The 72,089-nt window shown below is 39.4% G+C and overlaps 1 protein-coding gene across 1 annotated transcript; it reads right to left on the reverse strand.

Moving 5' to 3' along the window:
• Positions 1-2,251: 2,251 nt before the first annotated feature.
• Positions 2,252-59,830, reverse strand: LOC150089800 (uncharacterized). The gene is made up of 5 exons (XM_090390107.1): positions 59,722-59,830; positions 30,581-30,639; positions 25,624-25,752; positions 18,470-18,556; positions 2,252-2,317 (listed from the first exon to the last, which is right to left on the reverse strand). The coding sequence occupies exons 1-5, from the start codon at positions 59,825-59,827 to the stop codon at positions 2,252-2,254; spliced, it is 447 nt and encodes a 148-aa protein (XP_090246233.1). The 5' UTR covers positions 59,828-59,830.
• Between the last annotated feature and the right edge of the window lie 12,259 nt (positions 59,831-72,089).

Genomic DNA, 72,089 nt, shown 5'->3' on the forward strand with positions numbered 1-72,089 from the left:
CCTCATTTCTCACGACGACTAATTCTTTTAGTGTTACTGACCTAACAAATACGCCACACGTGGCCAAAATTTTTACCTTTCTCAAAGGGAAATATCTCTAGAACGCAGTGTCAACTTGAACAGCATTTATACAAATAAAACTACGCATTTAACATGACCATAGTTAAGCTCATTAAGGCCTTGTTGCCATTGCGCCTTAAAACCTAAAAATAACTCTTTGCAGACTACCCAGAAAGCTTCATAGGTTTTCTTTTTTAGTAAACGAACTACTCCCGAAATAAGTGGTTTTCATCCCAAGAAAGACCAAAATCCTTATGTGATCAAACCTTCTAATTTTTGCATTTATCAATGCAAAAATGTCATCTTTGATATGCATTTTTGTGATGGATATTTCAAATGGAACGCTTTTGCTTTATTTAGTAGTACCCCTAAATCTCTCAATAATTGAAAAATAGGTTGATTTATGATGTAGTACTTTCATTCATTTCTTCGTCGGTTTTGGGATTATTAGAGGTGACAAGCAACTTCCGAAAAAAAAAAAAAAAAAACGATTATGTTAGGTAACTCTAATATTTAAATTCATGTGCCGTGCTGTGTCTTATGTTAATTGCGTGTGTTCTACAGTCGACTTTTCTCGAAGGAAAAAAAACCCTGTTTCTTAGGGGGCAAAACCTACACCTGATACCGATTAACTCAGCCACGGAGTGAAAAAAGCCCATTAAAGTGCATTGCGTCATCGATGGGATTGGAACTCTGGCCTTTTCTACCCGGTGTTGGGAGGACGGTGACGTTCCACTGTGCTACCAGCGCAGATACAAAACTTCAATTTACGAGAAATAGTTCTAGGACGACTGCAAAGAGATGGTTGAAAACAGCCTGCCATATAGTACACAAAACTTGGTGTTTTCCCCTTTTATACTTCTTTATTCATCTTTTTATCATTTTATCCCTCCTTTTACAGTAGTTATAATCTGGTAGTTGCCATCCTGTATGATGATTATGATGGCTGACCGGACTAGCCAGGTGGGTAAAGTGCTTGCCTGACCACCCAAAGCGCGCGGGTTCGAATCTCGCTTAGGGCTTGGATCAGGGCAAAAATGAAAAACCTTTGGGAGGCACATTATGGCCACAGAACCTGATTCGCCAACAACTAAAAAAAAAAAAAAAAAACATCCGATATGGTGGGTATCCTTTCCTTAAGTTTAAGGAAATTCTGCAGAATAGAAATTAATGAGTCGATTGCCTTGAATTATATTTTTTTAAATATTTGAAGCAGTGCTTGAATTGATACATTATGTAAAGATTATTTTATGTCAATGAAGGTGATGTCTGTTTAAGAACTGCTGTGGGTGATAAGATGAAACGGAAATAATGTATCAAGGTTTATTATGGTAGATTTTTGTTCCAGTGATGTGTGGTAACGTGGCGGTCTATTGCTCAAGCAGTGGTCGAAAATTGTAGGGACAGATAACTTTCAAAGATTTTCAACAGAATGCAACCAATGGATACAGAAGAAAATCTGTGGGTAACTTTGGATTTTTTGGAACCGGTATAGTGAGTCTTCCAATTAGAAGACAAGGTTTATCATTGTTAATAAGTTATTTTGTAGTATACACTAGAAAATATGTAAAATTGGAATTAGGTAATGGGTTCTACAACTTCAGCTTTATCATTCTACTTCTGAATTCAAGAATTCATTAGTGGATATGTTAAAAAAAATTAAAGATTTTTTCCGTACACCAGAAAAATTAACAAAGAAAGCAACAGCAAGGTTAAATTTTGTTTATTTCATATATTGAACATTTTTCAGCCTCTTCCAAAAAAATCCTTGAAGTATCCCTTAGAGTGTAAAAGACTTCGTCCCATAAATGACTGAAAAATGAAAAAAACATGAATTAAAATTGCATGTCATGAACGGGAATATCCAGTTATGTGATACTTCGATTCCACATGTTGTTCTTACACAATGGAATTAAGTAAGATTTAAATTAAGCTAAGATGAGGAACCTCTCTTTCCTCAAAAAAAAAAAAAAATATATATATATATAATAATAAAAATAAAAAAATTATAATAATCTCACAGACTTTTATTGATTATAATCTTAGGGGTAACATCTTTTATTCAAAAAGCGCAAGGTGCCTTCGATTATTCACCGATGAACAGGAACTGAATTGAGAGTTAATGTGAAAATGGGTTTCAGTCAACCACTGCTACTTCAGATGTCTACTTACTTCAGTTAATTCCTGTAGCCTACGTCTTGTTCATGGACGGCTTTTCCAAGAAACACAATATGGGACTGAGGTCAAATCCACACTTCTGTGAATATATAGAAATAAATAGGAAATGTAAAATTTGAACAGATATTTAATATTGCAATTATTGAATTCATTGATTTGCACATTAGGATGCATGAAATGCGATAAAAATATATGGTGATTCGTTTTATTCATAACGCTGCTAATTTTTTTCCTTTTTTGGAAATTTCAATTTTTTTTTTTTACCACAAAAATCGCTGCTCTCTAGATAAAGATTTGGAGAGTTCCTGGGAAACAATGATTATTCTGCAGCTGACGTGAAGAAAATGGAGACTGTACTTAGCCATTTCTGTGAAACAGGAGCTCATCTCCTTCATTTCACCGAATGGTATCCTCTATCAGTAATACTTACCTCATTAATTATTGTTACCATATGAAAGACCTGGGTGCTTTTTTCTCCAGGAATGGCCTTTTCTCTTTATATGCAAAGGGCATTTGAAAAGTTCGTGCCTGAATATGAAATGTTTGTTTGTTTGAGGAGTGTTTTAACAAGTTACTTTTCAACAGAGTCACCTTCCAAGTCTACCTTTTGCCACCGATGCATACTTGCGTTGAGTCAGCTTGCGATGCGAAGAAGGTTTTCTTTTGAACTTACAGGAATGCATCCAATGCAGCAATAAAATTAATATCAGTGGGCAATGGATGCCAGCCAGGTACTTTTCCAAATTAAAAAATTGGTGAAAATCCGATGGTGCTGATTCGTAAATATAGAAATGGTCCAAGATTTCCAAGTCCTGGTGGAACACGGCTCGCTTTGTGGGCTTCCCTCGTCGTTTCTCTTTGATGTTTTCAGACAAATGTCTCACAAGAACTGCGTGATGTACCTCTGTAAGTGTATGCCTTTCTGAAGGTAACTAGCTAGCAACACTCCATCTGCATCTCATAAACCGATGCCGTCCCTAAGGGGCGTTTGTCCTGTCATGTCTCTTTCTGGTTGTCCGAGTCAGGTTGTCAGTTTAGGTTGGTCTAGTCACTCACAAGAACAAGGTAAAGTCCCGTTTTTGGAAGTGTGTTGTTACTCCTTCAGAATTCCAGGTACAGGCTCTTAAGGTCCTTGTCCTAGTTGCGGAAATCTATTTGTGGGTACTTCTATGGTGGTTGCGGGAATGGTCTTCAAGAGAGGAGGTCCTGGGTATATTCGTTCGGGGCTTTGTAGCTGGATGATGTTCTTGATTTTGTGCCATGAAGCGCAATCTGGTTATTAGGGGACATCAAAGATCCTCGAAAAGTTATCATTGGTGCATTAGGTGTTCCACGATTCTAGTTGTGTGTCACTCAGTTGGAGGGTGCACAGTTTTACTCTCATTGTTCCATGCCCCATTAGCAGGTATGAAGTTAGAATTCCCAGAGAGAACCAGTTTGGACTTTTGGGGAAAACCCTATGGATATCCGGGATGAACAGCCAAATGACCGCTCCTTGGGTCGATTTCGTCCAGCCCAACTGGCCGAAATGATGTTCTTGATTTTGTGGAATGAAGCTCAATCTGGTTATTAGGGAACATCGAAGATCTTCTAAATGAACCAGTTTGGACTTTTGGGGAAAAACCTTATGGATATCCAGGATGAACAGTCAACCGATCCTTGGATCGATTTCGGCCAGTTGGTCTGTCAGGTTCATTGAAGATAAGTGAGGAATTGTTTCTTCTCCAGGTTGTGGTTGTTGTTTACTGGATTAGTTGTGAAGTGTAGGCATGTGGAAGTCCTGCCCTTGGACAGTTCGTAAAGTAGCCGATAGCAGATAATTTCCAGATCCAGTGGCAGGGCTCTATTGAGCACCTGAAGCTCATGGGTACGAATATTATAGCATGATCTGGAGACCGTCAGGAGCATTGACCACTGAATCTTTTCCACCTTTCTTTTGTTGACAGCAGTCTCCACATTGTGGAACCAGGAACCTGATGTATATGTTATCACTGGTAGAAAGGCAACTTCATAAAATAGGGTAAGCTTTCTCTTCTTCAGTCCCCAATCCCAGCGGGTAATTCTCAGTATTAGGCATGAGTACTTCTTAATCTTGTTTTGGTGATGTCCGAGATGGGGAATGAATGATACGTTTTTTTTTTTTTCCAGTAGTATTCCAAGATACTTAATTTTGTTAACTAGCTTGATTGTTGTTCCTTGAAGTTTAATTTGTGGAGCCCTCTGACGTTCAAGGTGTCTCTGAGTAAAATTAAGCAATCCTTACAAGCAGATATCTTGTGTTTATTTTGTTTGGTCCATTTCTGCAGGGTGTTCATGTCTTGGTTTGCTGTTGTCGCTAGTTGGGCTTTGAATTTGCCTCCAGGATCAGGATCAGGTCGCCCGCAAAGGCTTGTATAGTGACATCTTCAAGATCCAGGCAGAGAAAGATGTAAAGGACCAGCTTCCCCAGAATGGGCCATGCACTGAGCCCTACGAGCAGCTTCTGAACACCGGCCTCATAAGGGAGCAGTAGGGGGCTTTGACAGTTATAAATCTATCAGAAGGTATGATTTGACTTCACTGTACACGTTTGATGAAATTGTGGCTTTACTCAGCCTGCCGAGGGCGCTTGGCCACCAAAGAGAATCAAACGCCACGGGAAATTTGACAGAGATCACAAGGGGGGATATTTTTATCTGTGGCGGAGAGTGCATTTATTATATTCCTTGGGCATCCACTGTGGAGAAGCCACTCTTGAAGCCAAGTTGGTTTTTGGAGGGAAGTCCAGCACCAACCACTACTATATATTTACATATACATATATATATTTTTTTCTTTTTCTTTTAGGTCCTAGCCACTGAAATCTCAGGAAATTAGGCGGCAGGACCTGCCAGAGTAACTATTTCAATACTAGTGTAACTGGTCTGCCTCCACGAGGCATAGTGTTGACAACGTTGGGCCCCAGCAGGGTTCTAGCGGCTAAATGACCAGAAGAACAACGATACACAACACTACACTCATAGAATATCCATACACTTTTAAATCTCTGGCCTTTACAGTGAACTGTTACACCCACAATGAAAGCAACGCGGAGATGGGGGAAACCCCTGGTGCCGTTAGACACGAACACACTAATATACTATACACTATACACGAACCACTACTGGACTCGACACAAAGAGCAATATTCTTACTGGATCTCGAAGTGGTCAGATTCCGACTGGCATACTACGTATCAAAAGGAATCTCTGTGACCTACTCGGGCTTTATGATTGAACTCACAAACAATATAAAAATGGAAAAGGCTCGGCTCTTGGCACACTTAAAACAGGAATGGCAAAACAGGTGGACAGACTCAACCAAAGGGGAGGTGACACGACGCTTCAAACCTGATGTAGACAGGTTTTTCCCGAAACTACCTGTATGGTTCCATCCAGGCCTATATGCCACATACTTATTGACTGGTCACGGCCCCTTCAACGAGAAACTAACATCACTGGGGCTCCTCCAAACCCCAACTGCTCATGTGGCGAACCGGAAAGCTGGACCCACCTCATGCACGAATGTACAAACTACGAGTACCTACGTGGAAATCTAATAACAAGATTGACCTACGTGAGGCGAAGCCAGGAGCATCATCTCTTGGACACAAGCGAAGAATATAAGAACCTCACCAGATTTGCACAGGAACTCTTTGCCAGAAGAAGAACGTGTTCTGCGATCAGGAACTCAGGGCACAGTAGGCCTTGTAGCAGATATTAAACGTCGACAACACCGGACTAAAAGCAGCACTAGACCTCCCTCCCTGATGATGGAAACAGGATCAACGGACCAGGCCCATCCGCGATGCAAAAGAGACACTCCACGAAACACTACCCTGGTTGGGTATATAACCTATAAATGTGACTGACCTTAACCTACCTGGATGGATACATAGCCAATGAATGACATCGGGGCACTGGTTCCGACTGCTTCGTTGGACCCATATCTTTTCCCCACCTTGAACAGCAGATTTGCTGCCAGTGCGCCAATTGGCGACCGAGCTGGGCACTCTTTCCTGGCTTTCTTTCCACTCCACTTCCCTGGCAGGGGGAAAGGTGCCTGTCCTCTTGCTTCTTCCCTTCCTCGCCACCCCCATTTTCAATAAAATGTATGTTTGGTTGTCACAATTGTCATTTGAATGATTTCTCATATTTCCATCAACTACGCATTTTACCCTTTGGGGAGATATTTATTGCAAATAGATATATCAGGTGGAGTCTTTTTATCGGATTTCATTCATATAGATATATATCCCATCTAACAAATGCACTTTAAAGATTTCTGCAACCCACAATGCAGCACAAAACATATTATTTGTAAAATTCACAAAAAAACTGATGCAGTTTTTTTGTCTGCCAGTGTACACCATTGAAATTATTAAAGAATATTTTCATTATTATTACTGAGGGAATGCTCACCCGAATGGCGAGCGTTTTCTTGAATCTTTGGCAGGTTGCCTTGTCGACCGTGCACCTATAGGTTGGTTGCCTATTAACAGGTGGCTTGCTTATGGTCCAGGTTCAATTGGAAGTAACGTTATTACCCGTGGTCCAACGTAGTTCAGCACTGTCTGTTATACAGTCCAGAATCGGATATGCTGTACTATGTCCGAAAAAGGTTGGTAGATTGCTGGGTTGTCTGAGTATTGTGTGCCTACTATTTGAGAGATATTACTCTAATCATTGTCCGTTGTGAATATTTCGTCTTTCTTGGATTTTGCTGAACTTCGCTGGTGACCTGCAATTTGCATCATCGGCGACTATGATTCTGGAATTTTAGAATTCTTGAGATATACTCTGGAGATATTTAGTGAGGATATTTTGTCCCGGCTGGCAGTAAGGGGAAACCATACTGAAGTCTCCATGGGCATGGTGATGTGTGAGTGCACGCTGCCCAGTAAAGGCAGAAGTGAGATAATTTAATCATTGCATACTCAAGGTCCTGACCAGGATTGCCACCCACGGGGTTTCCTCCTCCACCTGCACTATCTTGTATACTATAGAGTATTCCCTGACCTCTTTGCCGTGAGAGTAAGGTTCTTGGAGGAGTAAGATATCCAGGTTTTCCTCATCAGCCATTTGCATCATTTGCGCTGCAACTGCTTTTGCTCAGTGTGCGTTTATTTGAACAAACTTTACTCTGGTGAGGTTGTATGGCTTATGCATAATCCACGTACTTTATACTTTGTTGGAATTTACTATAAACCAAGAGCGACCAAGCCCAATATGCCCTATATTAAGATCATATTAATTAGTAATACGATCGAATGGCTTGACTGCATTACCAGATTCAAGCCCAAGTCTGCATCAGACTGCAAGAACCTTCACAGTAGTTGTCAGCGAGATACCCTCACATCTATCATCATTTCAATAGGAGAACTCATCCAGGCCAACAATAGTATCCCACCAACATCATGTGCTCGATTTGATGGGATCCTACAATTTATCCCTAAAAGCGTAAGCGTTTTCATCATAGATGCGCTTCTAGGAATCGTAAATGGAATTCTCACAACTCAAAGTTTACCAACAGCCTGGAACCAATATATAGTTCAGGCAATTCCAAACACACATGGAGCTACCTCATTATCACGGTTCAGGCCTATTATGAAAGCGTCATGCATCCTCAAAGTTATGGAGAAGTGCCTTCTTCCCATCTTAACCAACCAGGTTCTCCCATGCAATTCATGCACTGAAACCATAACCAATATTTCAGTGCATAATCCATTATGCACTGAAACGCAGGTCTACCATCACCAACCTGCTGGCAACCACTAACACCATTTTGGAGGACCTACAAGACAGGGAGGAGATGGCAGTTGTGTATCTAGATATCCAGTTTACCTTCGACTGCATTGACATCCAGCCCCTCCTTCAGCTTTGTGAGGAGGGATACCAGATTAAAGGAAATATCCTTCAATTCTTAAAGTCACTTCTTACAACCGGAGTTCTTCACCTGCCGGTGAATAAAAAATCCTTCACTAGGAAAGTCAGTGTAGTTGTTCCCCAGGGCGAAGTTCTATCTGCGCTCCTCTTGACTGCTGCCATCCACCGATTTCTATGCCAGGAAATGGATTTTCTCAGCTATGCAGATGATTTAAAACTCCTCTATAGGATACATGGGACCGACCAACCTGAGACTGCTTCCGACGATATCAACAACAGTCTAAAAGCTCTAGTTACGTACTTAGCACAGTTCCCTCTCCAGATTAACCCAAATAAATCGACAAAAATGGTGTTCTCACTCAAATCACACCCAACTCAACTAAACTTGAAAATCCATGGAACCTTCATCCCTACAGTAACCAAGCACAGAGATCTCGGAGTCATCTTTTACCCTAAGCTTAGCTTTAAACACCATGTGGAAGATATTCACAACAAGGTCTGCCGATCCAGATGGCTTGCCAAACAACACCTCCTTCATGTCACAGAATCTCAGTACACTATTCAATATATTTCCCGGTTTCTTAAGCGAGTCAGGCAAGAGTGCCCAGCTCGTGTCGCCGCAATGGTACAGTGGTAGCAAAACTGCTAACCTCAAGGTTGGGGGGAAACACAACTCCAAAGAGGAGATAAGATCCAGTGCCTGCAAGTCACGGGCTATATGCCCGTCCGGGTAAGTTCTTTCAATCCATTGTGTCTCATTCTTGGGGCGATTGTCCGACTAGAAGGAGGCATTATCACGGTTTATGTCTTTTGCATCCCGGAGAGATTTGGTCCGTCGTTTCTGTTCCCACCACTAAGGAGAATTTCAGTGCATTTTTCGTCCAGTGAGTAGATCATTTCTTTGGCATGAAGTCCCATTCGTGTAGGGTAGTTAGATCGATCGATGTAGGTTTCAGTGCTGGTGAATTTGGTCATGATCCAATGGGTGTCACTTTCTTGTCTGCTCACACTGTGGTCCTCTGTCTTCGATTCTTCTGGTAGGAACATACTCAGGTTCTTGAGATATATTTCTTCTTACAGTTCTCCGGGGTTATACTGTGGTCAACGCCAAACAGGACGGTCGATGGCCCTTTCCGGTTTGGGCCTTCCGCTTTTCACCTGTAGCTGGTGATATCTCGATTCTTAAAAATTGTTAGTGCATCCTCACTGTTAGCAGTTTCTATTATTATACCGGGCATCCTGGTCTGCTTTTTGTTTCTTATTCTAATTGACTTCATTTGCGCCTTCATGTTTTTGATCAGAGCTGCCTTCACACCTATACTCGTTTCGAGCAGTTCGCTTCACCAGTATTACAAGCGACTGGATTTTTCTTTTTTTTTCCATGTTTGTAGTAGGTTTACTTGGCTGGTCAGTGAAGGGCTGCCCCACGCCACTCCTTAGCGTCTCGGCAAAGGAAACGGGACGCTCTGGCATTTGATTTTCCGGTTCCTGAGAAAGAACGTCAAGATTTGTTTGTATTCTTTCATTCTCAATATGGAGATACAGCACTACTGACATCACTGATATATGGCAATGACATCAGGCCTTGTAGCTGCAGTGATTCGATTTGACTTGTCAGCCATAAACTTCTCAAGTGAATCTCGTATAGTTAGTATTTGCTCGATGGGCATCCCGACAAAGCTGGATTCTGACTTATGGTATCCTCGCATTCAGAATCACTAGAGGATTCATTGACTTCACTCAATAAATCCTCTTTGGGGAGAGTCAGTTTCCGACCAATATCTTCTCTTCTTCTCTCCTTACCTATCAAATTTTTGTCTTCAATTCTTCACCCACAGGGTCCTCATGTTTTAGGAATGGTTCCGGGAAATTGGCTTTGTCTACGCTGAATTCCTCAGGAGTCATTGTTAAATCTGTAGATGGTTCACTTCTGTTATTTTCATCTTCCGTCGTCCCTGCTCTGTGACAGGTCAGGTTGTTCCCTTGGACACGGAACGGCAGACTGTCCTGCTGTACAGGAGGGTTATTTATGTTCCTTGAAAGGACAATTTTTGTTTCAGTTCTTGGTCATGATGATGTCAGTTCACAATGTAAAGCACAATGCAATATATATTTATCAAAGCAGACAACAGCACCTCCACTGAGTTATAATTTGATAAGTTTTAACAAGTACAATAGCCGGATAAAAATACCTGAATGAAAACCGAGTTCCATGAAAGCTATGAAATGGTTAAACGTAGCTGTTTGGTATCTAGTGAAGTATCTACCATGGGACGTTCGAAAAATATCCTAAAATTAAGTAATTTCTTTGTGGTGATGGAGATACCTTTATTTCCTTCTGGATGTGTGCTATCAGCTTCTAATGTTCACTCGTATAGTAGAGGTCACTGTTGAAAAAAAGTAGTGGATTAGGGTTGAATTTGAAAGTGACTGCAATTCTGCCAAGACACGATAGGCGGGAGTATATGATGAGAGCCTTGTCGATCAATTCGGCCCTGGGAAGACTGTGTAAGGCTCTAGAGGTACAATTTTTTCAGTGTTGTTTGTACTTGTTAACAGGAGAGACTGCTTCTACAGGGATGGGATACACTTAAATATAAAGGGTGCAAGACTATTTGCTGATGCTATCCAGGCAGTGTTTGGTGGGTCGGAAAACTGCTAGCTTTGGGGTGGGTTACAAGGACTAACAGATTAACAGTAGCCACTGGCAGAGGTGAAAGTGATTCTTGCACTGCTTCTATTAGAATGAGCAGCAGCCTGGAAAACAAGATGCAGGGTATTTCAGAGACTGCTGGGAATCATTGGGGTACAAGTAAACACATGGGTTGTTTTTGGGTAGCTTAGAACAGGAACAGGTACATGTAAATTCTAGAAGGAAAGGAATGAATCAGATTGGTCCACTGGATATTGATGATTCAACTGTTGGTGATCCTGCTCAGGTGGCTAGCAAACTAAATGAGTATTTTGCCTCTACATTCACACATTAGGAGTTATTCAGGGCAGGGAATGCCAGAGGTGAATTAAACTCTGGCAGTGAGCTAGATGATTTTGTAATAACTGAGAGGAAAGTGGAGGAGAAATTGTTGAGGATAAAACTAAATGAGGCACCCGGGGTAGATGGGATCTATCCAGTGATATTAAAGGAGGCGTCCAAGGAAGTAAGTAAACCCTTAGCCATAATTATGAGAGCTTTCTTGGACTCAAGGAAGGTACCCAGCACTGGAGATGTGCAAATGTGACCCCAATTCACAAAGGAGGATCAAAGGCTGACACAAGTAATTATAGACCTGTTAGTTTAACTTCTGTTCCAGGAAAATTAATGGAGGCACTGGTTAAAAAAGTACTGCAGGATCATCTAGACAAGACTTCAGTTATAGCTCGGACACAGTATAGTTTTGTTAAGGGAAAGCCTTGCCTGATCAATTTGATTGGATACTATGATGTGGTCACAAAGGAACTGGATGCAGGGAATAACTTTGAAATAATATATTTTGATCTTAAAAAGGCTTTTGATACTGTTGCACATGGAAGACTACTGCACAAATTGGAGCAGTGTGGCATTGGAGGCAAATTGCTGCTATTAGTAACGGGATGGTTGAGGGGGAGAAGACAGAGGGTGGTAATCAATGGACACAGCTCATCGTGGACTAATGTTATTAGTGGAGTCCCTCAGGGTTCAGTGTTGGGTCCATTACTGTTTTTGTATTTATAAATTATATTGATGATGGTATATCAAGCTTAATGTCCAATTTTCAGACGATACAAAGGTTGGCAGAGTTATAAAGGACACTAATGAGAGTACGCGCTGCAACAGGATCTAGAAAAGTTTAGCAGATGGGCTGAGAGGTAGCAAATGAAGTTTAACATTGATAAATGTAAAGTACTACATATGGGAATCAGTAACCCCAGAGTAACGTATCCACTCTGTGATACTACACTGACAGTGGTAGAGAATGAAAAGGACCTGTGGGTCATTGTGCAGGCAGATATGAAATTTTCTGAGCAGTGCAGAGGGTCTGCAAAAGTAGCTCATTGTGTCTTGTCAATGATATACAGGAATTTTTCTAGCAGGGAAAAGGACGTGATTATCCCCTTGTATAAGGCAATGGTCAGACCACACCTTGAGTACTATATACAGGTCTGAAGGCCTCATTTTAATAAGGATGCAGAGATGTTGCAACGAATACAGAGAAGGGCAACAAGATTAGTGAATGGAACAAAGGGCTACTCTTACGAAGAAAGGCTTAAGTTTTGTAAATTATAGTATGGAGACTATACACCTGCGAGGCGATCTGATTAAGGTGTATAAAGCCTTGAATGGTTTGAGCATGCTCAATGCTGATGGGATTCTTCCACTTGCTCAGAATAATTACCTGAGGGGGCATTAATTCAAATTGAGGAAAGACAGTTGTAGGATAGATGTGCGGAAATTTGCCTTTAGCCAGCGGGTAGTTGATTTGTGGAACAGACTTCCATCCTTTGTTGTGGAAGTTGATAGACTAAATAAATTTAAGGCTGAGCTGGACAGGTATTTGGAACGAACGGAGGGATGAAATGGAGCGGTTTGTTTTTTTTTTTTTTTTTTTTTTGCTGTTGCTGCATAAGCTGGCTTTCGTGCATTACATGCCTCTTGTAATGCCAATGATAATATTGAGTCTAAATACAGCAGAAACTTGCATCTTTTTCAATTTCATGAAATTCATACACAAATAGCTTTATCCTCATGAAAAACTACACCAGTGAAGATACTCCTAATATTACCTGTTTTGATCAAAATAGCAAGATTTATGCGAACTATACACTAGGTTGAGCTCTGTCCAATATGGCCGCCTTCTTCTAGTTTTCCCGACAAAATGTGGCGCCAATTTTCCTTAAGAGAAGAAGGAACAATGGTTTCAATGTTATTTTCCCACAGAATTATAAGCACAAGCATGTAAACGATTGAGCAGTGCAGCCATATTGAAACCATTATACATAATTTGACAATAGTCAGAATAAAGATTCCTTTACAACAGGACATTCCCCCACTATTCTAAACAATGTTACTATCAAAACACTCACCAATTATTTGTAATTTTGTGCATATATTTTTCAATGAAGGGGCTGGCGGAAAGACAATTAAAAATAGCACATAGTCGAGAGCACATAATATAAAGGCACAATACACAGCGAAAAAACGCCAACTCTCGTCTTATGTAGATGTAAACATGTATGGTATCTTATGTAGGACGGCACGTGAACAAAAGTTCAACTTGGTACTCTGTGATGAATACAGAGCTCTGCAAAAGGCCAGAAATGTGTGTAATGTTATGTTCGTGCAGTGCGCGTGTGTGTTGTTGTGTTGTTTAGTTGTTTTCTATTCATTTTGTCACCAGGTAGGCAATCACCTGAATCGCCTGTCCAGTGTCCGTCTTCACCACGGGCATGTAGGCACGTGGAACCGGGCCTGGTTTTACTATCTAGTGCCTTTCCATACTAAGGACCATGACCGTCGGAGGAAGTGCAATACCGGTGGACAAAATTGTATCCCCAGACTGCCCAACCTGAGGGAAAAAAAAAAAAAAAAAAACTCTGGTGGTATATTAAAATTTGCCTTGAGTTTATTTCATAATCTGAGATATACCTATTAAAAGCCTGTACTTCAGCCCAGGAGAAAACCTAGGTTAAAATAGCCAATCTAGAAATTATGGCAAACTCTGCCAATATACTGGGAGTATCCCTAATACTCCCGTATTAGGGATAACCATGTAATCACACAACTAACTAAATCACCCAAATAAGCTAATATGTGCTTAACAATATTATATACAGGAAATACCTATGTTCAGCATTCTTAAACAGAATCAATAAATTTCTTAAATAGTTTCAATAATTATAAAGTATGCTGTATTTTAATGAATACATTCCAATAAAACCCAATATTTAAGAATTACAGTATAAAGTGCAAAGTGTTTTAGCTGTCTAAAGGCACCAGGGGTTTCCCCCATCTCTGCGTTCTTTACTCTGTTCGTGAAGCACAGTACTCTGTGGAGGCTAGATATTTAAAAGTGGGTGGGATATGGGTATGTCGTTTAGTGTTATGTTCTGTTGTTTCTCTGACCATTTAGACGTTGGGCCCTTAATGTGACCCACCGTTATCCACAATTAGCCACGAGGAGGCAGGTAAGATACACCCGCCAGTAGATAGATTATTTTGCTACTCTGGCTGGCCCTACCATCTAGTTTCCGAATATTTCAGAGGCAAGAGCCAAAAAAAAAAAAAAAAAAAAAAATTTGGCCATAATCGGTTGGTTTAGTTACAGTAGCGGGGGAAAGGCTGAAAGGACAGGCAGAACTATGGGGACAATAGGAAAGGCATTCCCAGAAAAGTTCGTGGGGGGCTGGCTGCACTAGGAAAAGAGAGCGGGGGGAAGAGAGACCAGTCTCCCACTTCCAGGGGAAAGGGAATAAAGGCACCAAAAAAGGAAGCGTGGTGCAGGTCGCCTAATGGCGCTTTGGCAGCAGGCCGCATCTTGTCTTCATCGGTGGTTAATATCAAATCCTGGTGAATACATTAGTAAATCGTTAATGGTCTTGATCAATTTTCATATGAAGGCTGTGAAGTCCGTGTTTGTTGTCACTTTAAGTTGGGGTGGCCCTAGTGCTATGCAGTCCAGTTCTAGAAAGCTGTTGTCTGCAACTTTGTCATTTTGCTTGTTAGGCTTTTTCCAATTTGTGAGATTTTTTTTTTTTTTTTTTTTTTGTTAGTTGTTGGCGCATCGGCTTCTGTGGCCATAATGCACCTTCCAAAGTTTTTGCATTTTACTGTGATCCAAGCCGGAGGCGGGATTCGAACCCGCGACCTTTGGGTTAATAACAGGACACGGACCTGTTAATCTCTAATAACAGGACACAGACCCTACAATGACGAGCTGCACGGATTCGGACTCACTGAGGATCCCAACTGTACGTGCGGGGAGACAGAAAGCTGCAATCACATAGTGTACGAATGCCCACAATATGAAGACCTAAGAGAGGTACTTATAACAAAAATAAGATACCTACCAAAAGGATTGGAATCCCATTTCATAGATACTGAGGATGAATATAGAGCATTATCCCAGTTCGCACAAGACCTCTTCGTCAGGAGTAGGACAATAATCACCATCTACAATGACTGACATCAAGTACCATGAGTGAAGGAACTTGAAAACAGAAATGCAGCAGTAGCTGCCAATAGCCATATGGCGATCTGAAGAGAGCACTCTAGTCCCCTTCACCTTTATACCTACTTCCTTGGTATAAAGGAAGTAGGGGGACGTTTTCGTCCTACCCTTCTCTCTACCCCATATCTTCTACTACTAGGTAGCCCCAGTTTTCAGTGGGAAGGCGCATGCCCACTGAAAACTGGGGCTATCTACTCTATTGGCCCCATATTTCTGTCTTTCTCCCCCCAGCCTTCTGCCTCCCCCCTTTCTACCTATACGCTAGCGAAAGCCCTACACAGAAGAACTTAACATGTCTAAATTACCTTACGCCCATAATTTGGCCTAGCAAAACTAAGAGATTCTATCCCTACACCGACGCGTTTCTTTTTTTCTCTCTTTTTACAAGGCATCACACATATACAAAGTCCATACACTTTTAAATCTCTGGCTTTTCCAGTCAACTGTTTCACCCACAATGTAAACTACGCGGAGATGCGGAGATGGGGGAAACCCTTGGTGCCATTTGACCCTAAAAACACTTTACACTTTACCTTTGGGTTACCAGGCAGGCACTTTACCCACCTGGCTAGCCCGGGCGGCCTTGTGAGTTGGGTGGTGGCACAAGATCAGTGGGCGCCTCCGTAGCCAGGTGGGTAGAAGCAGCAGTGTGTAGCACACGCTTCTTGATTAGACCAGGGTTCGAGCCCGTCACCACCAAATATGGAGGATGCGGAAAGGTCAGGGAATGACCACCGCATATTACCGGAGCAATATGGCTTTACTTGTTAATGCTCCTAAAAACCAAATAACAAACAAACAAGATCAGTGGCGTTCCATCCCAATTAGTGTTTGTCTTCTTGTGACGAGCTCTTAGGCATAGGTGATGAATGATTGGTATTCTTCTTTCGTGTCCAGTTTATTATTTTTTATTTTTTTTATTTGGTAGTTGTTGGTGCATTGGCTTCTGTGGCCATAATGCACCTCCCAAGGTGTTTGCAGTATTTTGATCCAAGCCCGAGGCGGGATTCGAACCCGCGACCTTTGGGTTGCTAGGCAGGCACTTTACCCATCCGGCTAGCCCGGTCGCCATCGTGTCCAGTATGTGGTGTTCTTGCCCTCTGGGAGACTACATTATCTTTGATATTAATATGCTGTGGAGGTTGTTATAGAGCTGGCAATCGTACATTAGATGCTACCAGCTGTCTGCCGACCGGGCTAGCCGAGTGGGTAAAGTACCTGCCCGGCAACCCAAAGGTCGCGGGTTCGATTCTCGCCTCGGGCTTGGATCAAAGTACTGCAAAAACCTTGGGAGGTGCAATATGGCCACAGAAGCCGATGCGCCGACAACTACCAAATCAAAAAAAAAAAAAAAAAAAAAACAGCTGTCTAATTCTTGCAGACGCGAGAAGGATCTTCTTCGTTTCCAAAAAGATCCTTCTTGTGTCTGCGGTCTACGGAATGTGTCTCCTCAGGTCTCACTTTTAATCAGGTTTTAATCTCACTTCTAATCACAAGAATGTGCTTAGAGAACTTACTAAGAGATATTCGACGAACAGCCCTAACACGCAGGATCCAAAAATTGATTTCTCTTACATAATGGGTGCACACACAAAATACTGTCTATCCAACAGTTTGCCAAGAAACGTATAAACAGCATTCCCTATAAATAACATTGCACTGAAACAGAAGCAAACGTCTTTTACATATAAAAGCAACATTAGTATGCAGGTATGTTGCATGAATTTTGTAGGATTCCTTTATATACATTTTTTTGCGACAAGCTTGTATATTAATTCACGATGTTTTTAAAGTTATTCTATAATCCCCTTGTATTCTCAGCCCAGTGCTCTTTCTACTTGACAGAGAGCATGTGTTACATAAGCATTTCATAATAGAAGATTATGAGAGTCCCCTTTTATGAAATTAAAACCTCAAGCCATATTTTTAACAACCGAAATCTAGCTCGTCATCATTCATTTTAGCATCCCCTCATGTCTCCCCAATACGGTTCGAGGGCTGGAAATCCAATGATACCATCAGGATCATGGGGGACGATCAGAAAAAAAAATATTTTTTCCCCAGTATTTTCCTTAACATGCTGAAAAAGAGAACACTCATCTAGGTCGTTTAAAATTTGTCTTACAGTAGTGAGTTTTTTTTTTTGTTTTTTTTTTTTTCCAGTTGCTGCAATCAATTAGGAGAAGATTGAAATCTTCCATCCCAGGAACTCTCAGTTACTCGCTCATGACATCTTCATACAAAGGCATTCATAATTTTCACAGTGTTTTGGTCTATAGTATTTCTGTTCCTTATATTTTCATTTGATTCTTATTAACTCGTCATACAAACTCAATGCAAATATAGTTTCGAATCTGATAATGCTCTTATTTTTTTATAAACAGAATATGCAAGTAATACAAATATTGAACTGTGAGAGTATGAGTAAGTGCAACTATACACTTTAATGTCTATATGAAAATAAGGTCAATTTCTGGTTAATAAGCGAATCACTGCAGTTAAAAATCAATTTTTATACCAGTTAATTGTAGCGGTTGAGAATGCATTGGAAATATTAAAACTTCTGAATTTTCCGTAATTAACTCAACTCATAAAGATCAGATACATGCTGCATATATATATATATATATATCTTCTTCTTCCAGTCACATAAATCCCTGAGGAGCTGGTGTAGCCACCGACAAATTCCTTCAACTGCATCGATCGTGTGCTATACGAACGGCATCGTTGGTTTTGTTATGGTCTCTGTGGCATCGGATAATGTGGTGATATGCCCTTGCCTACCAATTGGCCGATTTTGAAAGGGGCCGGCTTTAAATTGATTTTACTCTGATGTTGATCCTCAAATCTTATTCAAGGCTGCATGGATTGAACAGGAAATATTAAGTACAATATTTTTTTGTCACGTAATTACATCGTCTTAACTGTATTTTAAAAAATGTTCTCTGAAAGAGAGCACAATCCTTGTAAGACCACATACAAACAAGGGTTATCAAAAATCAAAATTACCATTTTCTTTCTTTATTTATTTGGTTTTATAATTTTCACTAGAAAAAATGATAGTTTTGATTGTTAAAAAAATCTGCATCATAATTATATTTTAAATAAACATTGAAAAACTACCTTGTCTGCTTCAATTAAATTTTCGAAGTTTTCTCCATCATCGAAGTTTCGTTTCTTCCAGAAGCAATCCCATACTTTCTTCTGTTTCTATTAAAGAAAGAATGTTTAATTAATAGAAACATCACCGATACTGCATTACAAATATCCGAGGGATGAACATTTAATTCGCGGGTTGATTGAAGATCTCATCTTAATTATCATCGCTTGAATCTTCTCTGGATTTCTACTTCTCGAAATACGCTCCCTTGAAATTTGCACACTTCGCAACCGTCTTACCCACGCATTAAAAGTCCATTCTACCCATATTTCGAAACATTGAGTCCTGCTTCCGTTATGGCTCTGGGAGCAAAGATGTCTTTGCTCCCAGAATGTCTTTCAAAGATTTCTTCAGACGCGGAAACAACAAGAAATCACACTGGGCTAAGTCTGGCGAAAAAGGGGGTTGAAGCAGAACCTCGGCACCTATGCCGGTGATCGAACCCTGCACAATGCTAGTCATATGGAAATGTTTAGTCACACCGAAACAAGGCCGTCCTACCGAGGCACTCATTACCGTACTCTTCAATCATCTCTTTAACTTTTTTTCCGATGCATTTAAGCCCAAGCTTACATAATAAAGCAGTAGTGTCCAATTTACAGCACGCGGGCTGGATCCGGGTTCGAATAATAATTATTATACGGCCCATGCGGAGAGTGAACTAAAATAGCCTTTGAGAGAGTTGCGCCACTGCTTGTACAGGCATGAAGCTTCGAGCTCGACTGTATCAAACGTGTACATGAAGACCACTGCAGTCCAATTATGTCCGCTAAATACAGTTGGGTACGCAACAAAATTTTCATATTGTGGAATTAGACTTTTTTGATATAACTTGTTCATTGTATTGAATTATTATTATTTTGTATTGAATTAAATCGTCCTAAAAATGTTCCGAAAAAACATATTTCGGAAAAATGTAAAGCCGATTTGAAGTGCCGCATTTTAACGAAAGGTGGATTAAGGACTATTCCTTCATTGAGTCCGAAAAAGCAGTGTGTTTGGTTTGTAAGGAGACTGTGAGATTTTAAAGAATATAATTTAAAACGACACTATGATTCCAGGCATAAATCTTATGATCAATATAAAGGAGTGTTGGGAAAAAAAAGTGTTCGAAGTTATAAAACGAATTAAGAAAACAGAACACACTGAAAACGTATGTCAAGATATTTATCTGTTATAAGTGCGAGTTTTCAAGTTGTATATTTTATGGTTTTTTAAAGTAAATTGTTCAGTGATGGTGAATTCATTAAACTTCGTTTGTTAAAAGTTGTGGAAAAAATTAGCGCACCGTATAGAATAATAATAATAATAATAATATTAATTTATTTCTAGACGTAGCTTTTTAATCAAAGTCACGCTCCTTACTTTATTTTGAATTTATATAGAGATTTTATTGGTTTCACTTAGTAATTATAGACACTTGTTCTGTTTGAAACTTGACCCTGTGGTTGTAGGATATTAGATCGATACGAAATAGTTTAATATACATCTCTAACTTGATAACGTAAGCTATAATGTAAAACTAGATAGCGTAATGCATATCACTGTATCTGGGTATCTATTCTATTAGTGTAAAATTCTCAATTAGTTAAGTAAATTTAATTATCTCATTAATTTTAGTTGTTAATCAATTAATGGTATTCAAACGAAAATAATGCCCCAGAATAGAGCAACAAAGCAACGGACACAAAGAACCGTGAGTGCTGTGGTTCTGGGAAGCACATAAGGGGGTGATTTTCCAACACATCACAGACTAAAAAAATTGCAACTTGTGAAATGTTTGTGGTGTTTTTTTCTGAAACAGGGCATGATCCAGCTAAGGAGGATGTCTTTGTGTGTGCAAGGTGCAAGCAGTGTCAAGAAATTATTTGCCAATTCGGCATTCTGATGTTTTATATGATAGTTTGAACAGTAGGGTAGATGCCCTAGAAGGAATTAAAATTAGGGGGCCCATCAAGCTCTCAGGTGCTAAACTCAACACTAGAGCTCACTGCTGTGCATCAGTCATCAAAGTGACGATCTCTGAGGCAGAATGTACTCGTCCCACAGGAGCTAGCTATTGTCGGTGACTTTATTGTCAGGGCGAGAGGGAATATATTATGCAAAAAGGACAGGTGGAAATCTTTGGTAAAGGATGCAAAGAAAAACAACGAAGACTTTAGAATCAAGGGATGAATAAGATTGGTCCACTTGATATCGAGGGTTCGACTATTGCTGATCCTGCTCAGTACTGACAAACTGAATAAGTATTTTGCATCTACATACATATATATTAGGAAGTGCGTGTGGAAGGGGAGGACAGAAGCTTTTAAAACTCTAACAGGGAGCTAAATGATTTTGTAGGAGAAATTATTGAAGTTAAACATGAGAAAAGAACCACGGTGAATGGAATCTTCCCAATTATATTATAGAAGGCAGTTAGGGAAGTTACCAAACCCTTAGCCATAATTACGACAGCATTCTTGGATTCAAAGGAGAACTCCATGGACAGGAGATGCACAAATGTATCCACGATTCAGAAAGGGAATAAAAGGGTGACACAAGCAATTATAGACCTGTTAGTTTAACTTCTGTTACGTGGAAAAAAATGGAGTCACCACTGGTTAAAGAAGCATTACAGAATACCATCTAGACCAGACTGCAGTGATAGTTTAGACACATTGGTTTAGACAGCATTGGTTTGTTAATGGAAGGTTTTTTTTTTTCCTTACCAGTTTGACTGGATTCTATGGTGTTGTCACAAATGTACTGGATGCAAAAAAAAATTTCGTATTATATACTTGGATTTTAGGAAAGCTTTTTTTTTTTTTTGGTACTGTTGGACATTGAAGACATGGCAGTTTTAAAATTTGGAATAGAATCGCGTTAAGGAAAAATTTCTACAATGGATAAAGGGAACGTTGTGTGGGAGAAGACAAAGAGTGGTAATCAAATTAATGGACACTGCTCTTCGTGGACTAATGTTATTAGTGGAGTCCCCTAGGGTTCCGTGCTGGGCCCATTGTTATTTCATGTATTCATCAGTGATTTGATGAAGGTATATCAGGCTTAATGTGCAAATTTGCATTTGAAACAAAGGTTACAAAGTTTATTAATGACAATAAAGACAGTATGCTACTGCTACAAGATCTAGAAAAGTTGTGCAGATTTGCTGAGAAATGGCAAACAATGTTTAACTTTGACACATAAAAGTACTGAATATGGGTAGAACTAACCCCAGGAGGAATAAGCACGTGATTATCACTTTGTATAAGGCAATGATCGGGCCACCGCTTGAGTACTGCGTACAGATCTGTAAGTCTAATTTTAGGAAGGATTTATAGTTGTTAGAACGAGTAAATACACCCCGATAAGACCACTTCGACGTGATCTTATCGGGGTGTATAAGGCCTTGAATGGTTTGCGCCACCTTAATGCTGATGGGATTCTTCCCCTTGCTAGATTACCAACTGGGGGTGAGGGGGGCATAGATTCAATTTGAGGAAAATACAGTTGTAGAATGGGTTTGCAGAAATTTGCCGTTGGCCAGAGGTAATTGATTGCTGGAACAGATTTCCATTGCTGTTGTGAAGTTTGGTAGTTTAAATAAATTCAAGGCAGAAATAGACAAACATTTGAGTGAATGGATTGAGGGAATATGATTTTTTTTTTATTATATCTCTATTAGCTTGCTTTCTTGCATCATATGCATCAATTAACGCATAAAGCTAATATTCATGCTGTTCGAAAGAATTTGTTTGAGCTACTTTTGGAAAACATAAAATAAATGAAATAGTTTGGTGTGACACTGGATGACAGTATTCATGTAAATGACACGGCTCAACTTCATATTTTCATAAGTGGAACTATTAATAATTTTGTATAGTTGAAGACTTAGCTGATCTACAGTGTATGCATGGAACAACTACAGGTGAAAATAGATTTGAAGATTTTTGCCGATCTTTTGAAAAGTTAGGATTAAATATTAAAAAACTCGCAGGATTCACAGCTACCGTACAAAAAATATGACTGGTAAAAACATTAGTATTATGGATAGCATAACCAAGAAAATAATATACATCGGAGCTGAACTTCTATTGGAATTCAAGGAATTGTGCATTTAGAAGCTCTGGGAAAGTATTCATTTTCCAAAAAGTTATGAATGTGGTTATTTCAACCGTAAATTGTGTAACAGCTCATGGTCTTAATCACCGTATGTTTCAAAAGTTTCTTTCTGAAATCGAAGCTGATATATTTATGATAGAAAAGAGGAAACCAAACCAATAAAGGGACTATCAAATATGGAGTGAATGTTTGATCTTGCAATTCTTAAAGACATTTCTAGTTATTTAGATGCTCTTAATTGGCCACTGATTTTTTTGATGATATACAAATAATTTCATATTGTTATCATTTAAATCCCAAATTGAGAAAGACAATTTAGTTCACTTTTTTTTTTGTACCGAGCTAAAAGGGAGACACGTGTTTCGGAAGAATCGTTGCCCGTCGTTATTACAATTACTTTTTGACGAGTTTAAAATTTGATTTTCTGGCTTAATACTGTCTTAAAAAAATACAAAAGCTTTTTGAGGATTTATTTACTGCTATTATGGCTAAAAATTATGATCCCAGGTTGAAACTTGAAATTATTAATCTTCAAACCGAAACATGGTTCAAAAATAAATATACGGACTGCAAAAGTAAACTGCTTGAATTCTACAAGGTTCTCTCATCTGAAGATTTTCCTCTAATAAACGAAAATTACTATTATTATTATCTGTTTTTTTCTTTGCTCTAGAAGATTGTGCTTAACATGAAAGTAACACTATTTACATAATCATTTAATTACATACTTGAAAATTGTGTAATACCGTAGTATCCCAAACTAAGCAAGATAATATTTGATCAAACGTGCTGGACAAAATCGTGAAATATATACAGAAAATGATATTTTCTTGGTTGAAGCAGTCCGTAACTGTAGATTTGTGTAAGTGTAATTAGCTTCTGGCGTTTGTAGGTATGCTGCTGGCAGAATTTATCCCTATCGATGGTTAGACTGCTAATCAAGTCAACCGTGTTTCCTGGGAACATGCGTCTCAGACCTTTGAGATTGCTGAAACTGATACGTAGCAGGAACCCTCTGTCCACTTGACTTCTTCCTGCAATTCGGGGAGTTTTTATTAGGTCATTGGTATCAGGGGTGCCAAGTGGTCCTGTGATTAGTCTGAGCAGTGCAAGAAGTTTAGCTGCCACATTTTTTTTTTTTTATGGCATACTAGTTGCATGTGTGCTAATTACCGTAGAAATGGTGTCCTTGTTGCCCTAGATATGGTGTACTAGTTGCCAGTCCGCCAGTTAAGTCATTTCAGGAGCCAGTATTCTAATCTGAGGAACTTGTTGAAGTGTGTTGCAGGGGCCAATGACCAAACAGTTGTTGCATAAAGAGGAATAGGGTAGAGACATCGAATGACGTATTTCTTGACCAATTCAGCATGGTGTATCCCCATAAGTCCCCGGCGAATTTCCCATATAGCAGAATATATTTTTGTGTTCAGGAGGTGTGCTTGGAATGTCAGACCTTCATCCTATACTAACCCCTGATCCTTGTGCCTTTTATTTTTTTCAGTCAATGATCCATTGATGGCACGTTGATATTAGTGTATGACTTCTTCCAAGTGAATGACATTTGGGCTGTCTTTTCTTGGTCAATCTGTAAACCAACCGAGGTCAGACATTGTTCAAGTCGATAGATTTTTTTTAAATTTGCCTGCAGAGTACTGAAAGCACTTAATTTTTGTTAGATGTAATGTAAAATTTCAGATCATGATTGAAAATTAGACTGGGATGCCAGGAAAGACTCTACAATTACGCCAAATAAAGTTTATGACAGGACTCCCCCCTCCTTGTGAGATACGCACTACTACCATGTTAGTAGTGCGTGTTGTACAGAAGCTAGGATGTGAGATGATGAGATGTTTGTGCTGCAGGATTAATTTAATTATGCTGAGAGAATTTCCTGTAATGTTAAAATAAGGCTGGAGATTGGTGACTAGAGCTGTTATTTTTATTTTGTCGCAGGCCGTTTTAATATAAAAAAAATAATTTTTTTTATATTAAAACGTCCTGTCATTATATTTGTCCTGTCATTGAGGGCTTTCTGGATTCTGATAAGGGTGTCGTTGAGGTTGAAATTTGTAGCCAGTGATTGAAGCAGTGGTCTGCAGTGGAGGGCTGAAAAAAAAAACATGTCATTAAAACTGCTACTTTGTTCGGATCAACGTATATTTGCAAGGAATTTTTTTTACGCATGAAATCAAATATATATAGATATTTTTTAAATAAACAGAATAACAGTTGATTACCTTAATTCCGTATTGTGAATGGGCGTCACAAATTTTCAATCAAATTTTGAACATTTTTTTTTTAATTATCCAGCCTCAATGATCTCATTAAATGTTACGTTTTGTTTAGTAAATATTATGAATTGTAATCACCAAAATTTTTAATATTTTCAGATTTACGTGTTTCATTATATTTATTTATTGACCTTACTATTGTAACGAAGTGATCCTTTTGAGGTTGTAAATTTTTTGAAGTAAGCATTTAAAAGTAAAAGTAAGCTGTTAAAAAAAAAGAAGTACTATTTTTACAATTATAAAATCTTAAAAAACTTTTTGCTATGAAATTGTTGGAAATTTGCATCTTTTATATATGTGCTGAAAATAAAAAAAAAATGTAACATGAAAATAGAAACTTTTTTTACACTTAATGTTCACAAAAAATCTAACTTTGAAATGGCCCTTCTACGGGAAAAGGTTGGACATCCTTAGAATAGCCCATTAAGGCACCTGGATTTCGGGATAAAATAAAATTTGGCATAATCCTTTAATTAAAAAAAATAAATAAATAAAACGAAGCTGAAAAGACACATGCTAAAAATTTTGAATGAATTAAATTAGCAGTTCAAATACAATATAAGTTAACACATCGAAAATAAAGGTTACAATGCAACTGTCAAAGCAGAGGTGGTAGGAACATTTACAGAACGCTGAAGATGTTCCTGAATTAATCACATAATTAATGCAAATTAATTAATAGTGTCAATTATGTTTTACTTTTAAGTGAAGGAAGTTCATACCTCAGCCAGAGCATTGCATTCGCAACCTTCCCATCTATCTTCACATATGAATTCAATAGTTTCCTCTAAGGTTGGGTAACTCTTAACCGGTTCACTCTTTTGTATGCACTTTCTGAAGTCTGTGATTACCTTTAAATAGAAAATTAATTTCCCATATCAGAAAACATAAAAAGACTTTGCTATCCTAAATTCGTTATTATGAAAATGAGTAATATTTTCGTCAAGCTAATATCACACGAAAAAAGTATGAAACAAATAGTAATAATAGTGATAGTAATCGTGGCATCTGATGAAAAAAAGTAACCGTATGACCTTATGTAGCATCAGCCAAAAAAAAAAAAAAAAAATTCACACAACAATTCCCTCTAAACGTTTGTCCGGTGCCTCCTTAAATTTGTTGAACCTATCAACTTAGTATTAGTATTACTAATGACAGCATGGTGCAAAAAAGCCTACGACTTAAGCTGCACCAGCCAAAAAAAATCCCGAACAAAACAATGAAAAAAAAATAATAACAAGTAATAAAAGAAAAGATAATTAAACCTATCATCCTATGTACTTCCCTCACCCGCAGGTACTATCCAGATGGCCTTTGAATTTCCCCAAACTGTCAGGCTCTACCACCCATGTAGGCAACCTATTTCAGTAATTTACAACTCGCTGGATAAAATAACACTTCCTGCAATCCAATCTAAACATTTCCCATCATAACTTGAATTTATGTCCCCTAGTTCTAGCATCATTTCTAATCTTGAAAATTTCGTCCTCATTCATTTCATTGATACCTCTCAGAACCTTAAACTCCTCAATCAAATCTCCTCTAAGGTGTCTAGTTTCCAAACTTTGCAAGCCACATATTCAGAGTCTTTCTCCATAAGGACGCCCTTTTGCCGATCTCACCAGGCGAGTTACCCCTCTTTGCACCCTTTCAAGAAGCTCGATGTCTTTCTTTAGATGCGGGCTTCGTACTTGAACACAGTATTCCAGGTGCCGTCTAACAAAATCCTTATATAATGGGATTATCACATACTTATCTCTACTTGAAAATGTTTGATAGATCATTGATAGGACACCATGGGCCTTACTTGGAACCTGTTTACAATGCTCAGAGCATTTCATGTCTGACCGTATCGTAACACCCAACTCCCTTTCCTCCAGTACTGGGTTTAGTTGAACTCCACCAAGTTAATAAGTTATTTTGGGATTACTCTTTCCCAGGTGTAATACCTTACACTTTGTTGGATTAAAGCATAGCTGCCATTTTTCTGACCATTCCTGAAGTCTATCTAGGTCTCTCTGAAATAGCATAGCTTGAGAGTGATCATTAACTACTCTACCAATTTTAACATCGTATTCAAATTTAGACATCACGCCCTCTATCCCTTCATCGATGTCGTTTATGAAAATTAAAAACAACAGCATTCCTAATTCTGATCCTTAGGGAACCCCACTTCTTACCGCAACCCAATCTGAGGAACTTCAACAACGAGAGATGGAAGTTTGTTCCAACAAATAACCATTCGCTGGGTGAAGGTAAATTTCAGCACATCTAGTCTAAAGTCGCTATCTTCATTTTGAATTTATGTCCCTTAGGTTCGTAATCTGAACAAGTGGAAGAATCCCATCAGAATTCAGCGTGCTCAACCCATTCAAGGCCTTATACACCACAATCAGATAAGCTACCATGTGAAAAGTCTCCAGCCGCTGCAATTTGAAGAACTTAAGCCTCTCTCTCTCTCTCTCTTAAGGATCCCTTTATTTCCTCCTCACCAGTCTCGTTTTCCTTCTCTGTACACGCTCAAGCAAATCTACATCCTTCCTAAAATGACGCCTAGAGACCTGTACGCAGCACTCAAGGTGTGGCCTGACCATTGCCTTATACAGAGGGACAATCACCTCCTTTTTCCTGCTAACAAAATTCCTGTATATCATTAAGAAAACCCCATGACCTTCTCTTGCAGCCTGTTTGCATTGTTCAGAAAATTTCATACCTGTCTGCATAATTACCCCCAGGTCTTTCTCACTTTCTACCAATTTAAGTGTAGTACCATTCAGCTGGTACGTTCCTCTGGAGTTACTTCTACCCATATGCAGCACTTTGCATTTGTCAAAGGTAAACTTCATTTGCCACTTCTCAGCCCATCTTTCCAAATTTTCTAGATCCTGTTGCAGTAGCACACTACCATTACTGTCATTAATAACCCTGCCATACATTGTATCATCTGCGAACTTCGACATTAAGCCTGATATACCTTCATCAATATCATTCATAAATATGCAAACAAAACAACAGTGGTCCCAACACCGAACCCTGCGAGACTGCACTAATAACATTAGTCCACGAAGTGCACGCCCCTTCATTACCACCCTCTGTTTTCTCCCACTCAAACAACCTTTTATCCATTGTAGCAACTTACCCTTAATACCATTCTGCTCTAATTTGCAAAGTAGTCTTCCATGCGCAACAGTGTCAAAAGCTTTCCTGAACTCCAAGTATATGATATGAAAATTATTTGCATCCAGTTCCTTTGTAACCACATCATAATATTCAATAAAATTGTTTTTTGCATCCAGTTCCTTTGTAACCACATCATAATAACCAGTAAAATTTGTTCGACAACACTTTCCCTTAACGAACACAAGCTGTGTCTGAATTATTGCTGCAGTCCTGCTAGATGATCGTGCAATGTATCTTTAATCAGTTACTCCTTTATTTTACATGGAACAGAAGTTAAACTAACTGGTCTGTATTTACTAGTGTCACTCTTCGATATCCCTTTGTGAATTGGGGATACATTTGCACATCTCCAGTCCGTTGGGACCTTCCCTGGGTCCAATGATGCTCTCATAATTATGGCTAAGGGTTTGCTTAGTTTCTTTGCCGCCTCCTTTCATATAAATGGATATATCCCATCCACCCCAGATGCCTTTCTTCTTATGTTTAACTTCAACCGTTTCTCCTCCACTTTGCACTCAGTTATTACAAAATCATTAAGCACCCTGCTACAATTTGATAACCTTCTGGCATCTTCAATTCTTAATAACTCCTCATGTGCGAATGTAGAGGCAAAATACTCATTCAGTTTGTTTGCTATCTGAGTAGGATCATTTACAGTCGAACCATCGATATCAAATGGACCAATCATATTCACCCCTTCCTTTTATTTATATAAGTAAAGAAATTCTTGCTGTTTATCTTATCATCCTTTGCCTAAATTTCTCGTAATCTGCCTTCGCCTGCCTAACCTCATTTGTGACTTGATTGCGGACAGGCTTATATCTGCCTTACGCGTCTGAGTCGCTTGATAATATATATGCATTCCATGCATTTTTCTTCGGTGCCACGAGTCTCCTTGGTTCATTTGACAACCATTTAGGCCTCAACTTAGAACAATATTTCTTAATTGGTATGAAACGTTTAGTAGCTTCCACGATTAATTCCTTCAATGCTTCCCAATTAGAATTTTCTGTTGGTAACATCATCAGTTGGTCTCACTGTACAGAATTTTTAAAACTGTCTGAGACCACTGTAGTCACAGTGGTCTCAGACAGTTTTAAAGGCAGCTTTACGGAAGCAAAACACCTTTCCTTTACCCCTGATGGTAACTATATCTTTAAGTAAATCCCACATCAGTACACTGTGATCACTGTCAGGTAGTGGTTCTTTAATCTGCAAATTCTTAATACACGGATAATCACTGCTGATAACCAGATCGAGAGTACTGCCATCTCTAGTTGCCCCTCGAAAATGCTACTGCAAAAACAGTCATCCAATAAATTCCCGAAAGTCTTACTAGAGTGTGAGTGATCAACCCACAAGTTCCAGTCAGTATCTTGGAAGTTAAAATCCTCCATTATAAGACACTCTGATTTATTGGCCTCTATTTCTCTGTGCGATTGTTCATTGTTCTCATTCTGGTCATTAGACCATTAACACACTCCTACTTTTTTTTTTTGCTTTCCCACTGCTTACGTCACTCCAAAGTGACTCAACAGTGCACTGTCCACCCATCTCAACCGGATGCACTTCTGAATGTCCAAATATAAAAAAAAGATTAAATGTTTAAAATAATAGTGTACCTAAAAACGTCTTTGTAGGTTTCGAACTGTTTCTATTGGTGTCCTTCACTCACGGGTTTTCAATTTTCGGGATTTTTTTTTTTTTTAGTATTTCTTCAAAACAGTTTGTTATTTGTCAATGGTATTCTGTACAATAAGTTTAAAAGAAGAAAATTGTTTTCTTCTTTCAAATTTTTAAAAAGAAATTGTCTACAATTATTTTAAAAGAAGTTTTGTGCTGTTCTATTTCTCTCGGCATATTCTCCGATTTATTTTCCCTTTTTTTCCATTTAACAGATATACTTTTTGTTTACCGTTGTCTTTTTGTTGTTCATAGTGTTAATAGTCAGCAACTGTGTTTCTTTTCTGCATGCGCATATCTTTATCAGAGTTATTTATTTTTTTAGACATCCTTTAATGGATTTGGTGCTTTTGATGAAAAAGAATACATTTTTCTCGTAATTTGCTATCCCAAAATGGCTTACTGCGTGTGTTTGTCTTAAAAATGTTGTTCCCAGTTATTAGTATTGAAATCAATAACACCAAATGATGAAAGGAAGTGAACTTTTTCTGAATAAGCCAAAAATAAAAAAAAAAATAAGTATAATTTGAAAAAATAATAAAATAATAATAATAATGCAGAATATTCCATTCACTGTCTCAATATCGATCACCTTGGATTGTAACTTATTCTAGTTCATCTATTCATTCGAGATCATTCAGGTTCCTGCCTTACTTTCTCTTATCCTATCCTCCTACTCCTCCTTCACTTTGTTTTTGAAAAAAAAAAAAAATAAATAGTAGTAATAAATAATGTTTCAGACTGTCTCCAAAAGCAGGAATATTATTTCAGCTGTAAGGAAATATTTCAATAATGGTTACTAAAAAATATTCTTACATTGTCATTGGCCTTGTCTACGCATAAAAGAAAATCTTTCAGATATTCTTCACTCGTCACTAGAAAATAAAGTAGGAAATGCATTAGAAAATCCTCATTAATTACTGCACGACACAAATTTTATAATATAATTATAGACATCGTTCTTAAAACTATTTTTTGAACTTCGTACAGAAAAATTGACAATAATCACTTTATAAAATTTCAAATAAAATTTAATTTCTTTCATTCTCTTTAATATTGATCTAAGAACTACGCAATAAGTTCCTGTTCACAGCAGTCAAATATCTGCTCATATAAAACGCCATTGCCATATGAATTTCAATCAGCCAAAGAAACTTTTGAACAAATAATCTTATTTCCGAAGTAAAGTTTCCAGCCATGGTTCACGTGGCAAGGAGAATTAAATTGAACTAATTGGAAAACGGACATGAACTATATATATTTTTTAATTTAACATTAAAAAAGAATAAGAAACACACCGAAGGCTTATATTATATGCCATATCAAAAACCGCCTTAAAAAGAAATTGGCAACGAATGGGCCTGGAGTACTAGGGTCCATAGTTTATAATATGCGTAAGTTAGTTATAATCCAGTTTAATACAAATATATACTAACAAAATCAGTAGCTTTCGAGACGCGTGTCTCTTTGTCAACTGACAAATTAAATACAAAAATACAACGAGCTGAGTGAGGCACGTTAATCATGCGTCATTGTTGTTGCACGGACGTGCGCTGCTTTCACCACTGATCATCCAGCAATAAAACGGTTGTCTCTAGGATGGGATGTAGACGTATGCCTTTCTGGCGATTTAATGCCTTTGGATTGTTTACTATGTTGAGTGACTCTAGCCATAGGCTGTGGCGAAGTGTCATGAGTGGTCTACTATTTCAAAGTCGCGTTTGGAGTCAAGATCGTGGTTGGTGGCCCAAAAATGTTCCGCGACCGCGGACTGGTCAGTTTCGGCAAGCCGGATTGCTCTGTCGTGTTCCGTGAGGCGATCCTGGAGACGCCTTGATATTTCTCCTATGTAGCAACTGTTACAGTCTCTACAGTGATGCGATATACCACATTGCTGCGTAAGGCAGGTGTGACAGGGGTCTTCACGCTAGAGACAAGTGAACGTAGGTTCCTGCAGGGTAATTGCACACATTTGATGTTGTAACTTCTAAGGACCTTCGAGATCCGTCCTGGCACGCCTGGATAATAGGGAATGTAGGCGGACGATATACCGACTTGGTACGGTGGTCTTGGGTTGGATGTGAGTTCTTCTGCCTGTAATAGGCATCTGCTTAGCACATGGGATGGATAACCACATTTGGTTAGGTCCGCCTTCACACGGGAGATCTCGTTATGCCTAATTGTATCAGAGCTGGAATTGCTGCAAGCCCTGGAGAATAGGGTGCGGGCAGTGCTATTGAGATGGCTTGGTGCGTGGCCGGATCTGTAGTTAGTGAATTGACCGCACCACATAGGCTTGCGGTATACTGAGGTCTCTAGATGTGGGCCTACGCGATGCACTAGGACGTCCAAGAACGGGAGCGTACCGTTCACCTCTGATTCTATGGTAAACTTGATGAAATTAGATAGGGAGTTGAGGTATTCCAGCAGTGCAGTTTCAGAACCACGTGGTATTACGGTAAAAATATCGTCAACTTATCTACACCATGTTGTAATAGGTGTAGGTGGGTTCTGGTGTATCTACTCCTCTAGATCTTCCATGGCGATGTTGGCTACTACGGAACTGACAGGGGCACCCATCATAGCAGTGCCATCTACCTGCCGGTAGAGTGAATCCTCAAAAGTGAAGATGCTGCTTGATAAGCATAGGTTGAGGGCGGTACAGATCTCATTAGTGGATAGTGATGTCCTGGATTGGAGGCTTAAGTCGTTCTCGAGGAGCCTTCTAGCGCAGTGCACGGCCTGTTGTACGGGAATTGAAGTGAATACAGAATCCACATCAAATGATGCCATGACAGTGTTGTCAGAGATTGAAAGGTCCTTAATGAGGTGGATGAATTCACTGCTATTTTTAACGGTGTGCGAGGTATTACCTATAAGAGGTGAGGGGAGGCGCGCGATATGTTTCGACAGTTCATAGGTTGGGGCACTGCACCACAACTCAGCGTCTTCTACGTGCTACTGGCTGCCAACTACCGCAATTCTATGGATTACCAAAGATGCACAAACCGGGTATTCCCCTCAGACCAATAGTGTCGTGCTGCAGTGCCCCAACGTATGAACTGTACAAACATATCGCTCGCCTCCTCTCACCTCTTATAGGTAATACCTCGCATACCGTTAAAAATAGCAGTGAATTCATCCACCTCATTAAGTGGTGGATGAATTCACTGTCATGGCATCATTTGATGTGGTTTCTTTATTCACTTCAATTCCCGTCCAACAGGCCGTGCACTGCGCTAGAAGGCTCCTCGAGAACGACTTAAGCCTCCAATCCAGGACATCACTACCCACTAATGACATCTGTACCGCCCTCAACCTATGGTTATCAAGCAGCATCTTCACTTTTGAGGATTCACTCTACCGGCAGGTACATGGCACTGCTATGGTGCCCCTGTCAGTTCCGTAGTAGCCAACATCGCCATGGAAGATCTAGAGCAGTAGATACACCAAAACCCACCTACACCTATTACAACATGGTGTAGATACGTTGACGATATTTTTACCGTAATACCACGTAGTTCTGAAACTGCACTGCTGGAATACCTCAACTCCCTATCTAATTTCATCAAGTTTACCATAGAATCAGAGGTGAACGGTACGCTCCCGTTCCTGGATGTCCTAGTGTATCGCGTAGGCCCACATCTAGAGACCTCAGTATACCGCAAACCTATGTGGTGCGGTCAATTCACTAACTACAGATCCGGCCACGCACCAAGCCATCTCAATAGTACTGCCCGCACCCTATTCTCCAGGGCTTGGAGCCATTCCAGTTCTGATACAATTAGGCATAACGAGATCTCCCGTGTGAAGGCGGACCTAACCAAATGTGGTTATCGATCCCATGTGCTAAGCAGATGCCTATTACAGGCAGAAGAACTCACATCCAACCCAAGACCACCGTACCAAGTCGGTATATCGTCCGCCTACATTCCCTATTATCCAGGCGTGCCAGGACGGATCTCGAAGGTCCTTAGAAGTTACAACATCAAATGTGTGCAATTACCCTGCAGGAACCTACGTTCACTTGTCTCTAGCGTGAAGACCCCTGTCACACCTGCCTTACGCAGCAATGTGGTATATCGCATCACTGTAGAGACTGTAACAGTTGCTACATAGGAGAAATATCAAGGCGTCTCCAGGATCGCCTCACGGAACACGACAGAGCAATCCGGCTTGCCGAAACTGACCAGTCCGCGGTCGCGGAACATTTTTGGGCCACCAACCACGATCTTGACTCCAAACGCGACTTTGAAATAGTAGACCACTCATGACACTTCGCCACAGCCTATGGCTAGAGTCACTCAACATAGTAAACAATCCAAAGGCATTAAATCGCCAGAAAGGCATACGTCTACATCCTATCCTAGAGACAACCGTTTTATTGCTGGATGATCAGTGGTGTAGAAAGCAGCGCACGTCCGTGCTACAACAATGACGCATGATTAACGTGCCTCACTCAGCTCGTTGTATTTTTGTATTTAATTTGTCAGTTGACAAAGAGACACGCGTCTCGAAAGCTACTGATTTTGTTAGTATATATTTGTATTAAACTGGATTATAACTAACTTACGTATATTATAGAAAGAAATTGTTTATTTTAAGCAAGAATAATTCGCATTAAGAAGATATAACGGATTTTTCATTCATGACCCGTAGGATTCATAAACGATGTTAAGTCCAACTGTTATCTAACCTCTAGAGCGACATCAGAAGCAATTTCAATCAGCACTCAACTCATTCTTATCAGAAAATCCTAAATTTTTGGCTTATGCTGATAACCATAAATCGTTCGTTCGTTCGTTCGTTCACTGAAATACTGCAGACACGACAGAATTCCAACTTGGGCCTTTTCCACCCGGGGTGGGGAGGGTCTTGACGATATCACTATGCTACCCGCGCAGACTTTTATAATGGTACAGAATATTATTTATATTTGAATAAATGTGAACGAACGTTCTGATGATACTGGTACACTATCATCGCTTTTCCCATTATTTATGTTCGCGTTTTAATATAATTATAGATATGAGAAATAGAATAAAACTTCACAAGAATTATGATATTAGGACTGTCGGGAAACAAATTTCTTTTTATACTCCGGTATGACCACCAACCAGGTCAGAGGAATTTACAGTAAATCATGAATACAATCGTTACTCGTATTTAGTATTCACGAGCTTGAACCATAATCCTCAAAGTAAATACAGCAATAAATCGTTCTGCATTTTTTTTTTTTTGTTTTTGGCTGCTGACCCTTGATGAAGAAATTAAAATCATAGGATCTATAGCATTAAGTGCTATTTGTAGAATATTATTTTATTTTTTTTACCTGCTTTTATTTCTGTGGCATTCATTTAATTTCTTCCATTGTAACTCTATCTGACAGGTCAGCATTTTTCCACTCATATTCTAATCTACGTTTCTACTTTCCATTATGGTTGTGTATTTCTGATAGTACTAGTAGTAACCCGGGTCCAAAAACCATCCCAATATTTTAACTTATCATTCCAATTTTTCCAGTTACTTTTCATTGCAACTAATTATTATTAATACTATGTATATGTGTATATTATATGTAAGTTTATTTAAGCTATCGTCTTCTACTAAAAGTGATGGAAATTTTTCGACAAAAATCACCTGCTCTATGGCTGAAAGCAAATTTCACTCATCGATCTTTCTGCTTTTAATCTTAGATACTTTGTGCGCAGTCCCTCGTGATTTACATCAAAAAATGCCTGATTCTGCTGTGCTTATTCTAAACAACAGCGTGTTTGAGAGCGGGTAGAACTGCATGATATAAGTGAAGCACAAATTATAGTGTATCGATTGGTGTATCGAAAGAGCCCATAAAATTTTAGCTTCATTGACTGAACTTGAACACCCTTCTTTTCCACCCGTTGTGGGGAAGACGGTGATTAATTTCTATGCTATTCGCAGTGGCTCAAGATATATATTATCTCTTTTACTATATTTTCGAAAATTTTCTGGATCTGTGAACTAAAATGGAGAAAAAATGCAGAAAGTAATTTTTGCATTCTGTTTAATAATTTCATATTCTGTATGCTGTTTAAAAAAAGGATTTATTCTGTTGAGGAACCTTGTCGTCTGACACCATAAAGCAACACCAGTTGGAAAAAAACAAAGGAAAAACAAGGAAATTATGAAAACTAAATCAGCAACATGTGGCCATTATGGCTAGTTCAAAGGTTGCTAAAATGCAATGTACCTTCCAATTTTCTAATGCTGATATTATTATTATTATTATTATTATTATTATTATTATTACCAAGAGAAAAATAACAGTAGAAGTAGAAAATACAAAGGGAAAATCTTATCATGTAAAGAGAGGAGTATCTCAGTTCATACATGCTGGGCCAATCATGTTCAACATCTATATAAATGACATATTCGAAGTAATTAAGAACTCCTTTATAAAAATTTATGCAGATGATATAATCTTATATACAAGAGGAAAGGACCTAACAAAAATGGCGAATGATTTACAACAGGATGCAATACATTTACAATCTTGGCTGCACGATAATAAATTAGCACTCAGCTTTGAAAAAACTAAATTTTTGGTAATAAGGCCTCCTCATCAAACCTTGGACATTCAACCCTCTATCAAATTGCACAAACATGATTGCCTACATGAACAGAATTTCCAGAATTGCGAATGTCTAACTGTGGAAGAAGTCTCAAATCATTGTTACCTTGGGTTATGGATCGACTACAGTCTAAGTTGGATAATGCATATAACAAACTTGTACAAAAAAATGAGATTTTATGTGTACTTTTTCTACTACATTAAGAATAAGTTAAATCTTAGAACAAAAGTAACCTTATATTATGCATTAGTGGACTCCCAACTCAATTATTTAGTAAATATATGGGCACGAGCAAATAAAACAGAAATAAGGGCAATAGACAACTTAATGAATAGGATTCTGAAACTTTTAATGGGGACAAACTCTTGGAATGACCTGAATAAGAGAAGGCAATTTTTGTTGAAACATAAAATATTGTATCCAGTTCAAAAACTGAAGTTAAATCTATTCTTAAAAAATCTTAACACTATTTTTGAAGAGTCGAATCTGCAAAGAAATGTCTCACATAATTTAAGGAACCCAAAAGCAATTACTTTGCCTCACCCTAGGATACTAAATAGATTTGGAGATAGGCACACAATGAATGTAATAAACAACTTGTTGGCTAGCATTGATTTCAGGCTCAGGAGAAGTTATCCCATCTCCAAATTAAAATTCCTAATAAGAAAATTCTTGATACTCAATGACACAGTAGATTAGAATTGATATGCAGATAAACTACCTCTGTTTACAGTGTGGAATATACTATGTGTAGTGACTTCATAGTCTTTTCTGTAAGACAACAAATTTGTACAAAACTTGTAAAGGAAGAACTACAACTTGTTGTCAAGAAATTAACTTTTCTTAACAAGTTCATTTATTGTAAACGAATTCTCTTGATAAATAAAAATTGTATTGTATTATTAAAATCAGTTTATTTCCCAAGAAACCTTGGGTCACCCCGGGACGGTTCTGTGCCAGAAGGGTGCGAATATTTACAGACTAAGGTGCGAGGAACACAATGTACGATAAACAAGGGTACATGCGTGCTGGACCCGAGACTTTTACAGGATTAAATATACAATAATATACAAAATATATGATTGCATGAATACAAAAGGTCTTTGTCATATATAAATAGGCAAGTTTAAAAAAAAAAAAAAACACAGTCAGTCATGCCCAGGAGCAGGTGAGTATTATAGATTCATTATCTGGTAGCAGTTCTTAAGGATTTCCTTCCTGTAGAGCTTGCCTTCACATAATCTATCAGGGTGGATCCTAAATTTATTGAAGATCGGAAGGCAATTGTCTGGAAACATATTCCTCAGGTAATCATTGCTTGACAGCGTAAGACGCAGAGGGAGACAGGAGTCGGGGTCCTCCCCCTCTTACCCTCCTCGGGCCAGAGATTAATGTGGATACCGATGGAGCATCAATTCGCCTCGTTATAAGCCGTGCAAGCGTGTGGGCATTTTTTGTCATGATGATATGTCTCCAGGGAGTGATGCCCAAATTTGCCTGTAGGATCGATCTGGAGATAGTTAGGGGTTGCCTACCACCCTGTTCATCCATCTAAGCAACCAATACTCTAAACTGAGATACTTCTGAAGGTAAGAGGCAGGGGCAGATGACCAAATTTCTAAAGCATAGAGAGGAATCGGCGTAATACACCTCAGGATGTGCCGAACAAGCAGCGCTGGCTGATGCACACCAACGAGCTCTTGACGCACTGCCGAAAGAGCCGCGTTCGTCTTCTGCCTCATCCTGACAAAATGAGGCTGAAATGTGAGCCCAACATCGGAGGTGAGGCCAAGGTCAGTATGGGAGGTCACTTTCTGCACCGGCTCCCCACTAACAAAGATTTGGATATCATGCATTTTTGACTCTCTTCTTGGTTATCGTCATTTGCGCTGATTTCGAAGGGGTCAGATGCAGCCCAATTGTGTCAAGATAACTTTCCAGGCTCAATATCTGCCTAGAAGCTTGTTGGTTGATATCATGAATCTGATGATTATGATCTGAGCTCACGTGGAACTTCAGATCTTCGGCATAAGAGAAAAAGTTCGGTTTCTGAGCTAGGAAAGGCTCCAAAACTGCAGCAAACAGGATAGCTGACAGTGCGCTTTCTTGCGGGATGCCTCTTGAGACGTCAATAGTTACTTGAAAGTCATTGTGGGTCACAGACATGTTTTACTAGGAAATAAAATAGACTTCAAAATTTGAAGTAAGGTATCTGCCAGGCCGAAGTAGTGTTTCAGAATGGTAAAAAGAGCTGGGAGGTGTATTCTGTCATAAGCCGTTATGTCGAGGAATATGATATCCAATCTGTGATTTATTGTTAAGGGTGCGCTGAATTCTGAAGAGGGTATCAAGAAGATTAGTAGTTGTCGAACTCCTTTATAGAACGGTATGCAGGTACTCGGGCCTGTGTTCAAAGCAATGCTGGGCAATTTTTGGCTGAATTACTTTTTCAAAAATTTTGAGTAAAGAACAACTGATGGAGATCGGTCGCAGGTCTTTAGGAGATTTGGGTTTCTTGATCTTTGGAATGGGCTTAACATGGTAAGTTTTCCAAATTGAAGGAACTATTCCAGATTGCAGGATTTGTCTGAAAAGGTGAAGGAGTAGGTCGACTATATATGGACTGCAAATTTTGATAATAAAGAGTGGAAAACCATCCGGACCTACAGTGGCTTTGTTGGGTAGTTTATTGATGACATCAATTAGGGTCTCTCTAGTTATTTCTATTTCATACAAGTGTGCCCTAGGTAACCAGTCCTCCTGCGAGAGAGAGGAATCAGAGTCAGGAAACTCTGCCTGCAGTAAGCTGAACTGTGCCCATTCCTGGACAAGCTTTTGGTTAATGGCTAATGATGATGCGAAAAGATCCTTCTACCACTCTTCAACCTATTCAGAACAGCTTGGTTAAGGACCTGCCTTTTCTTTTTCAAGAAGCAAGCTCTTTCTTTCTTAAAGATGGAACGGTCTGAGGGAAGTTGAGTTTTCTGCCATTTCCGGTAGGCCTTCTGCTTCTTGATGAAAGCCATATTAATTTCCTTATTTAAACCCCTATTCGAACTGTTACCAATCCGGGTGATTCTGGCTGCCACACGTAGTGCAATTAACTTCAGTTGTTCCGACAGGAGCAGAACGGCATCCTCCAATGGCTCAGAATAGAGACGCCCCCAATCAAACCCAATCAAGCATTGGAGAATGATCTCTGGCTAGAGAAGGCTATCCTAGGCAATTTAGCGGAGTACTTGTCAGAGAACCTAAGGGAATTGCTCTGTAAGGATAGTTTACATGCAATTGGCGAGTGATCAGATTGGAATCGAAAGTTGCTAGGTAGGAGTTTAATATCTTGCAAGTTGTGGAAGATTAGGTCCAGCGTTTGGCACGCTCTAGTTGGTTGCGTCGCTAACCGTGTAAGGGTAAAGGCCCGAAGAGTGGCCTCAAGGCCCTCAAGGGCATTCTCATGCCTGGGCAGTGGCAAGTTAAAATCACCTGCTAAAACATTTGGAATTTTAGGCACTAAGTTGGTTGCTAACCACGTGAGCAACTCAGCTCTAGAGTCTTCATGAAGGAGAGGCGTCAGCGTCAGCGAGACTGCCTCAAAGTTGTTTGACTGGCTCACTGGTGTCCTTATTGGCTGGAATCGATCGTTGAACAGGATTTCAACACCTCCGCCTCGCTCGTTAATCCTGTGATTCCCAATGTGTTTGTATGGGGTGTTAAATGGGTAAGATCAAGCTGTCTATCCGCCGTTAACCATGTTTCTGAAAGGCAGATGGCATCAAACTCATTAAGCAATAGGAGAGTCTGGAGACAATGAAGCTTGTTTTTTAGGCTGCGCATATTCTGCATAAACCAAAGAATATCTCCTTCGTGTGAACCTGGTAGCAAGTCATCCTTTAGTAGTTATGGCTGTTTATCTCGCCTGGATCCGCTGTAAGCGATCGATCTGATTCTCTCTTGGAACGGCTTTATAAGGGTGCCTACCGGCCAGCAGCTAGAATCCAAGACGATATGCTTTGTGATTTGCAGGGCAGGAAGTTATAAAGGAAGAATAGGTCGGGTGTCTAGTTTTGATAGCTTTTGCGTCTAAGTTGATCCCATGTTCTTGGGCAAAGAGTGCCCTGATACTTTCCCCTTTTGTTGCTGGTCCCAGTCTGGAAACAAAAGTTCTCTCTCAGGTCTGAACAGTTGAAATATTATATATCTCCTCAAGTCTCCTCGACAGAGGGACCGAGGTAGGTTCAATAGGAACCGACATATTAGGCTCCTCGGGTGGAATTCTGTTACCTTGTGTTTTCACAGTCAAAACACTTTGAGCGCAAACCATTTGTGGGTTATGCCTGGGAAATTGCGCATGATATTTAAATTGATCAGACAGACAGAAGGCATCCGCTTGAGCGTAGATCCGCTCCTCCCTGTTTTGGCGTGGGTTTCTCTCATCTCCATTCTGTTGTAACAGTGATGAGCCTGGCTGAGAATCTGGCCACCTGGATTTTCCTGACGTATTTTGAAAGGTTGGTGCAGATTAGATTCACCAGGAATCATACACTTGTCCTGGATAAAAGGGCTGTCAGCCTCGAAGGTCGGATCGCGCTGGTGGAGAGCGGTTTGAGGGGGATGAGTACCCAAAGGGTTCAACATCACGGCCGGGGATACGGTCTGTTGAGTTGTTCTGCCTGCAAAAAGAGGCGAACTGTGCAGATTTTTGAGATCTCTTTTTCCTCGCTGAACGCGCCCAGTTTGAGTTGGAGGTCTTGGAAGTGCATCATCTGCTTCTTGTAAATGCTCCTGAGGTTCCAGATGGTCCATCACTGACGTCTGACTAGAGGGAAAACAGCATTCACTTATAAAAATTTTGAGATCCCTGAGTTGTTCATTCTGTACAAGCACTTGGTCGAGAATTTCCGTATTTTGGGCCCTGAGTTTTCTATTTTCGCCATTGAAGCAGGCAAGAGAGTCGATTATTGGGGACAGAAACTCCCCGAAAATTATCTTAAATCTTTCAGGAAGAGCATTGAGTATGAACGTGTTGTCCCTTAGAGCGCTTTTAATTGACAAACTTTCAAAGGGACTATTAACCTGCGAGTCCTTTGCGGAGGCGGCAGAAGCGGTATCAAACTCTCTATCCGAAGAAGCAACGTCTTTCCCAAAGCATAATCTTGAATCTCCAAGTGTTCTCAACGCAGACGTCGCAGTACTACATTCAATCGAACTGCGCACATCAAGAAGGCCAGCGGGGTTGGATGGGGTTTCTTCTGCAAGAGTGATAGTGGATATCTCTTCCTTCGAGATGTCCGCGCTTTTTGGGTTACTTGCTCAAAGGTGGCAGGTCCATTTTCTTCTCCGTTGTTTGTTCAACCTTTTAACTGTAGGTGTCTGGCAATCAGGACAAAAGATTCTATGACACGTAACACAAAGTAATGCCGGGGCCTCGGGTTTGAACCCACATTCGGCGCAGGACTTTTGCTAAACGCCCGTTCTATCCTTCATTGTATACAGCTGAATTATAAGCGAAGGATCTGAGCTGAAAAACGGGGCGGATGACAGGTCGAGAAAGGCAGTAATCGGGTAGGTGAAAAGGCAGGGAGCAACAAAGTTTTGCTGCAGTTGGGCAGCTTACTAGCTTGAAGTGTAGGCCAAATTCCGGAGATTTACAAATTAAGTAAGTTTTGAAAGAGCAGCTGGGCCATCTGAGACCTGTTGATGAGTGGGTCCAGCAAAAGCAGTCATCTTATTGAATACTTGATTGCCAGACAGAAGTAGACAAACATATTCAGAGTTAGTTTGCTAATGTAAAATGCCCACATTTTTCATATTAATTTACAGATGTTTCCCATGCATTTCCCCCCCCCCCCTTTGCTGTGCCCCTTCTTGCTAAAGAGTTGTTTTGACCGTTTCAGCAGAAAATATAAATGCCAATCGTACATGAGTAACCGCTATCAGTTTCTTGTCAAATATAGAATGGTTAAATTCGACTTAGTTGCTTTCTCAGTTATAAATTCCCTTTGCCATTATTTTCCTAACTGAAGATAACAGTCGCTACGTAGAAGTAAGTTCACAAGTCCACGAAAATACGAGCTTCGCTCTCCCTGACAAATACTGGTCAGTGTGTCTGATGTTGACCGCGTGAGAAAAGTGTCCCACGCTAGTTCAAGCTTGGTGTGAGGCGAAAGTTCATGCGATAAGGAGCATATACCCTGGTGGACGATGAGCGAAAGGTTGTTGTTTTGTGGTGGCTTTTGGTAGAAGCAGTCGGTTAGTTAGTCTGTATGAGAGAGAGTGAAAAAATACAGTAGTTTTTGGAAACGGGAATTACGTTACAGAATGACTGTACAGAGAGAAGCTTGAAGAACAGCGCAAGAAGATACAGAATGAGCGAGCGAAGATAGCAGAACCCGAAGGAAGGCTGCGAAAGCACGGAATCCCCTCGCCGAGTTCCACCCCCATAGAATGAGTCATCCGTATTTAGGTAAGTTATCCCAACAGCTATACATAAACCTTACTCCTCAATAATATAATTAATTATGTTAGCATTGATAAATTGTAGAATACCCTAATTGCTGCTATCTTAAATAGCTTACTACATAGTATTTCAGTCTATCATAATTTACTATTGGTAACATGATGTGTCACAGGGTAAAACCTATTTTATGTGTGCTATCCTAAATAGCGCGACATTTTAGTAATAACTCCCATTACTTCTATTTGACACTGAATGTAACCAGTATGATTTATTATGTTGCTATTGTTAAGTATAGAATATCCTAATGCTGCTATCTTAAATAGCACATCATTTAGATGGTCGTCTATCACAATTAACGATAGATAAAATAGTGCACAATAAGTTAAAACACATCTTATGCGCGATAGTTTAGTATTGACACCCATCACGTTTGTATAACTATGTCACATGCCAGTTCTTGCCTGAGATGAAGTATCCACACGAAGAACACCTATGTGAAGAGCCCATTAATTTCCAAAATATCAATAGTGCTAAGAACTCTTAAATACTTCCATAAAAATCAATTTATATTATTGTAACCAAATGATTTAGGATTTGCTTGTCACTGCCACTAGGGCGGTAGTTATTAAATATGTACCATTTCTGTAATAGATTGCATTAAACTATGTTTTGTTTTAAACATATGCCTCAAGCCTATTCTCCATTCACACGAATGAGTAAGTAAAGAATTATATATAGAACTTTTATTGCGGGTACTCGAATTTCTGCCTAGAATTGGAAAGAGTTTGGGTATTGACACAACGCCCTGGTCAAAGCTGCAGTTTTCCTATTCCCTGCCGTTGAATAGGGTTACCGAGGGCCGAGACCATTGTCCTAATATGAAAAACCACTAGACAATCACATGAGTATACTGGGGTTATCATTGAACAAATGATTAAGGAAGGAAAACGTCCCGCCATACAGATGTGTTGTCCAGAGAAGTCCGAACGAAAATAATAATAATAAATAGGAAGAAGTATATAACCCCCCCCCCCAGTATAACACTTGTGCCAATTGTGTCCAGGATTAAATATTTTGCGGGATGAAAAACTGTCTACACAGAAGAAGAAGTCACAAAGAGAAAGAATCTAAAGGGATTACTGATAAGTAGTAAGATTGTTGATTTCGTGCACTAAGAGAATAGGTAGGAGGCATTACTCCTTTGCAACAACACAGGACATCTACACTAATTAATAAATTATTGCTATTTTTATAATTAGATTTAATAAACAAATGACTACATGCTATAACACACTCTTGTTTTAAATAAGTGATTACTAACATCATAATTTTGTTTCAGCAACAGGTAAGTCACATTATTTTGGAAGACAGGGGCCCAAAATTAGCAATTAAATTTCCCAATTCCTAGTAAATTTAAAAAAAAAAAAAAAAATGGAGGATCAAATTCCTCAAACAACAGGAATATCATCCCCCCTACCTCAAACACAACAGCCACCACCCACCCCAGAACCAGACAGACCGCATTCAGCGAATATCGCAGGATTTTTAAGTCTTGTGCCATTATTCTTTGGCAAAAATGATGAAGGCCCTTCAGTCCAATTGTTTTTCGAAACTTTGGAGAGTGTTGGAGAATTAGCACTCTGGGGACACAGAGAACTTTTGGCAGTCTCGAAATCTAAACTTCGCGCTTCGGCAGCCGACTTTTTAGCCCAATCCTTTGAATTACGCGGGGAAAAGAATTACAACATATTTAAGAATGCTTTTTTAGCTCAGTTCGAAAAAACGGAACCAATTATCACTTCCCTTCAGCAGTTCGCCAGTGCTGTGCAAGAACCTTCGGAAACCATTGCGAGTTATAGCACGCGCGTGAGGAATTTGGCAAGGGCAGCTTTCAAAATTCAGGGAGAGACACCTGAAGTATTAAACATTTTAGACCAGGCAATGCTGGCCCAATTCCTTAGGGGCATATCGGGAAAAATTAGAAAAATGGTGCTCACACACAATCCTTTAACTTTTTCACAGGCAATTGAGATTTCGAAAAGAGAGGAAATTAATGACCAACTTACTCACACAAAAACTGTCCCTGTACATGTTATTAATAGTCCTGTAAGGGCCGAGAATGAACGGGAGCGACAGGAAAACAATCCCAAACACATTCTTGAACCCATTCAAGATCAAATACGCGACTTACAACAATCGTTAAGTTCATTATCAGTAAATCACGCAACAATCAACAATTTAGAGACACAGATAGCCACCCTGAGTCAGCAGATGCAAACTATGAAGGTGGGCAAATTTTCCCCTCCCCACGGTCAGGCAGCATTAGGCGCTACCTACCTCCACTCGGACAGCGCAGTAGATCCGCTAACCGACGCTAACGTGACCTTCGGACCAGAGGTCGTTGACCGCCCGGAAAGACGCATAATCTTGCCATACTACGGCCGGCAGCAGGCAGCCAGAAATATGGTAAAAAATCGCGAACGAAGGGAAAGACGCATTTTTGACGGTCGTCCGAGCTTCCATCAACCCACTCAACTTTTCCGCAGTCGCCCGTGCACGAATTACGAAACGGACATGTACACTGCATCCCCAAAAATTAGGACGCCCTATGCTAATAATCAATATTGTAATTTTAATGAAAATCGAGATCAAGCTGCCAATAGAATGTATTATGTTGATCATAATAGGAGTAATATAGACTCTTATTCTAGGATAAGGAGAGGAACATATAGGAATGAGCATATTCAGGGGCAAATTCGGCCAAAAACATTTCAGGGCAGACAAAATAATTATACAAATACTGGAAGCTACAGGCGAGATAGAGATAGAAATTTATGACTAAAAAGGGGTTCTAAACTTAATAGGAAGGATTCGCGATGTAATAAAACCCTTTTGCCAACCCCTAACTTTAGTAAAGTTAGTAAGCCAGAAGTCAGAGATATCAGAACACAACATGGCATTTACATTCTGGAGGATAATACTAAACTACCTGTGGTATTGGGTTCTGTACAAAACATTAAAACTAGATTTCTTTTAGACACAGGTGCTGGCGTTTCTTTAATGAGTGCAGATTTATTTAATAAAATTAAAAATGATACATCGTTAGATTTCAGACCTCCAGAATTAACTGTAACCGGAGTTTCGGGAAATATTGTGCCAATACACACTACAGTAACTGCTAATATTAAATTAGATAAGGCAACTTTTAGGGAGAAAATTCTGGTTACTTCAAAAAATTTTAGTGGCAAATATGATATCATCCTCGGTTTGAACATATTAAGGAAGTTTTCATTCAGCCTAGACTTAGGTAAAGGGATCATACGATCAGTTCCATTAGGGATTTGCCTGAGGGAAGAGGATATTCGGCAACAATTGGTGGATTCCACACCCACAGTTGCTAAGCTTACATGTAAACATGTGCTCCCAGCAAGCACAGTACAGGTGGTAACAGTATCTTGTGACCAGCTTGCTGCTCCTCCCAAACAACTAGTATTAGCAGGGCCAAATTCAAACTTAAGCCGGGATGATTTAGCAGTGAAATATTCGGTAGACCAGGTGGACGAAAGTGGGAAAATATCTGTGCTCGTCGCCAATTTAACAGCGGAACCGCTGCATCTTCCAAAAGGCATGGGTATTGCGTGTCTGGAGAACCTGAATCCTCAATCAATTAACCCTAAGAGCCAGGAAAGAGGCAAAAGGGAAGTTTCTCCAGTGACCATAGAGGACTTTAAGCTTGATCACCTGACTGCCGATCAAAGACACCAATTATCAGACCTGTTACGCAAATACTGGGATGTGTTTGCCAAATCACCAGCCCAACTAGGCAACTCAAAAGTTATCCAACACAGAATTAAATTGACAGACAACATTCCTGTTAGACAGAATGCTTACAGAACCCCCTTTTTACTAAAGGATGAGATTCGCAACCAGGTCCAAGAACTCCTAGATTCAAACATCATTGAACCCAGCTGTTCTCCGTATGCCGCGCCCATTGTTCTGGTGAAGAAGCGAGGTGGGGGATACAGGTTATGTATTGATTTTAGGAAACTTAACGCCAAGACGATCTCCGACGCATACCCGATCCCTTCCATGAGTGAGATACTTGAACTTCTGGGAGGCGCGCGCTACTTCAGCTCTTTGGACCTCGAAGCCGGATTCCACCAGATTGAAGTGCACCCCGCGGACCGCCACAAGACAGCTTTTACTACAGGGGAATCGCTGCTACAATACCGGCGCATGCCTTTTGGGTTAAAAAACGCGCCATCTAGTTTTGTGAGAGCAATGGGGCTTGTCTTGGATAATTTACAACGAGATTCCATTTTCGCTTACTTAGACGACATAATCATAGTGTCGAAATCTTGGTCCTCACACCTTTCGAAGCTTGAGAAAGTTTTCCAGCGCCTGAGAAAGTACGATCTGAAGCTGAAACCAAAGAAGTGTGAGTTCCTAAAAGAGCAAATAAAATACTTAGGTCATCTCATTGATAAGGACGGTGTCCGTCCCGATCCAGCGAACGTGAAGGCCGTTCGAGAGTGTCGAGAGCCAAGAACAATGAAGCAAGTGCGATCGTTTCTTGGGATGACAGGATTTTACAGAAAGTTTGTCCCAGAGTACGCAGAGATAGTCAGGCCGCTAACCCAACTTACAAAAAAGAACACCCCCTTTTTATGGAACAGTGCCGCCCAAGAGGCATTCGACAAGCTGAAGGTCGCTTTGACCACACCACCCCTATTGATTTACCCTGACTTTTCTAAACCATTTTTTGTGTCCTCTGACGCATCTAATTATGCAATCTCGGCTGTGCTAGAGCAACAAGTTGACGAAAATCAAAGACAGCCAATCGCTTACGCCTCCAGACTACTAAAGAAAGCAGAGACTATGTATAGTACCACAGAAAAGGAAGCTTTGGCAATAGTCTTTGCGGTATCACAGTTCAGACCATTCTTAATAGCCTCCAGTTTCACACTAATAACAGACCACCAACCATTAAGCTATCTTCTTCACTTAAAGAATCCATCCCCCAGATTAGCTCGCTGGAGTATGCTTCTACAAGAATACAATTTCAAAATCATATACAGGCCGGGTCGACTTCACTCAAATGCCGATTTCCTTTCAAGGCCAGTGTTAGAGGAAGAGGAAAGACAAAAGGGGCTTAAGAAATCCAAAACTGCTGAATTAGTTGCTCCTATAGCAGCAAATCCCACCATAGAGTCACTGATCATGCCGCAACAACAAACCAGAACTTTGATTAGGAATCTCCAAAGAGAGGACCCTAATTTGCAGGAGTTAATTGAGCAATTAGAAGGAACACTACAGGCAACAAGCAAAGTCCCAGATTCCTTCTATCTGAGTGAGGACAGGATACTGTATCACTACAGTTTACCTGACCATGGAGCTACTCGCTCAGAGCCCTGTGAACAGTTAGTAGTTCCAACCAGCTTGAAAGCAGAAGTGTTGAAGTCCTGTCACGATGGTTTTCTCAGCGGGGGCCACCTGGCCCTACACAAGACGTTAGAGAAGGTTAGAAAACACTTTTTCTGGTTAGGCCTTTTTAGCGACGTCAAGAATTATGTGGAGACTTGTCCATCGTGTTTGGAGCGTAGAGGGTATAACCCTAAGGCAAAAGCAGCCCTGATGAGAGTTCCTAATGAGAACTCACCTTGGGTCCGAGTGTCCTTGGACATTTTGGGACCCCTTCCAATGACTTTGAAAGGGCACAAATATTTACTGATGGCAATAGACAATTTTACCCGTTACGCAGAAGTAAGCCCGCTTTATACCCAGAAGGCTGAGGAAGTGGCCACAGCTTTCATAAACAATGTGATCTCGAGACATGGGATTCCTAAATACATCCTAACAGATCAGGGCACTAACTTCATGTCATCACTGTTACGACAGGTGTGTAAAAAGCTAGATATTCATCAGCTTCATACGACCCCCTTCCACCCCCAAGCCAATGCAAAGGTCGAACGTCTAAACCGCACCTTGGCAAACATCCTGTCTCATGTAGTGAACGAGTCTCAAACGGACTGGGATGTCATGGCCCCACTAGCAATCGCTGCGTACCACGCGGCAACTCATAGTTCCACACAGGAATCGCCAAACTTTTTAATGTATGGCAGAGATTTGGTGTTGCCATCTGACTTATGGCATTCCAAAGAGAGACATTCATATGCGTCTTTGGAAAACTATGCAGAACTATTGTGTGCACGCCTTCGCAGATCCTATGAAATCGTCTCCCAACACTTGGAAGAGGCAGTGCAGAGGCAAGAGGATCGTAGAGCATCCGTTGCAGTAGACAAAAACATCCGTGTAGGAAGCCTTGTTTATCTTTTTACCCCTAAGATAAAACCGGGCACTACAAAGAAATTGGCTCGTTTGAGCACAGGTCCCTACCGTGTGATCAGTCAGCCATCATTAGTGAATTATGAAATACAGCACCTGTATAACCCTAAAGATAAACAAATTGTGCACGTGGACAGACTGACAAAGGTTATTGACAGGAAAGTGTTTCCCGAACTGAGAGTAGAGGAGTCAGAGGAATCAGAAGATAGCAATTCACCAGACCAAACAAGCGCTACATCAGTGCCCAAAGAGACATGGATCTTTGATGAACCTTTAGTGGAGGATTGTGATCTTATCCCACCTATAATTCCCCGTCCAACTATGTCCAGGCCGACCAGCTTACCCATATCATTCCCGTTGTCATCCCTCCCACAAAGAAATCAGGAGAGCCAACCAAGGACAGAGCATTCAGTGAGACCTGAGGGAGCTGAGCAAGTACCTACTCAGACCCATGGATATAATTTACGTAGTCGCGACCGAGTAATTCATGCCCCACCAAAGGAAATTGTGGTGTCCCAGTCACAAACTGAGGAATTAGTACCAGAGACAGCTTCAGTGGAAAGAGCAGATACAGTGGTTGACACTACCAGCAATGTAGCTGAAGCAGAAAGAGGTGTCACCCCAGATCAGAGTAACAACACTCAAGCAAACACAAGCCAAAGCGAGCCACCAGATAGGATAGAAAGAGCAGTTCAGTGGATATTGGGTCCACATCTTGCTGAGAGATACCTTCGACCAAGCGATGGCAGTAGTTCTGATCTGGCAGGTATTCTGAGAGATGCCTGGAGAGACTAAAGTGAGGATAGCGAAGTGTATCGATTTCAAGGAGAAACAAGCCATAATTGCAGTTGCTAGCAAAGTGAATGCTTTGGCAAGACAGTTGTGTACACCGAACGACCAGTTTGAGAACCAGTACCAGAAAATTCAAAAAAAAAATAAGATTGGTGACAGAGAGTGGAAGCGGGAAAAAGGATTGAGAAGTGTAAATGGCACAGGTGGAAACACAGAAGAGAGAAGATATGGAAAAAAAAAAAAAAAAATCTTTTTAGCATTCTTGTAAGGCATTCAATGTACAAAAGGTTCGATTCCGAATCTGTATCAAATAGCTAAATAGGAGAAGGAGGAAGGGATATACACCTGTATACACATCCCCTGCATAATAATGCATGAGATGAAAGGGACAGAGAAAACTGAGAACTATAGGAGCAGATGTGAAGAGCAAGCACAAGTCTTTTTTTTTGAGGAGAGAATGAGGAATGATTGGGAATTTAATTTGCATTTCTGCTTAAACTGTGGTAGGACCATTGAGAAAAGGTTTCTTTTTAATTTACATATCACTTTACCAGTACAAAAAAAAAAATTTATGACATCAGGAGATCAAGATTTTAGATAAGTAGATCATCTTCCTGTACTAATGTGAAAAAAAAACACTTGTGTTATTTCAAGAGAAAGAGAGAGGGGATAAGCGAAGTTATGATAAGAAAAGGATCAAAGTACATAACTGACCACAGAGGTGAAGAAATTGATCAGTTTTGTTGGATTCTGGCAGTGTGTTTTATCAGCAGCCAGATAAATGGATGGCAAATTGAATGACATGGCACAAGTAGGAAAATAGAATTAATTTATCTTTATAAATCTCACGCAGAAGCACGAACCACTCCAATGAACCTTGAAAAAAAACAAAACCAGAGATTTTGTATCCGAATTCTATTCAAATATGACCATTGAGCTAATACTATTAAAGCAAACACCTTTCTCCACCAAATATATCTAGACTTTATGAAATTATGCGGTATAAAAATGGAGAGAGGAAGGATACAGGTGGCTGAGGGAATGTCCGGAAATCCCCTAGTCACTTTTTGTTTTCCCTCTCTCTCATTGCACATCGAAATCCAAAAGTCAAGAGAGAGGATCCTAAAAAAAAAAAAAAAAAAAAAAAAAAGGGAGAACAAGAGGGAGATAATATTTGGTTTCTTTTGGAGAGAGGATAGGGCAATTGGCCTGGGGACGGCTGGTTCCTCCCAGTCACTAGTTGTTTTTATCACTTTCCAGAGAAAAAAAATTTAAGTGAATAGGAGGTAACTTCTGAACTTCAAGATCTAGACTTGGGATCCATCTTCTTGTACTACATATATATAAATAATATATATTAAAAAAAAAAAAAAAAAAAAAAAAAAACTTTACTGTGGAAAGAAATCCTCAAAACAATATTAATCAGAATTCTAATTCCGTCAATAATTTCTTTTTGAATAAAGTTTACCTACTAATGAGAACTTCATCATGTATGACAGTAGGGAGTAAGTGATAGTGCATTAATGTACGAAGGTCAATATAGAACAAAACATATAGGTAATATTGACTATAAAAAAAAAAAAAAAAAAAAACAGAAACAAGATTGCTGAAGTAGTGTACTCATGTTTGTGCCTTCAAAAATCCAGACTGCTGATAAACAAAACATTGTGCTAATTAGGAGAATCAAGGGCTATTTTAAAATAAGAGAATGATTTCTAAAGTTTTTGTTTTCTGATGGGGATATTATTTTTTTTTTCCATGCATGGCATGTTTGATTTTGCAAATGAATTGAGTAATTCGTCTTCGGAGAGGTATGCAAGGAAATCAAGAAAGTGACATTTGAGGTTGTGAGTGAGAGCAGGAAGAATGAATGAAAGGTAAATGTGGAGTATGTATGGTACCAAATACTCCCTCACCCGGGATTCGAAAGTATAAGGAGGAAAAGATGTGTAAGTGGGGCAAATCTTTAGTATGGAAGAGAGGATGGATGGAATGCATAAACAGAAGTATTTTCTTCACTAACTAGTCGTGTTTATCCGTCCTTGTTTAGTCGCGATGGTGGAGTTTCACAGGTCTGTACGATGCCTCATCGCTAGAATGCTGACCTTCCTCCTAGCACCTTTACGTTGGATACAGAGGGTGACCACCACAGAAAGGGAGATCCCAGCGCCTAATCAATCCATAAGTCCTTGTCAGGAGTCTTCTGGAGCTGAGCTGATTCTAACCCCGCAGCAGCTTTCCCAGCAAGAGCGGAAACAAAAGGAAGTAAGGCGGTCTCAACCCATGAGGAAGAAACTTAAGGCAGCCCTGGAAATGCGTTTTCCCTGCCACTATGAGAACCATGGCACGAGAAGTTTCCTAAATTGGAAAGGTGAGGTGCAGGTTTCAAAACATAGACTTGGGATGGTGGATCGCTTTGTCCGCCCAACCTGGTGCACACCTGCCCTTCCCCGGTCACCAACGACACACCCCCTTGGATCACTTCCTCCTTTCTCGAAGTGGATCGTCATTGATTTTCTATTTGCCAGTAACCAAGAAAGTGCACTCAAAGTAGAGGAGATTGCCCTAGTAAGTTGGGACCATCAGTATATTGCATCAACCCCAAAGGCAGGAGCGTTTGCATCTCGGCATTTCGGATCATGGTTAAGCATCCTTACGAAGCCATACCAAACGATCATAGCTATAGGAGAAAGAAAGGCACGAAGCCTGGAAAAAGTCCTTCCCTTCCGGACTGTGGTGGATGCTAAAGTCTTCTCCTGTCCCGATCCAGAATTCTTGCCTGATGCAAGAAACAATCCCTTTCATTGTCCCTGGAACCACCCGGCGGACCACTGTGCAGTCCGCACAGTGAACCTTTGCACCCAGTGGCTGGAATTCATCGGTCTAGTGAAGGCAAGAAAAGCTCTTCCTGAGAACTGAATAGTGAAAGTGGTTTACCACAAGGCCATGTGTTAACAGCCGAGAAAGACAAGGCCAAACGTGGAGACAGAAGAGATTGTAATTCCATTCATTTCTGTGTAAGGAGATTGCTAAGGTCTACAATATTCAAAAGAAAATTTATATATATATATATATATATATATATTTTATAGACCTAACTTTAATATTTTTATCAGCTTTACATATATGATATTTCTTTTATGTATGTTGCAGTGTTCCATTTTAGTTATTAGTTCATGTCTATGTTATTGTGATGTTTAGTTACATGTATACAATTATAATGTACTTGCTTAATTAACTTCAGATGCTTTGTGTCCATGACCTAAGGACAGTTACTAATTGTGTGATTGTTTATGTTTTATGTCGTGCCTGCGAGCCAAGTAAGGACTATGAACAAAAGCAGTGCCCAGAACATTCCTTGGAGGGATAAGCTCCTTTTGTGTGTCTCCAGCCTGCTGAAGAATAACCTCACCGAATCATGGACTACAGAAGAACTTTTCTTTTACTGCCTGACAACCTCAGCCTGGAAGTCCAGATCTGTTTTCTGTTGTGCTTCAAAATGCTCACTTATTTAAACCAGGGAAACTGTTAACTGAAGCACGGACTTTAGTGGTGAGAAAAAAAAAAAAAAAAAAAACAATTTCTCAACAGATGGGTGCAGACAATGGCCTCCATGTGGAGAGCGAACAGCATTGAGAAGTGTGAATACATTAAGTCCACACAGTGAACTAAGTGCTATACGCTTTGTTTTGTTTGTCTTGTATTTTATTTGATTATATCCATATAATATGTTAGTAATTAAGTTTCTTTTACATACTGTAAGAGGAGGAATGTTTATGTTGTCCCCCCCTGACAAAAGTCAAAGCCCCAGTAGGGACGTTGAGAATTTCAGTCTTAGTTGTGTACCCCGACTGAAATCCTCAGCGGTAGTGGCGAGGAGTGTAAAATGCCCACATTTTTCATATTAATTTACAGATGTTTCCCATGCATTTCCCCCCCCCCCTTTGCTGTGCCCCTTCTTGCTAAAGAGTTGTTTTGACCGTTTCAGCAGAAAATATAAATGCCAATCGTACATGAGTAACCGCTATCAGTTTCTTGTCAAATATAGAATGGTTAAATTCGACTTAGTTGCTTTCTCAGTTATAAATTCCCTTTGCCATTATTTTCCTAACTGAAGATAACAGTCGCTACGTAGAAGTAAGTTCACAAGTCCACGAAAATACGAGCTTCGCTCTCCCTGACAAATACTGGTCAGTGTGTCTGATGTTGACCGCGTGAGAAAAGTGTCCCACGCTAGTTCAAGCTTGGTGTGAGGCGAAAGTTCATGCGATAAGGAGCATATACCCTGGTGGACGATGAGCGAAAGGTTGTTGTTTTGTGGTGGCTTTTGGTAGAAGCAGTCGGTTAGTTAGTCTGTATGAGAGAGAGTGAAAAAATACAGTAGTTTTTGGAAACGGGAATTACGTTACAGAATGACTGTACAGAGAGAAGCTTGAAGAACAGCGCAAGAAGATACAGAATGAGCGAGCGAAGATAGCAGAACCCGAAGGAAGGCTGCGAAAGCACGGAATCCCCTCGCCGAGTTCCACCCCCATAGAATGAGTCATCCGTATTTAGGTAAGTTATCCCAACAGCTATACATAAACCTTACTCCTCAATAATATAATTAATTATGTTAGCATTGATAAATTGTAGAATACCCTAATTGCTGCTATCTTAAATAGCTTACTACATAGTATTTCAGTCTATCATAATTTACTATTGGTAACATGATGTGTCACAGGGTAAAACCTATTTTATGTGTGCTATCCTAAATAGCGCGACATTTTAGTAATAACTCCCATTACTTCTATTTGACACTGAATGTAACCAGTATGATTTATTATGTTGCTATTGTTAAGTATAGAATATCCTAATGCTGCTATCTTAAATAGCACATCATTTAGATGGTCGTCTATCACAATTAACGATAGATAAAATAGTGCACAATAAGTTAAAACACATCTTATGCGCGATAGTTTAGTATTGACACCCATCACGTTTGTATAACTATGTCACATGCCAGTTCTTGCCTGAGATGAAGTATCCACACGAAGAACACCTATGTGAAGAGCCCATTAATTTCCAAAATATCAATAGTGCTAAGAACTCTTAAATACTTCCATAAAAATCAATTTATATTATTGTAACCAAATGATTTAGGATTTGCTTGTCACTGCCACTAGGGCGGTAGTTATTAAATATGTACCATTTCTGTAATAGATTGCATTAAACTATGTTTTGTTTTAAACATATGCCTCAAGCCTATTCTCCATTCACACGAATGAGTAAGTAAAGAATTATATATAGAACTTTTATTGCGGGTACTCGAATTTCTGCCTAGAATTGGAAAGAGTTTGGGTATTGACACAACGCCCTGGTCAAAGCTGCAGTTTTCCTATTCCCTGCCGTTGAATAGGGTTACCGAGGGCCGAGACCATTGTCCTAATATGAAAAACCACTAGACAATCACATGAGTATACTGGGGTTATCATTGAACAAATGATTAAGGAAGGAAAACGTCCCGCCATACAGATGTGTTGTCCAGAGAAGTCCGAACGAACGAAAGTAAGTTATTAATAAGCAAGCAAGAAGTATAATAATAAATAAAAACACCCAGTATAACACTAAGTTCCTTCTAACTCGCTGTCAACATGCAATCTCTTAAGCTAAACAGATGCACAAGACGGTAAGAGTTATAAAAGTCGCACCTTGCAATTCCTAACGGTACGGAGTCCCTCAAGGCGTTCATCTTTTTATTTAATTACATTTTAAATCAGCTTTAAATCAGCAAATTTCGAACGCAAAATCAGAAGAGGAAATAATATTATCCAGCCAAATTAAGATTTACTTCCATAAGTGCTTCTGAAATTTAATTTTTTTTTTTTTTTCAATATGAACGAGACGCTACTCAATTTGATTATTTAAATTAGACTGGTCAACAAAGTTTTGCTAACTTGGATAAAAGTAAGCATTTTGTTAATTTTTATGTGCTGATTACGAATATGATATGAAAGTAAAACGATTCAATCCAGTCACGTTTTTTTTATAAAATGGAAAAAGACCGTTAAAAAATTTCTTGGTCGAATTTATTGTAATAAAAGAAACATATCTGTGTTGTTAAATGGTATGTTAATATCTGTTTTTAGTCACTCAGTCAGCAATAGAACTCAGAGCGGCCACACTTGAGGTGTGGCCGCTCTGAGTTCTATTGCTATAGTACTTATTAAGCGGTAGCTTGTTTGGATCCTACTATATTTCAGACGGCCAGGCGCCTCTGTGAAAGTCAACTTGTTTACAAGTTATCTTTAGCCCTTAAATTTATATTTTTGGGGTTAATTAGATTTCTAAAATCTAATATTATATTTATATTATATATATACAGGGTGGCAATAAAAAATATACCTATTCAGGGCTCTCTGTAGCTCTAAGTAATAAACCGAATGCTATCAAAATTAGTAAGTAAACTATAAAAGGCATGGAGAGAAGGATCCCGTAAAAAATACTTCAAAAATATGCCGATAGGGGATAATATGTATCTGTAGAAGAGGAGGAAAATGACAAAGTACCAATAAATAAATAACTAAAACAAAGCTTAATGAAAATTCCAAATTTTTATTTGTGTTCTTTGCAAAAATAAACAGAAATAAACTGAATTGTACAAAATTTTATATCCAAACTAAAAAATAAGGCGCCTAAGAGAGCAGAAAATTTGCATAAATCTGAGTTAATTTAATTTCACAGAATTAGAGGGCTATAAATCCACAACGCGAACGTCGCAAGCGTATTTTGTTAATTTTACTGATAACAATGCGTCTCACTCTGCCTGATCGCGGTTTAATTGCGAACCTCTTCTACGTTAATGGAAGAAATGCAGCAGCAGCAGCTCTGCGTGAATTTAGACGCTATAAGAACTTACGTCAAGGTCCTTTATCAGCTGGGGCAGTTAGAAGGATGATGAACAAATTTGAGGAAACTAGGTCCTTCGTTGTTAAGCCTGGAAGAGGAAGGAAGCCTGTTTCACCTCAGGTAGCAGAGGAAGTTACGACGGATATCGTCGACCGATCCATGGATACAGCTGCTGAAACCAGTAGTAGCAGTGCACGAGGAGTAGCGAGGCAATTGGATGTCCCATATTCCACAATGTGGAAACTTCTTCGGGAATTAATCCACGGTTAACTATACAAGATCAGTCACCACCAGCAGCAGCTGCAAAAAGATGATCCTAAAAAACGAATGGCACTTGCTCTAACGTTTTTGGGCAGAATGGAAGTGGACGATGCGTGGCCACGGAACATTCTTTGGGAAGATGAAGCCCATTTTTATCCAGATGGGACTGTAAACACTCAAAACTGAAGAATATGGGACCAAAAGCACCCCATGCTATTCAGAAAATCCCATTGCACCGAAAATCACCGTCTGGTGTGGTGTGACTTCAAATTTCATCCTAGTGAAATATTTTTTCGAGGAATTGCACTTAGCAGGAGCAGCCACCTGTTCCGTTACAGCACAAAGATATCATCACATATTGAGCAATTTCATTATTCCTCAACTGCAGCAAAGAGGGTGCCAGGATGAGTCAATCTTTATGCAAGATGGGGCTCCTCCTCATATTGCACCGCCAGTGCAGCAGCTGCTTCAGCAGCTACTGCAAAAAGAGTCATTAGTTACTTGTTTCCCATTGTATGGACACCACTCACCTGAGCTTATACCATGTGATTTTTCGCTGTGTGGTCACCTCAAGGCCAGTGTCTACCGAGGAAGTGTCCCTAACATGGCTGTCTTAAAGGACAACGTAATGCAGCATGCGCGGAACATTACTCCAGATATCTTGCATTCTGCAGTCGAGAATACTGTACATCGAATGCAATTTCTTGTCCAGAATAATGGTAATCATATTGAAAACGAACTCCATCATCAGCGAAATCATCGACCATCGAGAGTAAACTGTGAGTGAGTTTGGAGATGTGAAACCATTTCCTATAGCAGTTTAGTTCAGTTTCTTTCTGTTTTTTTTTTTTTTTTTTTGCAAAGAACAGAAATAAAAATTTGTAATTTCATTAAGGTTGGTCTTAGATATTTATTTGTTGGCACTTTGTAATGTCTTTCCCCTTGTGCAGTACCTTATTATCCTAATTGGCAGATTTTGGAATATATTTTTTTACGGAATCCTTCAATCTTTGCTTTTAATAGTTTGTTTCCTAATTTCGGTAGCATTCCGCTTGTTACTTACAACTGCAGAGGACTCTGAATAGGGATACTTTAATTATGGCCACCATGTACATGTCATGGGTGGTACCCAGACTAATTTCCATCTCCACCTGTATATTCTATATTCAAATAGAACTTTTACAAATGGGCTTCAGTGTTGTGTGTGTGCGTGTTGTTAAAAAAAAAAAAAAAAAGCTGGTCTCTTTGCCACCAGGGAGCATTCACTATCTGAGTGCCTTATACCTGGTATGACTGTTTCCTCCTTAAAACGTGAAAAATGTAACCTCGAATTGAATACAATTTCCACCATGCCTTCAAAAAGCTACTACATTTTCTTGAATGATCCTTGTTGCATGAATTCAGCTTGAGGTTAAATCATGTTGAAATTGTAATTCCAGGATGTCACCAGGTCCTACAACACGATATCCTAAGGTGAGCTGCTTCACTTGGTGAGCTTTAGATTACTGGAAGGCGATTCGTTGTGCCGCGGACGACAGCTGCGTGATGCGGTTCCTGATACCGCAGGCCCGAGCTTTGGCGGCTGCTAGACATTCACTAATGATTCAAGAGGACTAGTACGAATAGGCTAGTTTATCCCTAGTTATACCCCATTTCATCACGAAATGCTCTTTCAAGGCAGTGTATTGGAGAAGGATAGGTGCTTCCTTGAGTGGTCTTTCAAGTCTAAATACTCAACGAGGAGAAGTGCTTCAGGTTGTGCATCTCATCATGATTGGTCTTTTACGTCGGTGTACCCGACGCGTCCATTGGAAACGTCAAAGTCTAAATAAGCATATTTCAACGCTTATGAAGATGACACACTTGCAACAAATCTGTCTTCATCTTCTGGTTACAATTTACTTATTAGAATACTTCGGTCTGATTGCAATTTGCTTTGAGAATACTTCCAGGGTATCGAAATAAGCTTTCCCGGTTTTATTAAAAGGACTTTTTTTCTCCTACTGGACATTACATTGAAATTGTATGCACTGCACTGACTGCAATTTCTCATTAGCTACGTTTTGTGGCAGGGACTCGAAATTCATTTTATATGAACTGCAGCGTGCGCGTACATGAGGCGCAGAATTTCAATATCTTGTAATGGAGCGGAAATTAGTGCTGTATATCTTTATTTACCTGTACAGTACTGTGATTAGTGGCGGGGATGCCAGAAAAGCTGGCTGGGACCGTCCAATACAATAAATTAAAAATTAAAATAAAAAATTAGAAACATATAGACTTACTGACCTCGATTTCAGATGTGCAAAGTTGTTGTTGTTTTTTTGTCCACTAAAACAGGCAAATCGACCAGAGAACACACACACACAATTTACAGAAAAAATAAATATATGGGTAAATGAAATCATTTAGGAATGACCCGGATATCATAATTTGTTTTTTTGTACTTTTTATTGACTTACTCAAATAACTATTAATCGAAGAGACTCAACCACTAGCTACACAACATACGTTTGGCCGAATAAAAAGGGAGTTACGACTGCTTATATTATTATTATTATTATCATTATTATTATAGTAAAACGATTTTAAGCTATACATACGACAAAATGTACACCAGGCTTGACTAGCAAATTCGTACTGATCGCAGAACACGCCACCGACGAAGGCCAACAAGAGAACGGAGAAGCAAATCATCTTCGAGTTCATTCTGGCTTCAGGAATAACTTTATTTGCCAGTGCCTACTCTTCTCTATTTATAAAACCAACCCGCACTGCTGCTACGGAGGCGCTTCTATATTTATGTACTATTGGATGCTGCTGAAAAAAACTTTGAACTATTTGGAAACGCTTCTCTGTTCTCTAATACAAGCATCAGTTGAGTCACAGATAAAACATTTGTTGAAATAGAACAACTCATATATATATTTCTTTATGATGGTTATCTGTCCTTTTACTCCAGTTTGTTGGGTACTGAATATAAATTCTGTGCTCCATATAATCTATGCCTGCTTGGCTCTTTGCGTGAAAGTAATATCAAGTACCCCACAGAACACCAGCAGCTCAATCAAACTCGAGTGAAAAGACAGATAACGATCATAAAGAAATATATATATTACCACACTACCCTTCTCTATTTATAAAAACACACACGAATTGCTGCTACGGTGGCGCCTCTGTATTTATGTACTATTGGATGCTGCTGAAAGAAACTTTGAACTATTTGGAAACGTACCTGATGCAATTCCTGCATCAGGTGAGTCACAGTTAAAACATTTTTTAAAATAGAATATCTTATTGGTATTGTATTCATTTACGGTATATTCTCAGTGTTGAAAAATCTGTTGTTTTTTGTATATATATATATATATATAAATTTAACCCGGGGGCTCACATCTGGTGAGTATGGGCTTGGCACACCCAGGGTCGTGAGTTGGATATCATCATTCTTCTCTTTCTTGGTGATTCCCTTCTGCTTTTGACACGCTCTCTCTCTCTCACTCACAGGGTTTCTCGGGAACTTTTTTTTTTCCTGGTGCAGCATAAGCCTCAGGCTTCCTTGCATCATATGGATATTAATAATAATAAATATATATATATTTCTTTATTATGGTTATCTGTCCTTTTACTCGAGTTTGTTGGGTACGGAATATAAATTCTGTGCTCCATATAACCTATGCCTGCTTGGTTCTTTGCGTGAAAGTAATATTAAGTACCCTACATAACACCAGCAGCTCAATCAAACTCGAGCGAAAAGACAGATAACGATCATAAAGAAATATACAGGGTGATTCACTACCAGTGCGACAAACTTGCAGGAAGTGTAGGTGGCACAAAGACGAATCGGAATCACACAACATTGCAGGGTCCGAAATGCCTTCGTCATGCGGTAGAGGACGTTGAACGGGAGGTCGCGTGAACAGCGATCCCGCTGGAAGTCAGCATTTGCGAACCGCTTCCCGAGGCAGTAGGATGGATAAAGTCCTCCGGAGTGGATAATCCGCAGGCTCCAATGATTGGACGCGTTGCAGATGGTATGAACTCATTTGGTTTGTTGACAGTATCCTCCATACAGTGGATTTGGATATACCCAATCGTTGGCCTATCGCTCGAGTACTCGTACTCGGATTGCCTTCTGCAAGACGTAGGACATTCTCTTCATTGTATGGCGTCTTCGTCGTTCGCTCTCGATTCATGGTACCTCTCGTGAAACAACCATTCTCACGTAATCTTCTGTGCACACGTGCGAAAATCGTATGATGAGGAGCACGCCTGTGCGGGAAACGTTCCTGGTACAAGCGCAGAACGGCGCGCCCGTTACAGTCCGCAGCTCCATGCGCGAGGTGCATGTCGGCCAGTTCAACATTTGAATACTCGTCCATCCTACTGCCTGGGGAACCGGTTCGCAAATGCTGACTTCCAGCGGGATCGCTGTTCACACGACCTTCCGTTCAACGTCCTCTGCCGCATGACGAAGGCATTTCGGACCCTGCAATGCTATGTGATTTCGATTCATCTTTGTGCCCCCTACACATCCTGCAAGTTGGCCGCACTGGTAGTGAATCACCCTGTATACATATGACAAAAAAACAACAGGTTTTACAACACTGAGAAGATACCGTAAATGAGTACCAATGAGTTATTCTATTTTAACAAATATTTTATCTGTGACTCACCTGAAGCATGAATTAGAGAACAGACAAACCTTTTCAAATATAGAAGATACCGTCAACATCTCCTTCAGTAGCATATTATGTACATAAGCGCAGAAGGCAACGGGAAACCATGTTAGTTTGTATACTGTTTCCAAGACCGGTCTGGTTCAAAACACTAGACCAGACTAGGAAAGAAAGTTCATCGATAAGGAGTGATGAACTTTATTTTTTATTTTATTTAAACGCGTAGTCATTTGCACCCGGTTGCAATGTATTACATCGTATGACATCGTTATAGTTGCAAGGTTAATGGAACATATATTTAGTATTACATTAAAAATAACTGTAACCTCTGCCGTTTAATGCTCAAATTTCACCTGCAAATTCTAGAAAAGGGGTATGTCCCCCCCTGAGGCACAACGTTCAAATGACCACATGGAGGACGATGCTCTTCTTGCAGTGGGAAATTTATGTCCTATTGGGCTGTCTTTTTCTTTTAGTCAGATGGCCGTAGAGCAAGAGCCAATCGATCAAAACCTAAGTAGAAGAACCACTTATGCACAAGTGGCAACTCACCACCATACCCGCACCATTTGAAACCTGCCATGTCCACCTGATAATCCCACTGTAACCTAATCCAGAAACATAAATCCCGATTATATTACTAGTGCGTCTCGGAGTGCGCAATTTAGAGACAAGAAGATGTCTACCGCATAACTGCTGTAGAAATAAAAGAGAAGATTTTTGTATCAAGAGTTAGTTCCAAGACGCGAGCGGATGGTGTTGTAGGGGTGGGGTGTTTGATATATGTTTATTATTTGTTTCTATTTTTTTTCTTTCTTTATTTACTATATTATTTATTATTATTCTTAAAAATCCCCACTTTGCATCTGACTTGTTATCTCACAGAGGGATTCCGGTTCTGAGGGAGTTCCTATATTGGTGCACTCTTCCTTTGGATTTTGCTGTGAGTTCAGAAATGACCAAACACTATTTATATTAAGTTAAATACAATTAGTTTATTATACATATTTACAAATAAAAAAATCTAGCAAATCGTTACACATTATTCACTTCATATATAAGTACATGGCATGGATTACGTTCCTGGTCATTAGGCTCCCCTATCCATCATCTTCTTCTTACTATTGGGCCACTAACACTCTCCTACGATCAGTTTAACTTAACTCTTTCTTAAATACAATTGACATTTTTTTTTGCTTATTATTCACACTTATCTAGTACAATCTTACATTATTCTTCATGGTTAATACAATTCTTCTTCTGGAATTTAATGTCCACTTTACAAATTATTCTAGTCTAGTCTCGCCCTAACACAACCCAATTACCCGTTAATGAAATATACATTGGTTTATTTATTTCTTGATTCTCTCAGGTAAATTTCACCATTTAGCGACCAATTGCACCACTTTTCTACTCCAGTAACATCATACAAGTTAACATACAACCCTACCTACTCTATTGATTAACCCTTCCAAAAGTTTTTTTTTTTCTACATTCATTAAAGTTAGGCAGGTGAAACGTAACTATGAACTGCCCTCTTATTAAACAATCCTTATGACATTTCTGCATTTATCTATAGAATAAGTTTTGAATTAACTATATGCATCCCAAAAAAATTCCCTTTAACTATCATCTATCTTGAGCTACAGTGTGTTGTACTACCTAATAGTACATATGCCGTTAAGCACTTACTTCGGGTGAACTGAATTCCTCAGCTAATACAAGGATTGGTATATGACTTTCTGCTCTGCATCGGGATCCACCATCAGTCTGAGATCGTTCTTCTTCAGCTTCGGGACTGCTAACATCAGCCAGGGATACTATTCGCTTCGCCGATCATTCCTGGTGTCATATCTTTCTTTGCTGTGTAGGCTACAGGACGGTCCGGTGTTCTTCCGTAAGCATTATCTCGCTGCCCTCCTTCTAAAAATATCTCTCGGTGGACGCTTTCGGACTTCTATTTTCCATCTCGAGAAAGTTCCCTTTTCTGTAGCTTATCTATACTTTATTAAAACTATCAGAACTTAGTCAACTCACCATAACTGGTTCTACTGGTGGATCACTTCCAGGGACTGTTTCCCGAGCCTACCTCTCCGAAAAAAACTTTAATCACCCCTCCAAAACAAACTTTCATCGCCCCTTTCTCGCGCGCGCTCCCCTTTTTATTTTCAAAATTTCGTAACGCCCCTCCCTTTCTCAACCAATCATTTCTATCTGACCATCATCATCTCCATTCTCATTAGCCTAGTGCACTTCACATTGCCTCGACCCATGACAGGAAGGTAGAGCTACTTATGGTGTAGAAAGGACTTCCGTTTTCCACAAATTTCTCGAACTTTCTAGAAAGGTGACCGGAAATTCCGGTGCTCAGTATCTTTCCAGAACCATCGGGAAAACATCTGCGTCCATTTACTTGATTCGTCTCGCCTTATTATAAAATGACCACGCCTGTTCTGTTAAAGGAAACCAGGACCGCTCCCTGCTGGTACCCCTATTGTAATCTCTGGAGCACTCTGTCCCTTGCCATTCCATCAATTAGCCCCCCACTTTCCGTCTCGCTTTCTTCACTTGCTGCTTCAGCTAGTGGGCGCTGATCGTATATCTCTTTCTAATGTTTATTTTCACGGTATATTTGCTTGTACATTAAATTTAACCTTCTCTTAAATTAATTCCATTAGCGTGAGACCCACTATTTTAAACAATATTTGTGATTTTAAGTGTTTTCTTGTATCTAGCGTTCTTTCTTTAATTATATTGATATTTAATTTAACTTGTAAGACTTTGTGACTTTCAGTGTGAAGCTCTTTTTTAAAAGGAATGCAGGATATCTGTTGAGGAAAGGGCATTTATAACTAAACACCAGACCTATGCATCTTTCATAGTCACATTCCATAATAGTATTAGACACATGGTTTAGAGTTAAATTGCTGTGTGGGGGGTGGATTTTTTTTGTTGTTGTTTCTTTATCTATTTATTTATAGTATTATTTTTTTTTGTTGAATATATTTATTATCTCCCTGTTCACCCCTCCCACTTTAACACCTGACTTGTTTGATTCTCAGAAAATCCTAGACTCAAAGGGGGTCACAATATTATAAGTATTCCTCCTCTGGACTGGCTGATGTTTAGAATGACAGACAAACTCATATGTGTTGAATATAACAATATTTATTGGCATTTCTTACATAAAAACTGGCAACAACATCTAACTGAGTACAATAATTAGTGGGAACTTGTTATACTGCTAGCGATTAACTGTGTTTATATCTTGTAATCAAAGTCAACCTTTCTTCAAAAAACTACCAATTCTAATACATATATATCATTGTGTTTCTTCATGTTGTTCTACATAGGTTCCAGTAGGTCCAGGTATTTATTACCTCTCACAACACACAATCCATCTCTTTACTCCTTAACAGTCCATGTAAGTCAATAAACAACTATCAGCCAATGAACAGACAAATATCATTCATTATGAGTCCCATTCCCAAAATTATTAGGAAATACATATATTCAATCAGAAACCTCTCCTTCGATCTCAGATCAAACAGTCAACAATAATCAACCAAATTAACTAGTTATCTTCCCGTTCAATTAATCCACAATTCTTTAATTAGTGCTAGACGCTCATTTAATTGTCTACCTGTTTAATCAATTTCTACCCAAATAAGATATACTCACAATAAATCAACATTCACAATGATTCAAAGTTCAACTTTTACTCTACACTAGTTAGTAATCTATTACCCAATTGTTAACCATTCTTAGTTACTTATTTGATCATTTCTTTCAAATCTAATATTAAGACAGGACTTCACTTCCAACTACAGATTAACTTACACTTTACTTGCATTACTCTTATTCCCTCTACTAATTTGAATTATCTCTCTTTATGTATTACAATTGTACATATATATATATATATATATATATATATTTATTACTTTGGCATTCTCTCCTAAAATTTATAGCGTTCTTCTAGAGTCCTTTCCATTACTAAGTTAGGTTTTTTTCCAGTACTTATTCTAGCACTTACGCAATTGGCTGGGCATTTCTCCCTGCTCGGTCTCCCTTCCTATCTGCTCGAGGCGTGGACTGGAAGGCGAAAGGTTGCTTATCCGGGGAACACAGTAATCTATCCGAGGTTTTCCCTACCGGGTACTGCACTGCTGAAGTTAATACAGGATTCTATCTCCTTTCTTGGTCTGCGTTGCGTCCGTGGACTGAGATACCTTCCGGGTCGGCCAGTCGCTCAACTGCTCAGTTGAGTAGTTTGCCTCTAGGATTCTCTGTGGGCGTTTCTCCTTTCTTTCTCCATAGACTGCATTAGCTTCTTCAAGGGAACATTCCTTCCGACTCTAGACTTTCACAAAGTTCTTATAACAAATTCTCCCACTACAGCTTCCATCTCTCCCAGGACTGCAGCCACCACCCTAACTTCACCACGACTCTCTCACGAATACCCCCACAAACCTCTCTCTTGGTTCTCTTCAAAATTCCCTCCGCTTTTCCCTCTGGCCAATCGCTGACATCTACATCCCTTCCCTCGTGATTCCCATTCGTCTCCTCTCCTCTTCCGTGGGCGTGCCTTCCATCCTTTAAGTGAGAACTTCCGTTTGTCCAGCAATTTCTGGAACTTTCTAGAAGGTAAACGGAAGTTCCGGTCAGCTAAGAAGTTTCCAGATCTTTCTTGTGACCTCACACCCCCACCCACTACTACGTCGCTCTACGCCCGCCATTAGATGCACCATGAAATTTTTAAGAGCGCACTCCTGTACTCAGTGCCCCTTTCTATTGAGTACTGCCCCTTTCTTAAGTGGGATTTGTTTCGGTCTATTTCAATTAACGACTCACTTAAGGAATCGTTTTCAAACAAGAGATATAACTAAAGCTGGGAGTGTCTGGAATAAACTTTCAAATTCCATTGTTTCCTAACATTTGAACGGTATTTGAACTGAAAGCTGACTGTTTAAACTACAATTAACTCCCCCAATATTAAAAAAAACTTTATTAAATATTTGTAAGGATGGGCCCTTACAGCTGACGACAGGCACCATTGTAAAACCCTTCAGTGCTTGGCAGCTCCAGCAAGAAATCAGGAGAACCACCGATCAGCAGTCAGCATAGAAGTCAATTTGAAGCCCATGCCCAGAAAATTACATTATCAGATACACTAATTTTTTACTAAAAAAATAAGAGATTACCTCAGTCTTTTTCGTGGAATGGCTTCCATTCAGTTCTCTCCAAATGTGACGAATAAAATAAGATTAGAGATACGACTAAATTCGATGCGCAACGGAATCGAAAGCCAAGAGCCCTAACCCGACACTGAAACATCAAACCACCTCAGAAATACCATAAGTGTGAGAAAACATTTTGTCAGAATACATGATTAAAACCGCTTCCGATAATAAATAATTAAATTCACTATTAAAATCACGATTAAAAAGATTAAAATCATGATTAAAAAAGATTAAAATCATGATTAAAAAAGATTAAAATCATGATTAAAAAAGATTAAAATCACAAATAAAAATGGGATGAACACTCAAATTAAACGGAATGCACAGCTGTTTCCCTTCCTTAAGCAAACGACGCTTTTTGGAATTCTGTTCAGGATCTAATAAACTACAGATACTCCAGATTCTATATTCTTACGGAATTGGGTTTTACTTTCCTCATTCAGACCTCGCTGAAACCAAATATGATTTTCTACAAATTGCATATAAGAGTACGGTGAATGCAAGGGTCAATAAAGAGGTGATGGCATTGGTGTCCAGTTATTTGTTGCTGAGCGCTGGCACATAACTAAAGTGGCAATGAGTGAGGGAGATGGATTTGAAGCAGCTGTATCTGCGATTACTAAATACCTAAAACAGAGTATTCAACTCTGTTTAATATACTTACCTCCGGTCTCTTCTGATGCTACGAGACGGGAACATTCGCCATGGTCAGTGACCAAACGTTTACCACACTTCCCTAGAGTGGCTTTTGCGGAATTTAATAAGCCTCTCCTAAGACACGAAGCAGCAACATGAGATAATCAGCTGTAGAACTGATTTTTCACAATCTGCCAGATGTATAAATTCAACCATACTCATTTTCTTTCTCTTCTGGCCACTCTCCGATCACCTGTTTATTATCTGTTCCTCCCAATGATAATAAGTAAATTATCAAAAAAAAAAAGTCATACAAAACATGACTCTATTAAATTCCTTAAACCTGAAATTGTGCTCTCGTTGGAAGAACAGTTGGTAGAATCGCCGTCCTCTCCACACTTTGTGGGAAATACCTGACTGGGAGTCCCGTCGATGCTGAGATTTTTAATGTTTCTTCAAAACGTGGCTGATTCAGTTGTTCTCAACTAAGGATAACATGGTTTTCTCCTGTAAACTATGTTTTGTCCTCCAGCAAACAGAAGATTGACCATAGAAGACACGCAATTTACTGACAGTATACACGGGGCAATATGGCTTTTGTCGCTGATGTTCGTACAACCCTCTTACAATAACAACAACAACCTGAAATTGTGATATATGATCTCTCAAGTTATAATCGGGTTTATCTTTTTCTCAATGAAAATTGAGCAGGCAGCCCAGTTTCATCCTGCTCAACTAAGACACCTTTCTGCAGTGGAGCTTCCAAAGAAGTTAGGATTACATCTTAGTGTTGGTTCAATCCAAATATCAAAGAGTCCTTCAAGGAGAGAGAGAAATCATATAGGAAGTGCACGAGGACTAGAGCAATTACAGACCTCGAAACATACAAGAGAAAAAGAGCCATTTTTCTCAGACTTAAAAGTAGGGCCCAACATTTACACCATCTTGCGGATAAAACTGCATCGTAGAATTCTCAACCAGTGAAACCGCAAATTAGACATAGACCGAAAAATATATGTCAGGAGAGAGGTGATATTACCTTTATCCAATTGGAAACTCCTCTTATAACCAATTCTCCTTAATGGTACTTAGGATCAAGGACGGGCAATATTGGCATCACAAATAAGAATTTGATAAAAGTAATTAATAGCTATCCTTAGTAGGACCTGATGATTTCCCCCTCTTTCAGTGAAAACTTGTCCACACCACGGAAATTGTGCCAGTTCCAGTAGGAAAGACGCTAAGGGTCCCAGTTTATGAGACAAAAGAAAACAGAAAAAAAAAAAAAAAAAAAAAAACACCTCTGGGAGCTAGGAGCCCAATCCAGAGGAGAAAGAAAACAAATCGGAAAAGAAAAATCAATGGGGGATTTAAAATAGAAAGAAAAGAAGTTAAAATTCTTAACTTAATAATTTAACTACTCATTCTAATTCTTAACACTTATGCACTGTCTTCATAAAGTCTTTATAATATAGATATTCTTATTCTTTATAAAAATTATTATCTGTCCACTTAATTATAACAGCATACTGTATTAGACCCGTCTAATGCCATTTGTGTCAGCAGAACGTTTTGCCTTTTAAACACATTAATTTAAACCCAGTAGCTTCGAGTCCCATCTGATGTCGAAATAGTGTGGGCAGTCATATAAAACATGACTTCAACTATTGGCCTCTCCACAAAAACAGAGTATTGCGCAAGCCGAACTTATACAGTTTCTGTTTTAACGAACCATGTCTTGTAAGAATATAATAGCTAAACATGGAATAAATTTCTTCGTCACTAATGCAGCTTCGGATGTATCTCTTCTCTCTTGCTATTTTTTCACCCACTCAATCCAATACCTTTGTTTCTCTCTCATAGCGTTTTGTTGTTTGTCAATCTCAATAACCGTTAAAAACAGTTGAAACCTGTCTACGAATATGAAAAAAATAGTCCTGGAAATACTAAGAAAAAGTCCAATGGTAACACTCCGGCTAATACCTGTTTTTGTAGTAGTGTTTTTAGGAGCATTAGCGACTAAAGCATATTGTTCACGTATAGCGTCGTATATTGCATATGTTCTGTGCTCGATTTTCTATTTGCTGGACGAAAAACCAGAATTTCATGGGAAAATCACGCTACCCTCTCCTGAGTGAGGGGGGATAAGGAATTCTTCACATATATAAATGCCAAGAAGTGCAGGGCAAACCAGAACAGACCTTGACGTAAGGGAAAGGGGATATTATTAAATACCCCAGCTGCCGTTGCAGATGAACTCAACAGTTATTTTGCATTGATATTTGCAGGTGAAAAATCTTTTGTGGCAATGGGAAATTGTGGGAGCGAAGTTGAAAAAAATATATAATTAATAATATTGAAATTTCGCAAGATTATTTAATGAAAAAACTTTCGCTCCTACAGGCCAGTAAGACTCCTGGAGTTGATGGAATATATCCTATAATCTTAAGGGAGGCGGCAAGTGAGTGCATTGAAACATTGAAGCTAATTATGCGAGTATTACTAGAATCTGGGGAGATTCTAGTAATACTCGCATATTACTAGAATCTCCCCAGATTCTAGTAATATGCGAGTATTACATATGCTAAATCTGGGGGATTTAGTCATATGTTAACGTCATTGACACTACTAAAGGATTTTGATTGAAAATTATTTTAAAGAGGGATTATTTCTTTCTCCTGAGTGATAATTGTTTAATTAGACAGCCAATATATAGCGGTTGAGGAAATATAAATTTTTCCCCTCCTGGTTTAGCCACCAGGAGCCTCTACATTCTTTCCCTCTTTTTTATTATTTTAAATAAAATAAAATAAATAAATTTTCTGTTTGTACTCCGGGACGACCAAACAGTCAGAGGATTTTATTAATACACCATGGGAACTTCTCTCATTTTTTTCTTTGAGGAATGTGTCCCGCCTTTTGGCAACATCAGACTGGTCGGAGTCTCGAATTTAGACAGTACGAGCACCATTGGGACTTGCCCACCGTCACGTGATGTGGACGACTCAGGGTCTTCTCTGCAGATAACTGATGCTTCTGGGCAGCCAAGTGACTAGGCACAACAGAACACGCAAACGCACACATAATACACATAAAACTATTTCTCATATATCTGGCCCATTTGCAGCAGTACCGTTCTTCTTAGAGACACGAGGGGCAGATGAAATGACGTTCTAGGGCCGCCCTTTACAAACACGCATGTCCACATGTGTACACATCCGGAACATTACCTATGTTGCAGGTATGTCGAAGAATATCCACACTTGTCAGTAGGACAATGCTGTACTATATCATACACTCGACATGTGAATGGACTGGTTTGAGAACAGGAGAATTGAAAATTGCACTAGCTAGCCCAGAGCCCTGACGTCAATTCTACAGAAAATCTCTAGAAAGAATCAGATCATCGATTGCATGTGAGCAAGGATCGCCCGAAAAACAGTTAAACAAGTAGCCACTTTGAAGGCAGAATGGCAGAAAATATCGCACTGAGATTAGATGCTGTCACGAATGCTAAAGTTTCGCTGTACTTTATTAGTTTTCCTGTGAATAACGGTCGTATGTTATATGGAGGTGACTTGATATTAATGATAGGGTGATTGATATATTGTATATACAGACAATAAGTGAATTAATTTTGACTTTTAAGAGGACCACCCCAGAAGACGACCTCCCAACCAGAAACATAACCACCCCCCAAATAGACCTACCGAATTGAGACCCACAATGCAACGCTACAAAATTAACGTTAAAATTATTCACAAAAATTCATTATGACGTCACAATCGATACATTCAAAGACTGCATCTAACCTTTGCCACCATAATAATAATATTACGGTGCCAACGATCTAACTCGGAGATAATGGGGAACCCGCAGATTCACGAGGAAACTTGTTCACTCGCCAACTTGAAATCAATGGCCTGTGCCCTACCCTAAAACAAAAGAAACATAGTCTGAAATTACAAATATTGCCATCTACCGAGATGAAAACAAACTAACACCAGAAATTGTAAACCAACTTTGTTCCTAATCCCCTCAGGCTATGATAAAATCAAACGCGTGTACTGAAAAGCTTTCGGTACAAACCTACTCCCAATACTACTAACGCTTCACTAAGGTAGTCATCTCTATTAGTGCAATGCTTGGTAACTCCTTGTGAAGGATGAGCACAATATGAGATACAGATGAAATAACGCCTTTCAGACTACTGTCGAGTTTTTATTTGAGAATGTTTATTTGAAAATACACCACAGACAAATAATTGTCTGTGGTGTATCTACACCCATATCATATAGACGTAGAATCCTAAACTCTTAAAATATTATGCATAGTTGCATTTACTTTATTTAAATAATATAGTATTATAAAACATATTGGGGCATACAGTTGAATTAATAAATTACGATACAG

The sequence above is a fragment of the Mastigoproctus giganteus genome, chromosome 2, assembly GCF_048544385.1.
Source record: "Mastigoproctus giganteus isolate SK-2022 chromosome 2, ASM4854438v1, whole genome shotgun sequence".
Classification (NCBI taxonomy): domain Eukaryota; kingdom Metazoa; phylum Arthropoda; class Arachnida; order Uropygi; family Thelyphonidae; genus Mastigoproctus; species Mastigoproctus giganteus.

What these genes read in the sequence shown, in the direction of transcription:
- LOC150089800 (XM_090390107.1), bottom strand. Translation starts at nt 59,827, where the DNA reads ATGAACTCGAAGATGATTTGCTTCTCCGTTCTCTTGTTGGCCTTCGTC. An exon ending in AGCCTGGTGTACATTTTGTC is followed by an intron (nt 30,640 to 59,721) that starts GTATGTATAGCT and finishes TTTATTTTCTAG; the next exon opens with TGACGAGTGAAGAATATCTG. An exon ending in AATGCAATGCTCTGGCTGAG is followed by an intron (nt 18,557 to 25,623) that starts GTATGAACTTCC and finishes TTTCTTTAATAG; the next exon opens with AAACAGAAGAAAGTATGGGA.